The 66,356-nt window shown below is 41.4% G+C and overlaps 9 protein-coding genes across 12 annotated transcripts; 5 read left to right on the top strand and 4 right to left on the bottom strand.

Moving 5' to 3' along the window:
* The first annotated feature begins 1,076 nt into the window (after positions 1-1,076).
* LOC133408475 (ammonium transporter Rh type B-like) lies at positions 1,077-2,525 on the top strand. Its single transcript, XM_061687463.1, has one exon. It carries the CDS (start codon positions 1,083-1,085, stop codon positions 2,523-2,525), a length of 1,443 nt encoding a protein of 480 aa, XP_061543447.1. The 5' UTR covers positions 1,077-1,082.
* Positions 2,526-5,751: 3,226 nt separating this feature from the next.
* LOC133409210 (ammonium transporter Rh type B-like) lies at positions 5,752-11,849 on the bottom strand. Its single transcript, XM_061688925.1, is given in 2 exon segments — positions 5,752-8,665; positions 10,110-11,849. A coding segment is annotated over 1 exon segment (639 nt). The 5' UTR covers positions 7,279-8,665; positions 10,110-11,849; the 3' UTR covers positions 5,752-6,639.
* A 97-nt stretch (positions 11,850-11,946) lies between these two features.
* Positions 11,947-14,030, bottom strand: LOC133409208 (uncharacterized). The gene is made up of 6 exons (XM_061688922.1): positions 13,886-14,030; positions 13,284-13,391; positions 13,157-13,190; positions 12,991-13,052; positions 12,823-12,914; positions 11,947-12,387 (listed from the first exon to the last, which is right to left on the bottom strand). Exons 1-6 carry the CDS (start codon positions 14,013-14,015, stop codon positions 12,136-12,138), a joined length of 678 nt encoding a protein of 225 aa, XP_061544906.1. The 5' UTR covers positions 14,016-14,030; the 3' UTR covers positions 11,947-12,135.
* A 733-nt stretch (positions 14,031-14,763) lies between these two features.
* Positions 14,764-20,177, top strand: LOC133409205 (translocon-associated protein subunit alpha-like). Of its 2 annotated transcripts, none has more exons than XM_061688918.1 (9): positions 14,764-14,884; positions 16,488-16,606; positions 16,688-16,781; positions 16,877-17,004; positions 17,869-18,003; positions 18,350-18,426; positions 18,794-18,872; positions 19,213-19,354; positions 19,467-20,177. In XM_061688918.1, the coding sequence occupies exons 1-9, from the start codon at positions 14,815-14,817 to the stop codon at positions 19,529-19,531; spliced, it is 909 nt and encodes a 302-aa protein (XP_061544902.1). In that variant the 5' UTR covers positions 14,764-14,814; the 3' UTR covers positions 19,532-20,177. The 2 variants fall into 2 exon arrangements, with proteins under 2 accessions (XP_061544902.1, XP_061544903.1); XM_061688919.1 differs by having other exon boundaries at positions 19,261-19,354.
* Positions 20,178-20,470: 293 nt separating this feature from the next.
* On the top strand, positions 20,471-27,971 carry LOC133409214 (neuritin-like). Its single transcript, XM_061688931.1, has 3 exons — positions 20,471-20,740; positions 23,928-24,084; positions 24,900-27,971. The coding sequence occupies exons 1-3, from the start codon at positions 20,689-20,691 to the stop codon at positions 25,132-25,134; spliced, it is 444 nt and encodes a 147-aa protein (XP_061544915.1). The 5' UTR covers positions 20,471-20,688; the 3' UTR covers positions 25,135-27,971.
* A 1,556-nt stretch (positions 27,972-29,527) lies between these two features.
* On the bottom strand, positions 29,528-32,601 carry sys1 (SYS1 golgi trafficking protein). 2 transcript variants are annotated; one of them, XM_061688930.1, is made up of 4 exons: positions 32,515-32,601; positions 30,491-30,731; positions 30,341-30,408; positions 29,528-30,231 (listed from the first exon to the last, which is right to left on the bottom strand). In XM_061688930.1, the coding sequence occupies exons 2-4, from the start codon at positions 30,650-30,652 to the stop codon at positions 29,991-29,993; spliced, it is 471 nt and encodes a 156-aa protein (XP_061544914.1). In that variant the 5' UTR covers positions 30,653-30,731; positions 32,515-32,601; the 3' UTR covers positions 29,528-29,990. The 2 variants fall into 2 exon arrangements, with proteins under 2 accessions (XP_061544914.1, XP_061544913.1); XM_061688929.1 differs by having other exon boundaries at positions 32,449-32,594.
* Positions 32,602-38,439: 5,838 nt separating this feature from the next.
* Positions 38,440-49,171, top strand: LOC133409198 (peroxisomal succinyl-coenzyme A thioesterase-like). The gene is made up of 11 exons (XM_061688904.1): positions 38,440-38,548; positions 41,135-41,341; positions 42,036-42,135; positions 43,193-43,383; positions 43,460-43,632; positions 43,905-44,021; positions 45,830-45,915; positions 46,093-46,186; positions 47,176-47,256; positions 47,345-47,480; positions 49,071-49,171. Exons 1-11 carry the CDS (start codon positions 38,440-38,442, stop codon positions 49,169-49,171), a joined length of 1,395 nt encoding a protein of 464 aa, XP_061544888.1.
* Positions 49,172-50,282: 1,111 nt separating this feature from the next.
* inpp1 (inositol polyphosphate-1-phosphatase) lies at positions 50,283-56,168 on the top strand. The gene is made up of 6 exons (XM_061688908.1): positions 50,283-50,513; positions 51,640-51,851; positions 51,935-51,995; positions 53,015-53,215; positions 53,293-53,467; positions 54,859-56,168. The coding sequence occupies exons 2-6, from the start codon at positions 51,648-51,650 to the stop codon at positions 55,346-55,348; spliced, it is 1,131 nt and encodes a 376-aa protein (XP_061544892.1). The 5' UTR covers positions 50,283-50,513; positions 51,640-51,647; the 3' UTR covers positions 55,349-56,168.
* dnajc14 (DnaJ (Hsp40) homolog, subfamily C, member 14) lies at positions 54,128-66,140 on the bottom strand. Of its 2 annotated transcripts, none has more exons than XM_061688856.1 (7): positions 66,044-66,140; positions 61,895-63,288; positions 61,672-61,778; positions 59,202-59,321; positions 58,957-59,117; positions 58,766-58,868; positions 54,128-58,210 (listed from the first exon to the last, which is right to left on the bottom strand). In XM_061688856.1, the coding sequence occupies exons 2-7, from the start codon at positions 63,101-63,103 to the stop codon at positions 57,907-57,909; spliced, it is 2,004 nt and encodes a 667-aa protein (XP_061544840.1). In that variant the 5' UTR covers positions 63,104-63,288; positions 66,044-66,140; the 3' UTR covers positions 54,128-57,906. The 2 variants fall into 2 exon arrangements, with proteins under 2 accessions (XP_061544840.1, XP_061544841.1); XM_061688857.1 differs by lacking the exon at positions 66,044-66,140 and adding an exon at positions 64,408-65,406.
* Positions 66,141-66,356: the final 216 nt, after the last annotated feature.

Genomic DNA, 66,356 nt, shown 5'->3' on the forward strand with positions numbered 1-66,356 from the left:
GGAGTGCATCCTTGTGCAGCCAGATTTATTTTAATTTATTTTATTCAAGCTTTATTGAACCAGGTAAAAGACCAGTTATAACAGAATCAATCACATTCAAGTTTAATCCAGTTGTTTATTTTCACCTCCCCTCTCAAAAAGATACAAAAATAAATCAGTTGTCTAGGTCACATTAATGATGGAATTTTCTTTCAATGATTTATCTTTGTCAAAATTCTTTTACAATACAAAAACCTGACAATTGAACAGGGATCTATATACTTTTTATATCCACTGCAGCCTTGTTCCTATTTTTGTCATCTCTGCCTGGTGAGCCTATTGTGCTGTTTAACAAGTGGAAAAAATATCATATAAGACCATTTGCCAAAAAATAAAAATTAAAATATTTTATTTAATTTTTTAAATTGATTGTGTTCAGCATTATCTGAATTTGCATTGATATTTTATTCAGATATTTAACAAAAATTGTATTCAATATGATGTTTATGGGTGGCACGGTGGCCGACTGGTTAGCCTCACAGTTCTAAGGAATTTGGTTCAATCTCCGGCCCCGCCTGTGTGGAGTTTACATGTTCTCTCCGTGCCTGCGTGGGTTTTCTCCGGGCACTCCGGATTCCTCCCACATCTCAAAAACATGCATGAATTGAAGACTCTAAATTGCCCATAGGTGTGACTGTGAGTGTGAATGGTTGTTTGTTTATATGTGCCCTGCGATTGGCTGGCAACCAGTTCAGGGTGTACCCCGCCTCCTGCCCGATGACAGCTGGGATAGGCTCCAGCACGCCCGCGACCCTAGTGAGGAGAAGCGGCTCAGAAAATGGATGGTTAATTGATTTACTCAATTGAGCATTCTATTAATTTTTTTTTTATTGTGACACAGCAGGATACGACCGAAGGTTTTGCTTATGAGGGTTTAAAGTGCAGTCCCTTGGGTTGATGCAATGTTAAATAACCTGTCCCCTACATGGAGCAGTGCTCTTTAACCGTTATTAGCTGTTCTTATCTGATAAAATTGAGTATAAAAGGAGGTACTAGTCCAAGAGAGCGAGTAAGAGAACAGACCGTTATTAGTGCAAGTAACCATGAATGCGTCAACAAGTTTACGAGTGCGTCTGCCAGCGTTGGTGTTCGTGTTGGAAGTCGTCATCCTGACTCTATATGCTGTCTTTGTCACATATGACGACAATGCCAATGCCAAGCTGCAAAACAATGAGACCAACCCGATGGACAACGCCGTGTATCGCGACTACCCTTACTTCGCTGACGTCCAGGTGATGATCTTCGTAGGCTTCGGTTGCCTGCTGGCCTTCTGCCGATTCTACGGCTTCAGCGGAATGGTCTTCAACTTTCTTACGGCCACCTTTGCAATCCAGTGGGCGATCATCATCCAAGGCTTCTTCCAGTTTTACCACGATGGTAGAATTCACCTGGGTGTCATCAACTTGCTGTATGCAGAGTTTGCGTGCGCTGTGGTGCTCATCTCCTTTGGGGCTGTGCTTGGGAAGACCAGTCCGGTGCAGCTCCTGGTGATGGCTCTGCTGGAGATCCCCGTGTTTGCTGTGACAGAGTGGGCTGTATTGAAATACATCCGAATCAATGATGCTGGTGGCAGTATTCTTATTCACTTGTTTGCCTGCTACTTCGGCCTAGGCGTGACATTTGTGCTCTACCGCCCAGTCCTCAATAGTGGGCACCCCAAAGAAATCACAAGTTACCATTCAGATATCCTCTCTACGATGGGAACCTTGTTCCTCTGGGTGTTCTGGCCCTCCTTCAACTCTGCACTCACCTTAAAAGGTGACGATCAACACAGAGCAATCCTGCACACTTTTATCGGTCTGAGCTCGTCCACTCTCACTGCATTCGCACTTTCAGCAGTGTTCACGAAGAGAGGCAAGCTCACAATGGCTGACATCCAGAACGTGACTTTGGCAGGTGGTGTCACAGTTGGAGCGTCAGTGGACATGATGATTTCTCCTTCAGCTGCCTACGCTTTGGGCATTATGGGCTGCACTGCTTGTTTCTTTGGATACAAGTACCTTAGCCCCTTTTTAGCACGGCACATGAAGATCCAGGACCAGTGCGGCATTCACAATCTGCATGGACTCACGGGCCTCATTTCATCCACTGCTGGAATCTGCGCCATCCTGCTGGCAACTGAGGAAACCTACGGACCCAGCATGTACCAGATCTTTTCCCACCGCGCTCCCCCTGAGGGGGATCCAAAGCTCCTTGAGCTTCAGAAGTTGATCCCCGGGTTGAAGCCAGGCTTGGGGCGGACGGCACCAGAGCAGGCTCTGTACCAAGTGGCAGCGGTCTTTTCCACCATTGCAGTTTCTATTGTTGGTGGGATGCTGACTGGTTTGGTGTTGAGGCTGCCGTTTATGGCTTCCCCATCTGATGAGGACTGTTTTGATGATGAAGTGTTTTTTGATATGCCTTCAGATTTTATTGAGATCGAAGCTATGAAGAACTCTATAACCTGCAATGATGTTGATGTCCATAAAAATAAATTATCTCCATGATGTTTACATAAATGTGAGTCATTCCACTTGTGATCTTCTGATAGGTGATTGAATGCTATCAATCATTACGGCTGTTATGTCTATTTATTTAATAAATTTTAAAAAAAGAATGAAGGTGCAGACTCTTTTTTTTTAACAAATACACATAACACAACATATTTTCCAGGTACTAGTCATCAATTTTCAAACTGCACATAATTTTCGATTAATTAATGAGGGATTAGCTTTCATTACTGAATATGTCTACAATAAAACTAAGCAACAGCGCAATGTAGATGTAGTTCTCACAGTTTGAAGGTTGTGTAGCTAATTTTACACAAAAACGTCACTTTAATCATCTGTTACCTATTTCGTTTGATGAACAGTGGCTGCTTATCATCTGCTTCCACAATGTGATACCACTGTGTGAGATAATAAAGTATGCTTTGGCACCAGACCTACAAACTAAAACTGAATGTTAAAAAAAGTGACAATGTACACTGCTCCAAAAAGTCATTGATGAGATTAGTCGTAGAACAATCAGCAAGCTTTTAATAAAAGCCCATGCAAACACTAATCTAATCTGGGAGTGAATTTCCAAAATGTAATGTACTGTGGTATATAATGTTATCTCAGTTACCTTCGTAGCTGGAAGAGTTGTGAAGTAGATACGTTTAAAGATGGTTTAATATAGTTTGCAAGGAGGAACAGCAATCATTCAGCAGAAGTATACAGTGATTGTTCAAAGAAGTGCTTCACAGTTCGAATGACCGGGATTCTAATCTGGCCTCCGGCCTTCATGTGTGGTGTTTGCATGCTTCCCTTGTGCATATGTGGGTTTTCTACAGATACTCAGGCTTCCTCCAACATTCCAAAAACATGAATGTTAGCTTCGTCGAAGACTAAATTGTCTATAGGTGTGAATGTTTGTGAATGGTTGTTTGTCTGTATTTACTCTGCAATTGGTTGGCGACCAGCTCAGGATGTACCCCGCCTCTCGCTCCAGCTGACCCACGAGTCGCCACGACCCTAGTGATGGTAAGTGGAAGAGAAAATAAATGGATGGATTATGATTATGTGACTTTGCCATCGTTATCAGTCAGTATTAGGCAAGTCAGCAAATGTTAGACACACAGTTATGTAACAATGTACAGAAATCAACCAATGATCTACACAAAATAACCATGTGTTTATTGGCTGGACCCAATTGTTACTGTTACTTCCTTCGGTGTGGAATTAGTCACATATCTGACAATCAGCATACGGTATGCTTGTTGCCACTGAGCAAATAATTAATGAGACACTAAATGCTAAAATATAAGGTTTTGTTTATGCCAGAAAAAGGTCATACATTATATATTCAGGGTTCAACAAGTTTATTTTAATTTAGATTCTGACAATGCAACCTTTTATTAAGATGTTTAGTATCCATTATCTGATGGTGTGATATCTATTATGATCAAACTTTATTTACAATTCCACTTCATAACTGTAGTGGAGGGCTGTGAACAAAATCATCCAAATTATCCACACAATGTATGTGGTCAGGCGGCACGGTGGGTGACTGGTTAGAGCATCTACCTCACAGTTCTGAGGACCGGGGTTCAATCCCTGGCCCCGCCTGTGTGGAGTTTGCATGTTCTCCCTGTGCCAGTGTGTTTTTTCTCCAGGTACTACGGTTTCCTCCCACAACCCAAAAACATGCATGGTAGGTTAATTGAAGACTAAATTGCCTGTAGGTGTGAATGTGAGTGCAAATTGTTGTTTGTTTATGTGTGCCCTGCGACTGGCTGGCAACCAGTACAGGCTGTACCCCGCCTCCTGCCGATGATGTCTGGGATAGGCTCCAGCACTCCCGCGACTCTTGTGAGGATAAGCGGCTCAGAAAATGGATGGATGGATGTATGTAGTCAAGCAACAGTAAAGGCAAAGGTTCACCCCCCACACTTACTGAAGCAGTAATAGTTTTAAATAATCAACACAGAAATAATAATAACCTCGCATTTGAAAAAGTTATTACGGTAACCAGTAGAAAATCTTAATAAAATGGTCTCAGGGATGCTGTAAACCATGTAATGTTTGATTTTAGTAAATGGCTTCCATGAACTAAAGCACAAAGTCTAATCACCCTTTTAATATACAACCCCAATTCCAATGAAGTTGGAACATTGAGTTAAACATAAATCAAAACAGGATCCAATGATTTGCAAATCATGTTCAACCTATATTTAATTGAATACACTACAAAGACTAGATATTTCATGTTCAAACTGATAAACGTGATTGTTTTTAGCAAATAATGATGAACTTAGAATTTTATGGCTGCAACACGTTCCAAAAAAAGCCATGGAGAACGACTTCGAGGAAGTTCTGGTCCACCATCCGACGTCTCAGGAGGGGGAAGAAGAAGAATCACCTTTTATTGTCATGAACATGCATGCACACAAAATTTGTTCTCTGCATTTAACCCATCACAGTGAACACATACACATGTTAGTGGAACACACTGGAGCAGGGGGTAGCTGAAGCGCCCAGGGAGCATTTCAGGGTATCAGTGTCTTGCTCAAGGACATCACAGCCATGAGTCCGGGGGACATTGGCGGATGGTCCAGTTGGGGTCTTGAACCTAGGTCCCCCACAGTGGTAGGTGATGATCTTAACCATTGGGCCACAGCTGCCCGATGGTTAAGTGCACCATCAACACTGTGTATAGTGGGGATGGGGCGCTGCTGACCGACTCGGGACGTGAGTCGGTGGGGAGAATACTTCGAAGACAACACAAAACACAAAAATATTGTACAAACAGTATAAAAGATTAAAGAGTAACAACTGTAATAATCTGCAATATAGTGGAACTGTGCAGCAAGAACCGCGATGAGAATTACTGTATATTTATTCCGTGATGATATGTTGCACGGACTCATTGCTCCAGGGCTGGGACTCATTGTTTCCATAACATGTGCATCCTGGGACTCACATAGTCTCAAGTGTAGAATTTTCTATGTATTTAAATTTTACACTTCTCTTCTGCTTATTTTTTCTCTACACATATTCAATAATGAAAGCTGATCACACATTAGTTCATCTCAAATGATGTTTAGTACAAGAATTTATGACAAGTACCAGGAAAATATGTTGTTGTGTATGAGTATGTGTTTAAAAAAAGAGTGCACTTTCATTCTTTTTTAAATATTTTAAATCATTAAACATAACAGCCATAATGATTGATAACATTCAATCACCTATCAGAAGATCACAAGTGGAATGACTCACATTTATTTAAACAATGATAATGAAACATTGCTTGGACCTTTGACTTCATAGAACTAATTTATTTTTATGGACATCAACATCATTGCAGGTTATAGTTAGAGTTTTTGATACCTTCCTATCTTAAAATAATTTAATATCCTTGATAAGAACACTTAATCATCAAAACAGTCCTCTTCAGATGGCTAAAGTCATGAACGCGTCATATCAAAGAACACTTCATCATCACAATAGTCCTCATCAGATGGCTGAAGCCATGAACGGCAGCCTCAAGACCAAACCAGTCAGCAGCCCACCAACAGTAGAAACTGCAATGGTGGAAAAGATCGCAGCCACTTGGTACAGAGCCTGCTCTTGTGCCCTCCGTCCCAAGCCTGGCTTCCACCCAGGGATCAGCTTCTGAAGCTCCAGGAGCTTTGGATCTCCCTCAGGGGGAGCGCAGTGGGAAAAGGTCTGGTACATGCTGGGTCCGTAGGTTTCCTCAGTGGCCAGCAGGATGGGGGTCACGGGTCGTTGGAGCCTATCCCAGTTGACTTCGGGGGACAAATCTAAGGGGTGTAGAAATACTAAACACTAACAATGTGGCACCAATGCAGAAATGTGTTGCTGTGTATTATATTTATATTATATACATGTTGGTTTGGTAGTACCAGTGTTTTTTCCATTGGAGTAAGCTCATTGTAGAGGTCAAAAGACAGGAGCCAATTGCTGCTTTTGCAAAGTGTCATCTGATTCATGTAAGCTAATTAACAAGTATTGAACAAATAATGATTCATAGTTGATGTAAGAGTACAATGTATCAAGTGGTGCATAACTCCAGAATCCCTTTTTTTAATTTTATTTTTTTACAGTAATTTACTGGCAACTATGAAATGTATATAACAGTGCAGAATACCCAGAGGAACAAGGTTCCCATCGTAGAGAGGAGGTGTGAATGTAAGCTAGTGATTTCTTTGGGGTGCCCATTATTGAGGGCTGGGCGGTAGAGCACAAATGTCACGCCTAGGCCCAAGTAGCAGGCAAACAAGTGAATAAGAATACTGCCACCAGCATCATTGATTCGGATGTATTTCAATACAGCCCACTCTGTCACAGCAAACACGGGGATCTCCAGCAGAGCCGTCACCAGGAGCTGCACCGGACTGGTCTTCCCAAGCACAGCACCAAAAGAGATGAGCACCACAGCGCACGCAAACTCTGCATACAGCAAGTTGATGACACCCAAGTGAATTCTACCATCGTGGTAAAACAGGAAGAAGCCTTGGATGATGATTGCAAAGGTGGCCATAAGAAAGTTAAAGACCATTCCACTGAAGCCATAGAATCGGCAGTAGCCCAGCAGGCAACCGAAGCCTACGAAGATCATCACCTGGAAGGTAGCAAAGTAAGGCTAGTCGCGATACACGCTGTTGTCCATCGGGTTGGTCTCATTGTTTTTCAGCTTGGAATTGTCGTCATATGTGACAAAGACAGCATATAGAGTCAGGATGACGACTTCCAACATTTACACCAACGCTGGCAAGACGCACTCATAAATTTGTTGACGCATTCATGGTTACTTCCGCTAACAACAGTCTGCTCTCTTGCACTAATACCTACTTTTATACTCAGTTTTATCACATAAGAACAGCTAATAACAATGGTTAAAGAGAACTGGTCCATGCAGGGAAGGGATTATTTAACAGTGCATCAACCTGGGGGACTGCACTTAATCCCTCATAAGAAGAATCTTCTCTCCTACTGTGTCACAATAAAATATTTTTATAAACCAGTGGTTCTCAAACTTTTTACATGAAGTACCACCTAAAAAAAGACTTAGGGCTCCAAGTACAACCATAATGACCATTACCATACAGTAGTGTAGTCAGCCCAAGTGTTCATCAAAACAAGACAGACGTTTTATTCCTAAAACTATGTCTAATATTGTAAGCCACTGTAAATTATTCAATTTGAACATTAACACTATGCTTAAATGTAAAAACGTTTTTTAAAAAAAGGGTACTTTCATGACACATAAGAGTTACATAAAAATTGTACTTCAATAAATTCATAAAAACCAACAGTTCCTAAATATTTAATGCAAATATGTTGAATTTAAAAGTTAAATACTCTACAACTGAATGTAATTAGGCTGTGATTCTTTCTCATACCACTAGAGGAAGCCTACATACCACTAGTGGTCCTGAAACTATATTTTGAGAATCACTGTTACAGGGAATTGAATTTGTAATATATGACAGTTGTTTTACTTGAGTAAATCAATTAATCACTATGTATTCATTCAGTATAGCATGATTTTAAAAATAAAAATTACATTGTGGCATCACATGAAGTGCTTTCCACACAAAAACGGTTTTAAAACACACACACACACATTCATACACACACACACGACTGAAAAGCGAACGAAGAACAGAGTAAATTAAGAGTTAAGAGTAATTTTTTAAAAATGCAGTTACATCTATCACTATGATCACAGTTAAATACTTGAGTGATAAGAGCAAGAGTAATAAAAATATAGCAAATAAGAAGAAAGATAAATAGAAGACCAAAGGGTGAATGAAGAGCTAAAAAAATCAGACCATTAAACAGATTACGGGCTGCACAGTGGACTACCGGTTAGCACATCTGCCACACAGTTTTAAACTCGGGGGTTCAAATCCAGGCGCCAGCCTTACTGTGTTGAGTTTGTATGTTCTCCCCGTACTTGTGTGGGTTTTCTCCAGGCACTCGTTTCTTCCCACATTCCAACAACGTGCACATTTTCCATAGGTGTGAATGTGAGTGTGAATGGCTGTTTGTCTACATGTGCCCTGCGATTGGCCGGCAACCAGTTCACGTTGTACTCCGCCTCTTGTCCAAAGTCAGCTGGGATAGGCGCCAAATGGTCACTGTTGATAAAATTGTGACGACCATGAGCCTTATCATTTTGGTATCACTCAAAGACTTATTGTCAATAGGGTTGAATATGGTGATTTGCACATTTTTAAAGCTTTCGTAATTTTCTCAGCTCTTATTTAATGTCAATGTGGTGTCAATAGAATGGTATAATACCCTTTTCTGTTACAAACACTTTTGTACACTATTAATCAGTCTGGAGATAACTAACTTTGTGTGGTGTGTTTCATCTTCATGGAGCACACGCTGCCTTCAGTGTCATGACTCACAACTATTCCATAGTTACAAAAGGTAACGTGCAAAAATGAATATACAGATAGGGTTTTCATAAAATTGTTTAAATAAAGAAAAATGGTGCATCTGCAAAGAAATGTCTTTTCATATTCAAATTACCCATTTGACTAAGTTTTTGAATACATTAAGCAGGTCACCAAAAGTATTCTAACAGGTTTACAACATGAAAGAAGAGAGCTTTAGGTTATAGAAGTTACTTGCAGGAAAATTCCACAGTTTAGGATTTTTTTTTTTTTTTTTCAGTTTAGGATTTTCTGTTTTCTTTTTCTGTTGCTTGCTTTTTTTACTAAATATTAATATTTGTATTATTATTATATTTATTAAATATTATAAAAAATATTTGTGTCATGTTTATTGTATTCTGTAGGTAATATACCTTTAGTGGCACCAGGCATTAAAATGAACAAGAAATTGAAGAAACATGGGTGGTCTAATATTTTTTTCCATGACTTTAGATAGAGGCAATGGAAATATTTGTAATTAAACACAAAGTAGTCTGTCTTATTACATTATGTCTTGTAATAAACTGGACATTTCTAATGTGTGGAAACGATATGGAACAGGCAAGGCAGATTTATTTGTATACCACAATTCATAAACAGGCCAATTCACAGCGCATTACAAAAAGACTAGTTAAAAACACACAATTACTACAATTCAAACATAATCGATAAAACGTAATAAGTAGTTAAAATAAAGTAAAAGAGAAGAGTGCAGATAGAACACTTGTAACAGTTGTAATACGCACATCTGAACAGAACTATTTTCAGCCACATACTCTCTCTCTCTCTCTCTCTTTCTCTATTTATCTACCTATATATATATATATATATATATATATATATATATATATATAGCTCTGTCTTGCCCGAGACTCGAACCCACACGACCACAATCTCCCCGTAAAAGAGGCGCGTAGCGCTAACTGCTAGGCTAAAAATAAAAGGCCCTGCTGGCTACATGCCGGCCAGAGCCACTCTTAAAGTAGGAGTGAGGTCTGACTACATAGGTTTGCACAGTGCGAGCTGCTATCCATTATGCATCTGTTACGAGCTCATACTGACTTGGTGTGGTGGTCATGTCATGATTGCATGAGCACCACACCCAGTAGCGTAAGCTAGCAACCAATGTTAGCTAACTTACCTTCAAAATTTTAGGTATGGTGAGATGTAAAACTTGGAATAAATAAATAGCCATTTCAGTAGACGGCGAATGAACTTTGCTCCGCTTGACTTGACCGAAGGTTGACATGTCAACACTGAACGTGGAAGTGCTGCGTGTATAGAGAATGAGCTGCAACAGTTGGAAGTGACGTTGGCTGGCTTGGGGCCCCCCACCTTGGGCACCCTTCGTCCAATCTGATGCATTGAAGAGGAGCCAGTGTGCATGTTAAACTTTGAACACGAGGCAGTGGGTAAAGATTTGTGTGCCCCAGGCCAGAAACACTTCATGGAATCAGACAACAGAGATGAACGAAACAAGATAAATAGAAATAGATTAAATATTCTTTTATTATTAAAAATCTCATTTAATTTTTGTTGTTGTTGTTTTTTTGTTTTGTCTTCAAGGAAAATAATGTGGTTACCAGCTGCCACGGGTTTAGCTGCATAGAACTGAAATACAGTTTCACCACATTTAGCTCTTACTCTGGGCACCACCAGTAGACATGTCCCTGGAAGTCTTGCAGTTGTAGAGGACCAAAATGTCAAAGAGCTACTTGATGAAGTCTATTCTCTGAGTGACAGGAGGACTGTGCAGACCTGATCAGGACTGATATGATCGTACTTCCTGGTTCTAGTCAGGACCCGAGCGGCAACATTCCAGATGTAATGTAGCTTTCTTTCAGCTCAGTAACCTCCATCCATCCATCCATTTTCTGAGCCGCTTCTCCTCACTAGGGTGGCGGGAGTGCTGGAGCCTATCCCGGCTATCATCGGGCGGGGTACACCCTGAACTGGTTGCCAGCCAATTGCAGGGCACATACAAACAAACAACCATTCGCACTCACATTCACACCTACAGGTAATTTAGTCTTCAATTAACCTACCATGCATGTTTTTGGGATGTGGGAGGAAACCGGAGTGCCCGGAGAAAACCCACGCAGGCACGGGGAGAACATGCAAACTCCACACAGGCGGGGCCGGGGATGGAACCCGGGTCCTCAGAACTGTGAGACTGACGCTCTAACCAGTCGGCCACCGTGCCGCTAGCTCAGTAACCTGTTTCTGTTCAATGTGTGGATATGTCTCTCTAAATGTTTTAGCGAACCTTTGATTCTAGCAATGTTTTTGAGATGGTAAAAAGCTGATGATGTTATTGATGTAATGTGATTGTTAAAGTTTAGGTTAGGGGTGAGTCCATTCTTAGCCCTAGATTTGGCAAGTTCGAGCGCAAAAGCTGACAAACGCCATTTAGACGAAACTAGATGACCCTCCTGAGGATAGGCGGTACAGAAAATAGATGGATGGATAGACAGAAATAGAACCATCCGTCCTAGCAGACACGACATCGATCGATGTTGCATTTTCTATCCCTGCAAAACCAAACAACTCCTATGAAAAACTCATCGAGAAAAGAAAAGTTTAATTCCAGAAGCAGAGAAGTGCCGTATGTATTCTATTAAAGATAGTGTCACCTCCATGAAAGCCAATTATGAGCCCATTGCTTATCCTTAGTTACAATTATTAGCTTTAACCTGGAACCACAAATAAAAACCTCAAAATAAATGTACTCAATTCACACACAAAAAAAGTGAGATGACTGGTTTTGCATTTGAACTCCTCATTGCTAACCTGATTTTTAGGTTTGAGGGTAAGAGGATTCAAGGTGCCTGCTGACACTTTCTCTTGACTTTGTGGGCCAAGGACAATGACTTCAGTCTTGTCTGAGTTTAGTGGAAGAAAGTTGTTTTGTATCCAAACAGTGAGCGAGCTGTTGGAAGTGAGAGATGCTATGTCCTTATCAAAGCCATCAGAAAGAGTTTGAAGCAATGATTTATTTCAACATCAACCTAGGATTGTGTGGTGTCAATGACATCACATACATAGGTTATTATTTGGTGGAGAAAAAAATGATATGCCTTGGCAGTTACAGTATATGCCTTAAGACCTGCAATAAAACAATGATCAACAGTGCCATCTGGTGATTGGAGGTTGACGCTTCAAACCTGTCACGGTTCCTCTCCAATATGATTGGCATCGTCTTCTGCACTGTCTGCATTGTTGATGTTTTTGGTGCGCTTCGTTTGCACAGAAGCATACACATCCGACACAGTGGCAGCTGCATGCACGTTTCCTTTGACTTCCTCTCTCAACTCATCCGACTGAAACACAACCGAGTATTGAATCTCAGGAGAGCTGCAAGCAGGCTTGCTCTTAGGGGCCTTCAGGCTCAGGTTGGCATAACAGTCTGTAGTTTTTGACTGAAAAGAGAAAGAAACGAGATCTCACTGTAGTTGCTAGACATTACGTTATTGGTTATTGTGCAGTATTCACACCTATTTGCACTATATTACATTCTACTGTTGTTTACGGTCTAAGGGCAATATTAAATGCTCAGAGCGGGTATCTATATGCACCTTGTGCCAAACTGCTTTTTATTCTTTCTGCAACAGAGGTGTATTGTATTCTTTTCCATTATATTACACGCAGAGTGCTTAATCCTATTTGGGTTTACGGAGCAGTTTTTAATATAAAATTAAATAAACTATAATGTAGATGTGAGTCTACTTCGTTGATTTCTTTTCGAATGTGATTATCCTTAAATTCCTCTATTGTTCTGTTTTTGTACTGTACTGTGGATGATTCGTGTCAAAGCATGTGACGATTATTTTACAGCCTTTTACAACAAAAAAAACCTGTGAGTCAGAGTTTGAGCTCAGTTGATCCTTCAGAGATGAAGAGCTGACTGTCAAGTGTGGAGGATTGATTTCAGAAATTGCAGTCGTACCTGTGGACATACGGATGAAATACTGAAAGCACGTACAAATCCATAATCCAAGAGAAGATTCCCCAGATTCACTTACTAGTTTGCATACAGTTCACATTTCCATATATAGGATTATCTTCCATCTGTTGTGGACGCCGACTAAAACAGCACATAAAAGGAGGTTTCATTCGTTTGCAATCAGGCATTGGACTTTTAGAATTGCAAACATCCTCTATTCTTTGGATCAGGTAAAACGTAAATACCTTCTTCTTATCCTTGACCAACATGTTATTTTCTCTAATGAAGCATACAGAAGAGAAGATCAAATATATATTAGATGACTAAAAATAAATTACTTCAACTGATTTAAAACCCGAAGAAATTGATTACCTGAACAACCTGATTTTGAAAAACAGAAAAAAATATTGCAAGACAACGAGAGTACCAGTAATCCAGTGGGCACCCAGAATAAAGGTGACATGTAAAAAAGGTTGGAACCTGGCAAAAGAGGAAAAAAACTACATTGATTATGAATGATTGGGCAAAACCTTCAAAGATAATTACGTAAATACATATTTTACTTTTCTTTATTATTCATTGGATAGCGTATTGCTAAATGTCTCATTTGTTAAATTGAGCTTTTGCCATTTAAAAAATGAGCAACAATGTGACAACAATGACTCGTGCATTCATCATTACAAACACAAGGCACACTTTGAATATGTTAAGTATAGAGCTAATGAATCTCAACTCATTCATGCATCCACCACTGCAATTTACAATCCCTAAAAACTTTGTAAATTAACACATCTCTCATCGTATATATATATATATATATATATATATATATATATATATATATATATATATATATAAAAAGCAAAAAGACATTTAGATTTTGTAAATATAGAACTGTTGCTACAGATCTTGTATTGTGTAGTGTCAATGGTGTATACTGTATATATATAAATAATATCTATTCCAAGACTTACCATCTGGGATTTTCACAGTGGAAGAGTTTCCCATGGTGATGATTCTCTGATAACAGACAGACAACTCACTCTCTCTCTCTCGCTTTGAATAATGACATACAAGCATTTGTCGTTTTAGGTGGCTTCCCATCCAAGAGAGAGAAAAAAAGAAACCGTTACATGCGCAGGATGTGTGCTTTTTGCAGTAAAACCACAGACTGAGAATAACATCATGTCAACAACTTGTAATGCATGAGTCTAAAAATAATAATTTACAAGATCAAGAAAGAGGTACAGAAAAAAAGCTTTAAAAAACAATGTCTTTTAGCAGAACCTGCTCAGAAAGATATTGTATAATTTGATAATTAATGCTATCCAAGGTTGACAGCCAGGAAGGTTACAACAGGAAACATAAACCAGAAGACGTGCCACTGTAAATGTTGTTCTGAATGCAATTGTTGGTTAATTTAGTTGTACTGGCGTGATACAAGGCCGGCACGGTGATCAAGTGTGCCGCCGCACAGTTCTGAGGTTGGGGGTTCAAATCCGGGCTCTGGCCTTCCTGTATGGAGTTTGAATTTGAATGCTCACCTTGTTCTTGCATGCGTTTACCCTAACCCTCCCACATTCCAAAAGCATGTATGTTAGGTCCATTGAAGACTTAGGTGTAAATGTGAGTGTGAATGGTTGTTTGTCTCTACGCGCTGGCGACCAGTCCAGGGTGTACCTCGCCTCTCACCCGAAAGTCAGCTGTCAGGCTCCAGCTCACCTGCTACCCGAATGAAGATACAGAGCCAATTCAGGCAGTGAGAGGCCCCGCCCACATCGCTTCCAAGGAGAGCCAATGGGCGGGTCTAACTGCTCTTTAGCCACGCCCCCCTCACATGCTTCTTCCCACTTTTCTGCAGAAAGCTGATGTGTAACTAACTTCAGTGTTCCACGCTGCAAAAATGTTCGCTTTTGGATCAAAAGTGCTGCTGCTGCTCCTCCTGGCCTTCCCCAGCGGCTTGATATCCACGGGTAAGGTATTTTCAGACTGCACGTTGCTGTGTTTGTTTTGTATTGTTAAAAGGCGCATGGGACAGCCACACATATCGACGTGGCATCTTTCCCACGAGAAGATGTGGAGCCAGTCGGCTGTGCACATTACCAAATACTTTTCGTCGCTATTTGAAACCGTAAACTTCATGGACATTGATCGTATACAATCAAAGCGCACATTTGCTCGTTTGGAATGAATGAAGGTTACCGCCGTCTGTTAGCGTAAAACAGGAGGATTTATCGCATACGTGGTCACGACGAGTGGAATTTATTCGCCAGTAGCCAGCCAGATGTTGTTGTTTTTGTTTTTTTTTAAAGTTCGTCTGTTTAAACTTAAAGTGTGTGGATGTGGCAACACTCTCACTCCTCACGCCTGATGGGACACGTCACCATAGATGACACGCGAACTTGTATTTGGAGAGTTTATGACGTCATAGGTCAAGCCGCCCTATTCTGCCACTTTCCAAATGTCCCAAAAGAATACCCGAAATGGGAATTTGCCAAAATAATGTACTGCATTTCTAAAGTGGATTAAACGGTTTTATGCAATCTCATTGCGTTTTCTACAGATTTTCTTTTCCGCTTGGAAACCGATTTTCTCTTGTGGTGCAAATAATCTCTGCAGAAACATCCGAGAATTACGGAAGCGTATTGCATTCACTTGGATTAAAAAAAAAAAAAAAAACTCCTGTTTTTCTGAGTAATTTTTTTGAGGGCTTTTTTTTTTGCAATATTTTTTTCTGTTTTTCTGAGTATTTTTTTCTGTTTTCTTTCTGACTAATTATTTTTCTCAGTTTTTCTGTCCAAGTTTTCCCTCTTGTTTTTCTGAGTAATTTCAACCCCCACCCCTGTCCCTGTTTTTCTGACTATTTTTTTCTGCTTTTCTAACTATTTTCTTTCTAATGACTAATAACAATAACATCGATGTGACGCGGACAGGAGTATCTCCCAGTGTCTTAAACCCATATAAAAATAAAACTTGATCAAACTGAATAAGCCGGTCATGTTGCTTACTATGGAGTCCGCAAAGAGTCACTTGCAGTTCGCAGGGTCTCTCTCGCATGAGTTCAATGTGTCCCGATAACTCAGAAAAAATTTAGTCAGAAAAAAATAGTCTGAAAAACGGTAGTGGGTGGGGGGGGGGGGGTGTAATTACTCAGAAAAACAGGAAAAAAATTACTCAGAAAACCAGGACATTTTTTTTTATTATATTGACTTTTATTTTTATTTTTTAAGAATTATTGATGAATGGGGTCACTGTGGTGTAATGGTTTACTCTCCCAATTTCCATGCAGGTAGAGTGGGTTCGGTTTCCACTCCGTGACGGTGTGAGTGTGAAAGCTTGTCTATCTGTAAATGTGCCCTGTGACTGACTGGCGACTTGTCCAGTGTGTAGTCCACCTTTCGCCCGAAGTCCGCTAGGCTATGCTCCAGCTCCCCCTAACCCTGAAGAGGATAAGCGCTATAGAAAATGGATTGAACGCATAACCAACAATGGATGATGATCACAATGAATTGCTCTTGTGGGGAATCCTTCAACAAAGAATCCTTCTCCTCTTTTATAAATGTTATTGTCGTGCAGGCCGAGTGTCCGCCAGCACCGATTCCGCTGAGGACATTGACCCAGATGCATCTGTTGATGAGGAGGAAGAAGATGATGAAGAAGAGATGCCAGGAGAGGAAGATCAGATCCAAAGCTCGGTATGTAGTTTAAACAAAAGTCCAAATTGAGCAATATTATTTTCCAATGAAGCTCTAATGTCATGTTGTGTTGTATGTAAGGAAGGAGACGATGACGATGACTCTGACGATGAAGATAAGTTGTTAGCGTCTCACTCTGATGCCGACACAACCATCGTCTTCACGACAGGAGAAGGTGAGTCTGATTTTGGCTGAGACTATCTGCCTTTTTTGGTTCATCATTGCACTCAATGCTCATCTCCTTGTATGAATACTCCAATGATACTTTAGAGTTTCCTGCCAATGAAATCGTGAGGTTCCTGGTGGGTTTCACCAACAAGGGCAGTCAGGATTTCACCGTCGAGTCCTTGGAGGCCTCCTTCCGTTACCCCCAGGACTTCCAATTCTACATTCAGAATGTAAGTCAATTCTGAAACAGAACCACCATCAAACACCACAGCACTTTTCACATTGCAAAGCCGGTCTATCTGAATTGTTTATACCTTTCTGTGAATTACACTGTGCTCATTAATACTGTGTATATGCTCTCACCGGTGAGAAATACACAGTAGGTACCTTACACAATCTAATGTGAGACAATATAAGAGTTGTATCCAAAAATGTGCCTTTACAAAGGCAATAATGCTCTGTATTCAGTCGTGTTTGTAACATGGGATTGTAGTTTACTGGGATGTAAACCTGTAGCGCATCATACTAAGATGTGTTCGAATCATCCTCTAGTATGATTCACTGCAGCTTTACACTATTGTAAACTTCTATCACAATAAATAATCTGTTGCATTAATACCTCTCAATCCAAAATCATTATAATGTACAGTTGTAACTAAAGGGGTGTTTTCTCATGAGGGAATTATTAAATTTCCTTGTGTACCAATAGGGAAAATTAATTATTATTCTTTCAAACTATTTTTATTAATGAAATGGGAGAATCTCTCCTTGAATGTTCTGACCTCCTCTTTTAATGACAACAAAATAATGGTGCTGAATAGTGGATGTGCTGGAGCTCAACTTCCTGTACTATTTTGTTCTTTTTTTAGACAGAAAAATAGTTGAGACTGAATCGGCCACTCCATTTTTTCCACAAATACTTCAATACACAATCAACAATTAATATTGCATAATAGAATTCTTCACGATCAATGACGCTCTTATTGCCTAGACCTAGTTCTCATGCAACAAATAATTGAGCTACTGATGAGTTTTGCTTCTTGACAAAGGAACAAGACACCTCTCAATAACTTTAATTTCATATGTTTGTGTAGTTCACAGCTTTGCCTTTGAGCACAGTGGTTCATCCGGGCACGCAGGCCTCCTTCGAGTACTCCTTCATCCCAGCTCAGCCCATGGCCGGTCGTCCTTTTGGTCTCGTTATCCTCCTCAACTATCATGACACTGAGGTTAGAGAGTACAGTATCTATTTGTCACTTGAGTCCATTGATTCCTATTCCAATCAAAGTTATTTATGTTACTTGTGTGAAGATGTTTTTTTTTTTTTTTTTAAAGATGCTTCGGATACTGTATACTTTACACAACTTTGTAAAGTTTGTTCAAGTTAAGTTCCAAAGATACTAGTACAGGTATCAAAATAAATTATCCTCTAAGCCTTGACAGGTGTATTTATCTATTAATTCTTTGTCGTTTTTGTTCATTTGTATTAATTATTTATGCACTGATGACCACATCATCGCAAAATTCTATGAAATTGCTAATTGCTTCTATTGGTTGTTTGCAAATGTCGTTCAGGGCAATGTGTTTCAGACTGCTATTTACAACCAGACTGTCAACATCATTGAAAAAGAAGAAGGACTGGATGGTGAAACGTAAGACATTCTTTCTTGACCTATTCTGTAGATATGTTTTTGTTTAATTTCCAAAGAAATTATGCTCCCTCGCCTTATTTTTGCATCTCGGCCTCATGTAAACAACTCATAAGTATTTCCCACCTAATGCCCACAGAGCCATTTCCCATAGGCATAGTGACAGACAGAACAAATAAATGCTGTTCTATTTGATGGCAGGACGTACATACAGTAATTAATGTATCCACTTTTTGTCACATTTTTGTTTGTTGGTGTGCCGTGAGAGTTTTCAATTGTGCCTTGGCTCCATAAAGGTTGGAAATCACTGCACTAGACCAATGGACACACATCAATTATTATAATGTAATAATGTAATGTTATCTTGCAGAGTGTTTATGTACATCTTCCTTACCGGGCTGGTGGTGCTGATGCTCTTTGCGATGTACCAGGTCCTGGAGTCTAGGACGGTAGGTGTTTTAAATTGGCTATGAAATGGAGCTTTGATAGTTGAAAACAATCCCTTCAGAAATGCTGGTCAACTTCTGATTTGTTCAGATTTGGAACCTATATTTCCCATAGGCAAGTTTTTACAAGTGTAAAAACAAGTTAGCCACTGTTAAAACCCTTGAATATTTACCTGAACACTAATGGCAAATGAGATTTAGTGTGGTGTTAATCCTTTAAGGCGCCCTGGTTAAAACTACAAAGTTTTGTGCAACTTTGGAAGCATATTCTCCTTGGGAATTTTAGACAAATTCAGAGGTTCCGCAGTGTATTCTATTCCTTTATTTGTCTCCTTGCTAACAGAAATGCATCGGAATTCAAAATGAGGAAGGTTCTCAATATTGTTTTCAGAAAAAGAGAATGTCAGTAAAGTTAGAGAAAGGGACTGGCGGGATGAGCGATGTGGACATCAGTTGGATTCCTCAGGAGACTCTCAATGCCATAAGTAGGTTCTTTTTAAAGAAATCTCCAACCATAACATGTAATTGAAGAATGTAATCTAGCTTGCCAGTTTGCAGTGACATTGATTTCACAAATTTGTGTTTTCCATCTTACAGATAAGGCTTCCCCTAAAACATCACCACGGAAACGGACCAAGCGGGCAGCTGGAGCGGATCAATAAAGCTTCTGCTTTCCGTCCGGTCAACATGAAGTCCATGAGGATTTCAAAGCCCATTTCCTCCCACATGTCTCATGCGTGACGAATAGCAGTATTTGGACTTCAATTTCTGCTCTGCTGCTCTTCAGTTGCCACTTTGGCACTTGCCGTACAGAGCTGTTGGTCATTTTGGTTTTTGTTGTAACAGTATGATTGTTTGTGTGTGAATGTCAGAGACTGGACAGGATATGGGTATACATTAATGCATCTTCTCATGAGAATGCTGTGAAGTTATCATTATGAAACAAATTAATCCTCACTACACTATGTGCCTTATCTGTGTGTCCCATTTCACAGGACTCCACAAAGACCCAAAGTTAGGATTACAATTAGAATCTTTATTGTCATTGCACAGTGTAAAACAAAATTGAAGAATTGAGAAATTACATACAATAGTGATTATACCCAAAAAAAAAAAAAACATTTATAAAAATATATACATTTTCCCCTTAAAGTAACATTTCATATATAGTGGGATGATGGCAGCTGCAATTTGAACAAACTGTTTTTCTGAAGGTTGGTAGAGGCTTCCTCTTGGACCCTCGGCGGGGTCTGCAGCAGACTCTTTATTGGGGGGTTCAAACACCTTTTTGAGAATAAAAAATGTGACCCAAAAAATCCAGACTTTTTCTGTTTTGTTTTATGGCATATTACGGGCATTGTCTTTGCAGGTTTTAGCAGTCTTTTGATCTATTATTTACACATCCTGCATGGAGATAAGCAGATGAAAAGGATTGGTACAGAATCAACATCATAGTGCCTAATTTTGGATGCATCAAGGTTGCAGGAGGGAGCCTCCTCCTGAATCGGGAGGGAAGGATGGAGGAGGGAGGGAACTGTCGGGCTCTGAGCTGGGGGCAATGAGCTCGGCGCCCGCGGGAGGGGGGGAGACAACGTCATCTCGACCGGAGCAGGGACGGACTTTCTGCACACACCCACCGAGTATTTCTTTATCCCACCCCATTTTATTTATTTATTTTTTTACTTATGCACGACTCGTATAAAATATAGGCAGCTAATTCGCCCAGCGCCTTTTTTTTAGTCCAGTTTCATCAGCAATCTTCCCCCCCCCACAATCCGATTTACGATCGCCTCTCCGCTCTTGAGTGAAATGGGATGACATGGAATTGTTCACGTCGACCAAGATCGGGGAAATCCTCGGCTTTGCCTTAGGTAAGACATCTCCAGTTACCTCTACAATGTGTTTTTTTTTTTTTTTTTTTTTTAAATAAATAAATCTCCCTGCATGCAGCCGTAAGTGTGACATCCGCGCTGTACCCGCCTGATGGGGATGTTATGAGACCTGGTAGATGGGAATACACGCAGAGAGCGAGACGGGCTCCTAATGTGTGTTCATAGGAACGTTAGCGGTCAATGCTAAAGTTTGCTAAATGGAAGTTAGCGATTGCTTCTTGATAGGTGGCCCTTTTGCTAAAAAAAATAAAAAATGTCGTGTGGCGGGTGAGTGAAGTTCAAACAGAAGAAGCCCAACTGGCCGATTTAATTAAAGAAACGCTAGTCCTAAATTAGTAGAATGATTTTTGTATGGGATCTACACAAGTGTCATGTGGAGATGTGGATCACATTAGGAAAGGATTCAAAGGTCAGCCAACCTATATAGTCCGATATAGCCGATTGTCCGTTACATTGAAGCAATTTTTTAAAATTTTAGGCCAGATGCACCCATATTACTGTACACTACAAATTTATTGTTTTGTAGGTTCTTACGTGGCCTAAAATGCCCAGCACAGTACAAAGTTATTGTAAAGAAAATCCATCCATCCATTTTCTGAGCCGCTTCTCCTCACTAGGGTGGCGGGAGTGCTGGAGCCTATCCCGGCTATCATCGGGCGGGGTACACCCTGAACTGGTTGCTAGCCAATCGCAGGGCACATACAAACAAACAACCATTCGCACTCACATTCACACCTACGGGCAATTTAGAGTCGTCAATTAACCTACTTTGCATGTTTTTGGGATGTGGGAGGAATACCGGAGTGCTCGGAGAAAACCCACGCAGGCATGGGGGAGAACATGCAAACTCCACACAGGCGGGGCCAGGGATTGAACCCCGGTCCTCAGAACTGTGAGGCAGACGCTCTAACCAGTCGTCCACCGTGCCGCCTGGAAAGAAAATGAATAAGTAAAATAGATTTTTTTTCAAACTTGAAAATGTTTGAAAATTTCAGATTTTATCCAGATGTACCACACTGGTGTGTTTGGTCATGGTGACATTGTTGACATACAGTACCCATCATAGGCGAGTGGCTTACATGAGTCGTGAGGATTTTGTGTGCTTCCTAGTTCCAAATCCATTGCCGAAGGCGAAAAGCTTGACATAAAAATGTTAATGTACCAAAAATAGCATGTTCCAGACTCCAGATACTTGTGTTTTGTATTCCTCAGAGTTACAGGTAACACTGCTGCCGTGCCTCTCTCTCTCTCTCTCTCTCTCTCTCTCTCTCTCTCTTTCTCTCTCCCTCTCTCTCTCTGTGCTCTACACACAATAGACAAAAGATATAACCATCATAACATGGCCGCCATATCAATGCCTCACATTCAACATGGCCGCCACGTAGGCACATCTTTTGAAATTTGATCTAGTCATATTGTTCATCTGTGAGCCGGACATATGTCAGTCCCATTCTCTGCCTGCATCGCACCACAGCGCCAGTAAACAACAGTGGCCAATTCTGGAACTAATAGACTTTGTCAACGGTAGTTTAAGTGACATATGGAAACTATTTTTGGACACATTGTTCAGTCCCGACGGTCCATTTTATCCAATATCCGTTATATCGGGTGTGTTTTATCGAGGTTTCACTGTATAGCACAAAATACACATCGCATAGTCACTCATCTGGAAAGCTAGGTCATGGTGCCTTGCTCAAAGTAATCAGCCATTAGTGCCTACTACTCTATTCAAGGGAATCAAACCCACATCCTCTCAGTCACCATCCACTATTACAACCACTGAGTCACAGCTGCCTAGCCCCCATGAAACACAACACAGGCATCAAATACAGCGTGCAGTTAGCTACCTAGGTAGGCCTGCACCCCAAAAATAAATCTGACCTAGATGCCACAGTTGACAGAGCAGCTCGGTGTCGTTATTTAAATTCCCAAAGGGTGAGGTGACGCCATGGTCGAAGAAAGCCTCGCAACTACCTGGTGGGATAAGTTCCAGCCACTGGAGGATGTATATTTGAAGCAGGTATATTTTCATGGCCCAAACATGCAGGGATATGTACGTATAGGAAAGTTGCTAGACGAAGTAGCATCCATTTTTCAGCAGGGCGTGGTCTCAGCGCATTCAGCGGACACGCCTACAGCCTTTGAAAGTGGGGACAATGGATTGATTTTCCACAATTTTGAAGCCTCATTTAATATCATTGAGAGACCATCTCTCCCGGCTGGCCTGGGAACGGCTCAGGAACCTCCCGGAAGAGCCGGACAAAGTGGCGAGGGAGTGGGAAGTCTGGGTTTCCCTGCTTAAGCTGCTTCCCCCGCAACCCGAGCCCGGAAAAAGCGGAAGAAAATGGATGGATGGAAGGATGGATGGATTTGATAGACAAGGTATTTTTTTTTCAATTATTCAAATTTGGCAGGGTTGTTAACAACACTCGTCTCTGTATTGTGTCATATTTAGAAGACTTTAAATACAGCTAATAGACCCTTCATCCATCCATTTTCTAAAGCGTTTGTCCTCATTACGGTCACGAGTGAGCTGGAGCAAATACAGACAAAGAAGCTTTCAAACTCACATTCACACCTATGGACAATTTGGATTAGTCTTCAATTAGAGTAGATTCCTCAATTAGCCTAACATGCATATTTCTGGAGGAGAATCCGGCGAACACCCATGCAAACAGGGGGAGGGGGGGGGGGGGCATGCAAACGCCAACACAGAACCTCTCAACTGCAAGGTAGACGTACTAACCACTAATACACGTGCTGCCCGTTAATAATCTGAATACCAAAAAGGTCAAATAAAATGTAGTGATTCTAAGAGGTGCCACTTATTGTGGCCGTATTGTACCGAGTAGCCAGCACAGAGATTTGTGAATTGCTCGCTCAAGTCACAGTAAGTTCCATTTGTGGTTCAATGGTCATCATCCCACTTTTCCTCTTTGTCTTCACTGCAACCTTCTGTGGTGACAAAAATGACAACTTAAAAAGACAAAGCAAAATGAGTGTTGTGTGACTTTTGTGCGTCATTTTTTGGTTTGATTTTTGATCAAACTCAGAATTATACGACTGTCAAGACATTCTGCTGTATTGGGACATTTTTGGCTGCTTTGTAACCTCACTTGATCAGGTTTTCTGTGGTAACAAGATATCACCTGCATGTGTATTTCAGTATTCCTGTCCATCTCCGTGCTGGTAGACGGCACGGCAGACGTGAATTGTGAGCATGTTTACAAAGACTTCTCGAAATGTGTCCTGGAGCTGGGGGAGAGCATGGACAACTATCAGGAGAACGTGACCAGTGAGAGAGGAGTGGAGGCCGTGTGCAGGTGACAACATGAACTATTTAGAAGTGGAAATATCTTTGTGGAAGGCCAAAATGATGTTCGGAATGACCTGTGAATACAGTTTTCAATATAATGAGGTGTAGAACTGCACAGCATCACACTGAAATCTATTATTTTTGTTACCATTTTATTAGCTACTGTACATTAGAATTGCAAATTATGCAATGCAGTCCACTGTGGACTACAATCACTATTTTAAATACTGTATATGTTTTTTAAATGTCAAACTTTACAAACTGAAAATTATTATCCTGGACAGAGAATTCTTGATACAGCTCCTGTGTTGGATCCCATTAGAGAGCGCAGTTGGGTGGAGATTGTCTCCATTTCATTTCTATTAGTATGAGCCATGACTGAGCAAAGTGCCGGGAAAGCTCTGCATCTCGTGACAAAGGAAAAGAGCACAGTCCATCATCCGAGAGGAAGAAGACAGATATGAATGGTGTTGAGACACTGAGCCACTCATCTAAATAATTTATGGCTTTGCAGCAGTGGTAATGAAATTCCGGGGACTGTTTTGTCATTGTTATTTCACTGCAACACCTCGGCATAGCCACTGATTTCCACGAGCCTTCTGTTGAATAATTTCCACTTACAATATCTGCGATATTGTTTCTCTCTCGGATGAGGTTGCCATGGTAGTTAAAACTCAATTCGGCTTACTGTGAGCAACTGTATCCATCGCAGTTATAGATTATTGGCAAGTAAATGAATCCGTGCAAGCCAGCAGGGATGAATTCTGGGAAATATGGCAGACGACTGGCAGCACTGATCTGATGATGCCTTGTTTGTCACAGCCACTGGGAAGCTTTCCACACGTGCGCCCTGACGGCGCTGTCCGACTGCCAGCAGGAGGTCAGCTCCATCTGGGAGACTCTGAGGCAGGACTCCAGAAAGATGCACTTCCAGGGAAGCTTGTTTGACCTGTGTAGCCCCAGCTCATCTCCGAGCACGAGTTCACCAGTTGTGGCGCTGACCCTGCCCCTCACGGCCATGTTGCTCACCACCGGGCCCAGGTGGTCCTTCATGTAAAGGCTGCCGCCGAATCGGGGGTGGAAGGAGATGGGAAGAGTGAGGTCGGTCTTGGGTGCCCCCAGGCTCAGTCTTCCCAAGCACAACCTAAAGCCAAGGAATACAAGTATTATTTTGACGCTAGTAGCTGTAGTTAGTCAAACAATCTTGGAAAGCAAAAAGATTTGCCCATCATATTGTCAAAAGGTTTAGTGGTCCCAACAATGAGGTGATTTTAAAGCAATGCTTTGATGTATTTGTTTTTTAAGACTCCATGTATTATGTGTTGTGGTTCAACATTTGGCAATTGCTTCCTCCAGTTCTGTATGCTCAGTATTTACGCAACTGCCACTAACTATTTAGCTTAGCTTTGCACATATGGTTCATATCAGTGGCTGGCCATGCATTTGATACCGAGGCCTTCAGTGGGGACTTAGACCTAATCCACCTCTTAATACCACCACTATCACGGCACAATTATAGTAACCATCAATACCAAACATAAATTCAATATAACGGCACACAACTTTGTCATGTACATACATCTGGAGGAGTTAAGAATCAACATACTGAAGATGTAATAAGTTAATAACATGACAAAAACATTCACCAAAGTTGAATCAAATACGTCATACTCACCAGAGATTCTGATTATTAAATGTGTGCAGATTACTGCAGACTCGCTTGGTCTGACCAACCAATTAGAGGACAGAAAATGCTAACGTTATTGTGGGCCATGTTGCTTGCCCTTTGAAAATAATTAGAAATCTGATTGGTAACAAAAACAGTCCTACTGCTGTAATAGAGGTTATAATAACAATAATAATAATAATGTTACATCAGCCAGTAGTACTGATTCTGGAGGCCCTGGGCACATTAGACTGACATGGCAGCACACAGAGGCTGAAATCTGATTGGACAAAAAAAAAAATTGTTTAATTGCATTGTAGCCAATAGAAATGCTAGGAAATGAAGAGCACAGACTATTGGGAATCAATTCATACAATTTCATGGAACAAATATTAGCATTTCAGTTGTAAATATAGTTAAGGAATTCTGAGTGTTTAGGCAGGCAGAGAAGGCCTTGCTGGCTCTGACAGATTACCCCCTATACGTCCCATGACATGATATTTTATCATCAAAAAAGAGATTGAAAAGAAATTCCAGATCCAGGCACTGAAACAGGATAAAATAAATGGCCACCGGCCTTCGTCATAATGGTATTTTATCACTTTGACGATACCAAAACGATAAGTACTGTATAATGCTAAGATATTATTATTAAGTGAGTGAGGTAGAGAAGCTGAGGGGATATGCGACCTACTTCTTCGTGCTAAGCTAACCATTTTGTTGTAAGATATTTAGCACTAAGCTGTCACCACTTTAGGTATTTGCCTGGTATTCAAATGAGTGCCCATTCTCACAATGTATTTTTTGAATGCAATTTAAAATTTGGTGAAATTCGTGTGACTTCGGAAATTTAAGGAGGATTTACTTTAATTTAGTATTAGCATGTTAAATATGACCTGTCCTCCTGAATGCTAATGTAAAGTTTAGGTTATCAAATTAATATTGACCTATTGTCCCCCAGGGACAAGTGTTAAAAGTGAAACAATTATTCTGAAAGAATTGTTTCTGCAAAGGGAGAATCTAATGACGTTAAAATACATAGCAAGTGGTGCCCCTCATTTTAAAGTGGTTTAGTCAGGACAATCAAGCTTTTTACAAAATGCTTTTTCACAACACTTCAATCCAATTTGGGTGAAGTTCCATTGTTCCTTCTGAGATGCCAAGAAGTGTTTGATTTAGTGTGACTTTATTATTATTAAGTTACTTGCTGTCCAGCATTTTACATAACCAAATCAAATATGTGATAGGCAATAGCAGCTGCTTTTGTAATGCAACAGTATTTTCCAAATACAATTTTTATATAAGGACTGAAGATTTTCAATACATTTCAATCAATTAGTTATAAGATTTAAAATAGGGCCAAAACAATATATTACATTACTCAATTTAAATATTTGCCTTGCTTACTAATTCAGTTTTTTTCATCCATCCATCCATTCTACTTATATTTTTCACATAAATGTAAGTATTATGTAAGTATAAGTATCAGTGCTTCAGTTTGGTTCGCATCAACCCAAACTATTTGACACATCTGGTCAATAAACTGCCACAGGTGTTATTTTAATTAGTAAATTTGCATTTGAAGAGCCACAGACACCAACAAAAGTCTCATAAAATTCACCAGTAATGAGAAGCAGTATTTATTTTTAATGTCAACATGCTCACTATACCAATTGTTGATCTTTGTCTCTTTTCCCAGTTACCTCTCTTGTCATATAAATGCATGACTGCTTTGTGACGGTGCTTCAGATCATTGGAGAGTGTGTTGATTTCACCTCGGACAAAGTATACTGATCAATGAAGCTATAAGACATACTCCAAACCGCATTGGCACACATTCATCACCCACCATGTACCCTCCCTTGTCCTCTATTGGCATGATCCTTCTGGTTGTTTCGATTTATTCTCTAATGTTGCGCAGGTGCTAGCATGATGTCATCCATTGTGTCTATGCAGTAGTAAGAAATCCAATTTTCCTCAAGCATGAGCAATATGTAAGGTCACTTCTTCAGAGAGGACTCTTATCCCGCTGTGTGTATTTCAAGAGCGCATGAACATTTTTAACATAAAAATGATTAGATTCAAATTTAGGGCAAACATATGAATGTAAAACCAAGCTCAATATGTTTTTGTTTGCTAGTAGAAAAGCACACTATTTACGAGACCGTATAGGATCCAAGCAATATATAGCAAAGTAATGTGTTTGTAATAAAGCACCAGCACTGTAAAACATACAGGTTGAGTCTGTGATGTCTTCAGGAGAAATAATGCAAAGCAAAGTGATGGAACAGTGGAGGATTGAATCAATGAGCAAGAAATGGGTCACATAGAGTGGAGACTTCTTTTCGATATAACTCATTTACTACAGCGTTTCTGTTTTCAGTCTTCCCTCCAGCAAAGTGTTGGTAATGAGGACCATAACAAGCAGGTTTACACCCGTCCGTGTGCTCCCATCTGCTTCTTTCCACCTGGACACTTTCAGTGTGGAGGCAGTGGTGGGAGAAAATGAAGGATCATGGCCTGAGGTGGAACCTCTTCAGAGGACCGAAAGCACAATTGCACTTCATCAGTCATTTGAAAACCATAGACAGGCTTTGGCATCTGAAGCACAGACACCAATTATCTTTCACCGTTCCCTGACTAAGAATCACTTTCCTTTCAGCTACTGTGAACTGATGGTGTTTTATTAAAAACACACTTTTTTGGGGGGTTTTACATCACAAGAATAGGTCCATCTCTTAGATACTTTGTTCTCAAATAACATGTAAACAAGAGTTGCTATATCAAGATGCAGAGCAGTATTAGATAGTTTAAAAATCCTGTTGAGCATAACTTTACGTTAGGGTAGCAATGTAAAAGTAAACTTATGAGGGGGGGAAAGGAAGATACAAGTATAATGTTACGAGAATGAAGTTGTAATGCTGCAGTTGCATTAAAAAAAATCTGCGGAAAGAAAAGTTGTTAAGGAGAGAAAAAAAAAAATACACAAAAATAAACAACAGTCAGGGACTACCAGTAGCCAATGTCTCTCTCTATAGACCTGGCATGCATTCACGATACTGACATTCTGTTAAATATCATTAAATACGTGTTTAAAAGACTTGCAGTTAGATTGAACAAACCCAACAAAAGAGGTAATATCCAAAACATTCTTTCAACCTTTGTGGAAAAAAAATAAAATAAAATCTTCAACAGCCCCACATCTTAATGTAGCTAGATCCTTTCGCTCTAAATGTGAATTAATTTGTGTAATATCATTACACCTTTATTCTCATAACTCATGACTTATTTCTTGCAGCTTTACAGCTTTAATGCTGGAAGAAAAATGGAAAGCTGTACCGTCAAACCACTTGGGATAGAGAAACTTGAATGATTCATTAAGACAACGTTTAAAAGCTCCAAATAAGAATGCTAAAAATTTTCTTGAATTATTTGCATCTCACATAAACAGATTTTTCTGATATTGCAGCTCCTCAAAGAGTAACAGCATTTCCTGGAACAGAGACATTCTGCTGTCAGGATACAGCTGGTGGCTGACAAAGCCCTCCTAAGGAGACCGCCATGTTGGCATAACATATTATGACAAGGGGAGGATGAAACAAATGCTTGCTGTGTAAAATGCTAAACACATTTGGAAAAAAAAAAGTTTTTCAAGCTCAATCTGACCTCAGCCAGAGGGGGTAAGAAGTCTGAAAGTGGAAACCTTTCCTCATACATTCAAATTCAATGATGGGTGGGTGGGGGAACAAAACCGCATTTGTTCGTACATTGAATTAGCGGTAGCTGTAATAGCTTAACTAGCATGTTTTTTTATTTTGAGAAAAATTAAAATAGTAATACGTTTACTCCAATGTTTCTTTTCAGCTCAAACCAGTTTGCAGAAAGACATTTGACTGAAAGTAGGCAAAGATTTAAAATATATTTACATAAAAAAAGATAAACAACCAAGAAATTAAGCAGTTCACATTCACATGACGCTCAAAGATGAGATGCAGCCAATTGTCTCTGAGAAGCATTTACAGTTAGCGTGTGTATTAATGGCTGCACAGATAAAAGTGTCCATAGTTTAATGGAGAGTCAATAATAAATATGGCAGTGCATCTGATGTTAAGCAGATACACAATAATCAGTCCAATGCATGTGCCATGTTTGCATTCTCTGAGCAGAGGAAGATTATCCTCCTGTGAGAAGAGTTTTTCTCAGGTGTCTCAAACTGTCCATTTTCAGCAGGGTGGCAAGCAAACAATTCAAAGGTTAGACTTGGGTCCAGAATTGACTGGGATGGCCCTGAGCTCAGTCCGCATGCAAAGGTACTCCCCTATTACCGCCATCAACGCCATGCAGGCCAAGTTGACGAGCCACCAGGACAGCGAGGAGGGAAAGTGAGAATTATAGATCCAACAGCTGATCAAATGGAAGAAGTGCACCGTGACGGTGAAGTCCAGGCACTGCTTCCCTCGGCGAATGAAGAACCACAAGCCCAGAGCGCTGCAGCAATAACACATTCATTATTATTTAATACTGAGCATACAAAAATACAGTAAGTTCCACATATAGCCTATTATGTTTTTATGATGATATGATTATAAAGCCTCACCAGGTAAGAGAGTTCAAAACGAACGCCATCATTGAGAACCTGCCTTGCATTGATGCAAAACCAAGCATCTGATAAAGATATAAAAATAGTGTCACCAGGCATACAAACACAGCAAAAAAATTAAAACGGGTTAAAATAAAGCGCACTGACTTCATAGCTGAAGATCTGGTCCAGTGAACCATGTGTTTGCACCAGACTGTCCACTCCTGCCAACCACAAGCCGAGAAAGCTATAGTAGATGCACTGCATCAACACAATTTGAAACACAATGAGAACAGGGTCCCAGATGTAGCTTCGGAAGTGGCTACCCATTGTGGACTGAAAGTGCAAGTCCAAAGGATGCTTTTAGCTGTTAGCAGACGTGCCATCCACGGTGTTTCAATTGCAATATCTGGGGGGGGAAGAAACATGTATCAAATAGTATAAATATGTATCATATTTTCATTCTTTTCTTATAAAACTTAATAGACATGAAATGCTATACATCTTTGTGGCACTCAAATACAGAGATTAGTTCGATTTGAGAGGAAAATGAGGGATTCACTTAGCAGCCCAGAGAGACCTTGTTTACCTTAATGGTCATGTGTCAGACCTTTGCGTAAAAGGAGACCAGCAAAATCCCAACCCTTAACTTTTAAGGATGAAAAAATATATATAAGACATTACACCGATTTTATCGGGCTGATCGGTATCGGCCGATATTTAGCATTTTATGCTGCTCGGCTTTAATGTCATAATTCGCCAAAACAATCAATGACGTCATTGATCGGCTCCGCAAAAGACATTTACTCCGCGTCGCTGCATGCACAGTATATTTGAATCCAAAAGCTAGTTTATTTTTAGCCTTGTCGGGTGTCTTTTGACATAATATTGGAATATCTGACGGCCAATAAAGTTATTTAAAAAAAAAAAAAATAACACGTCGGCAGCGTGGAACAGACAACACGTCTGAGACAGACAGTACGTAATGCCCGGATCAAACTACAACACAAATTTGCTCTTTCACGATTGCACTGTCAGACTACTGTAATAAAATCTTGTATTCCGATCACATCGCGTTTTCTTTTACGATCATTAGGCTTTATCTTGTCAACTCAAATGCGATTAGATACACTCGTTACCGTGGCGACGACAACAAGAGTGGAGCGAGCTGACTATTATAAGGACAAAATGGGGAATCATGCTCTAAAGTTTCGGAGTGGGTGAAGTAATTTAATTAAAAATAAAGTAATTTAATTACAGTAAGTTAGCACCCATTATTTCTGTCATGTAATGTTGGTTTGACCTGCCTGATTAGAATACACGATCTGACTAGAGCAGTGATTTCCAACCTTTATGGAGCCAAGGAACATATTTTACAATTGAAAAATCTCACGGCACACCAACAAACAAAAATGTCACAAAAAGTGGATACATTAATTACTGTATGTACTTCCTACCATCTAATAGAAGACCATTAATTCCTTCTGTCTATCACTTTGCCTCACTGGCATAAATAGAGGAACGAAGATACATTATTTATTGTAAATATATTTTTGGAGCAATTAAGTACACAAGTATATAAAGTACTAAAGCAGTATATAAAGCATTGACAAATTACTATCGCTCTGCCTCTGGCCTTGCAAAATAAGCACATTTTCTAATCTCAGAAAAAGACGACATTAGGACAATTCGTATTAGTTCTCATACATTATATTACACGTGTGCCTAATATAGAGGCGACGAGCGAATACATCGATGTTATGGACGTTGGTATCGTGTTCATTGTCTTACAAACAGTTTAAAGTGTTTGTTTTAAACGACAATAACTAGTTAGGACGGGCAAACACTCTGGGCTAAATTGAGAGTGCGGACAAGGCTGAAGCTAGCTAGACGGTAATTAAACGAGTTCAACAATCGGCCAATGCTATAGGAGGTAGCAACATACAATGCAATACAATGTAATACACATACATTACAATAGAATATAATACAATACGAATGTGTGGCTTTCAGTACGAGCCAATGAGCATATACGTTTTACCACGGTGGTTTAGGCGTACAAAAACACGAACTATCACGACTAGTGGGGCTACTCACTAAGAGAACAACCGGAACACGGAACCGACCTAAACATTGAAGCTCGAAAAGACGACCCACTAAAATAATCCAAGGACTGTCTTTATACTCCTTACTAGTTTGGTAAACTCCAGGCCTGCGTTCCAACCAGACAAGTCCAAAAACCACAAGTCAAGTCACAATGCTGAACCGTAAACGTTCACGAACCGGAAAGAAAACTTTGCAGCTGAATAACGTCTTTCACAATAAAACACACTATGAGCCAACGCGTTTCCTGTTTATTCCCTATGTGACGATTTACGGATAATCTAATCTAATCAAATCCAATTTATTTATAAAGCACATTTAAAAAAACAACACAGTTGACCAAAGTGCTGTACATCAGAGGATATAAAATATAACACTGTTTACAAAAACAGAATACAATCACAAAATAATTTTTTTATATATATATATATATAAATATATATATATATATATATATGGAGACTCGACTGGAGACTGTCATAGTCTGTGTTTTGCTTTGGGTTGTGTTTAATTTGGTTCCATGTTTGCCTGTGTTCCATGTTTGTCGTGTGCTCATTTGGTTGATGTGTGTTGGTTGATGTGTCCACCTGTTCTCGTCTACCTTGTGTCGACCAATTAGCTCTCTCCAGCCACTCGTGTCTTTTCCAGGTGTTCCTCGTTGTCTTGTCAATCTGTTTGTATTTAGTTCTCTGGCTTCTTTCAGCTCTTGTCGGTTCATTGTCGTTGTCATTTGTCTTTGCAGTATGTCATTGTCAGGTGTCATTGTCTCTGTCTGTGCCATGTCATAGTCGCCAGTTGTCGCTCAGTTATTTCATCAGTCATATCTTGTTTCTTGTTTTGGGTTTACTCAAGGGTTTCTTTGTTACTTTGTGTTTGGACTTTTTGGAATTTAGCATTTAGACTTTTTCATGATCCTTGTTTTCCTTTGTTTTTTTGGAATTAAATATAATTTGTATATACTCTTTCACTACTGTGTTGCCTCCCTGCTTCCCTGCACTTGGGTCCTCTATGTTTTTGTCTTGCCTTCCTCACCTTCGACCAAACCCCAAACGTGACAGAGACCAGCGCAGAAGTGCCAGTACCCAGTCCGGCGTCCACCTCATCATGCCTTGTGCCAGCCCCCCAGGGGACACTGAATGAGATGTGAATGTGCGAAATATGTGCAGTGTGAATAATAAAAATGTGTTAAGTGTGTGAAGTAAGAGGCTAGACTCCTGCAGGCTGGCCCGGCCCGACCGGCGAGAAGACCACCGAGAACCCCATCCCCCGGCGACCACAGAGAACCCCCTCCCCCGGCCACCACCGACCACCACCCAGCGATGAGAAAAGGGTACAGAAGGCAGGCCCGTCCAAGGCAGGAGGCGCCAACACCCTACCATAGGCCCCAGGTCAGCCGGGGAGCCCAAACAGCCCAAGCGAAAGAGGGGTGACTCCCAGCACGGCTCCCAGCCCCCCACCCAGAGACCAGGACGAGGCCCACAGAGTGGGGCCAGTGGGCACCTACCCGGTGGATGGAGAGTACCCCCGGAAAAGGACCAAAGGCCCACACCGCCAATCCAGAAGGATAGGGGTTCAAGAACATGAAAGTGATGCTTTGGCATCAGCAAAAGTCTAAAATGAGAAGATATGATTTGGTCACATTACATTACATTAGATTTCTGTATCCCATTCTTTCCCAGCCAGACAAGAATCACGCTTCAAGGTTCACCATTTTAATAACAGAGGACCAGTTTTTCTTAGTTATCCATTTGGTTATTATGTCTAGCAGAGATAATTTCAAGTGTTATATACTGTATGACAAAATTTTGCCATTGATTAATGTTGATAGCTTGTTTATCTTAATAATTGTAATTATATTATATTTATTATTTTCAATTACTACTTGTATTACTTGTGTAATTGACAAATTACCAAATTAAATAAAAAAAATGTAACGATTCAATGCAATTGTAGAGTTAGAAAATATCTTGCATGATGCAACAAGCATCATGTTTTTAATGATTTTTGGTTTTGGTTTTTTTTGACAATTATTACTTTTTGGTGAATATTTGTGACAATTATTGAATTTTATGAATATTTTTTACAATTAATTTCTCACAGTTTAACCAAAATGCAAGATATCTGCAAGATTTGACCTGTAGTTAGTAGTGGACTCCCATTGCCAACTACTACAGCAATCAGAATGAGAAAAAGTGTTTTCATTGATTTTTGTGAATAGTTTTGACAGTTAATTGCACATTGTTTCTCTTAAAATGAAAGATATCTGCAAAGTTTGACCTGTAGTAAGTAGTGGCCTCCCATTGCCAACTACTACAGCAATCAGAATGAGAAAAATTGGTTTTATTGATTGTTATTCATTTCACCACGTTATTCATTTCACCACATGTAACTTGTAGTTGGCGAATGTCAGGCGAATATCAAACGTACGGCTGACTTTCCCTCGCTGCGCTGCCAAAGTTGTCATATCTCTTTTAATTCATAAATATGGCCGCAGCTCGTAGCTGGGTGGTGCGGCGCCTGATGAGTATGCATGGCCTGTGGCAGATATTATGACGCCATCAAGAAGCGTTTATCGTGATAGGTCGGTAGAGTCCAACGCTCTCCCTTGGGCCAAATCTATACCTTCTAACTAGTATACCATGTACGTGCCGCTTAGTGGACTGTTGAGCATTTAGACCCGTGCTGTTGTGCACCTTTATTGGGATACACAAATTACCAATTCCATAGTATCTGCTTGATATCTTTTTGGTGAATCACAATTGAAATCCACTCTTAGTACAAAATATGGATATATCTTGTATGTGATCCATGCTCCTTTCACAAAGGCACAGAACTATGGATGTTTCTATGGGTGTATATACTGTTTCCCAAGAGTATCAGAGGTGATTACACAAATAAGAAAATGGTACTGACGACAAAAGTACAGAAGTTAATAACTTCCTAAAGCACTTCTCATCAACGGGTAAGGTTATAATTCCAAGGTAGACTCAAGTTACCTGTATATTTACTATGCTAAAATGTGAATTAAGTGCAATTGGCTTGCGACCAGTCCAGGATATACCCTGCCTCTCGCCCAAAGTCAGCTGGGATAAGATACAGCTCACCCATAAGCCTAGTGAATATATAAGCAGTGCAGAAAATGGATGGATGGATGAAATTTTTATTTAAATATTACCCGGACATAGACTTTTAGGATGGCTACAATGCAACCCCTATAACAGATGATGTCGATTGCCATTATTTCCTATGGACAAAATTAACATAAAATCTAAGAAAATTAAGTGCTCAATATCCTCCCACCAGATCATGATAGTGTATAGGGTCCAATGTACATATAAACTAACAATAGAGAACGTAAGAGACTTTAGCCAACCAGGAACTCCCTAAATACAAGCAGCACATTGACTGTCCTACCAGGGAAAATAACATTTTAGACTACTGCAATACCACGCTAAATAACACATACCGTGCCATACCTCGCGCAGCCCTGGGCTCGTCTGATCACTGCTTAATTCACTTAATACCAACATACAGGCAATAACTTAAATGTGCGAAGCCTACGGTGAAAACAGTGAAAAAGTGGACCAACAAAGCAAAGATAGAACTTCAAAGCTGTCGAGATTGCACAGACTGGAGTGTCTTTGAAAATTCAATTGGCAGCCTGGATGAATATACGGATACTGTCACATCCAATATCAGTTTCTGTCAAGCGGTGTGTGTACCAACAAAGTCGTTTTGTACTTTCAATAACAACAAACCGTGGTTCGCTGCCAAACTTAAGCAACTTCGATCAGGCTGAAGAGGATGCATATCGAAATGGGAATAGTGCCCTGTATAAACGCGTTAGAAACCAGCTGACTAAAGAAATTAACATTGCAAAGAGAAACTATACAGTAAAGTTAGAAAAACAGTTCACCACTAACGACTAAATCAGCCTGGCATGCATTACAATCGCTAACCAATTACAGGCGGCCAACCCCCCAAGCTGAGAACAATAAAAGACTAGCCGACGACTTGAACACCTTCTACTGCAGATTTGAAAAGCACACTTTTATACCTCACACCCAGCAAGCCGCACCACCAACAACCATCTCACCTCTGACTTCTGCGTTGACCATCCACGAACAGGATGTGAGACACATCTTCATACAACAAACTATTAACAAAGCGGCAGTCCCAAACCTTGTGTCCGCATCCTGCCTCAAAGTCTGCGCGGACCAGCTCGCTCCAGTCTTCAGACAGATCTTCAATAGATCTCTGGAACTGTGTGAAGTACCATCCTGTTTCAAACGCTCCTCCATCATCCCAGTCCCCAAGAAACCTGCAATATCGGGTCTGACTGACTACAGGCCCGTCGCCCTGACATCTGTGGTCATGAAGTCCTTTGGAACGCCTCGTGCTGGACCACTTCAAGAGCATCACAGGTCCCCTGCTGGACCCCCTGCAGTTTGCCTACTGAGCAAACGGGTCTGTGGATGATGCAGTCAACATGGGACTGCACTTCATGCTAGAACACCTCAACAGCGCAGGGACCTAAGCGAGGATCCTTTTCGTGGACTTCAGCTCTGCGTTTAACACCATCATCCCCGAAGTCCTCTCCTCCAAGCTTCTCCAGCTCAGCATCTCGCCTGCCATCTGCCAGTGGATTTACAGTTTCCTGAAGGGCAGGACACAGCAGGTGAGGCTGGGGGAGATCACCTCATCCACACGCAGCATCAGCACTGGGACGCCCCAAGGTTGTGTCCTTTCTCCGCTGTTCTTCTCTCTCTACACGAACGACTGCACCTCAATGCACCTGGCTGTCAAACTCCTGAAGTTTGCAGATGACACCACTGTCATTGGCCCTCTGATGGCCCTCTTAAAATGCCCTTCCTCAGGTAAGCGTTATCGAACATCAACAACAACAACAAAATAATTTATTTGACAAAAATGTCCGGTTCTGAAAAACCAAACTGTTAAGATCTGGCCATTTCAAATGTGATTCATTACAAAATGTGTATAAATATCCATACAATTCTATTATATTCGATAAATTAGGTTAATGCAGTGATTTGATTGACACTGTCAGATAATATTACTTTAAGTGGCGGCTGTGGCTCAGTTGGTAGAGCGGGTCAGCCAGTGACCGAAGTGTTGCCGATTTGAGTCCTGGCTCTGACTCTGCTATTGAAGTGTCCTTGGGCACAACACTGAACCCCAATTTGCTCCCAGCGGACCTAGCAGTGTCTTGAAATGCAACAGCACCCTATGAATGTGTGTGTGAATGAGTGAAAGTGAGGCTTCGTAAAGTGCTTTTGGAACTGTATGGCGTTATACAAGTGCATTCCATTTGCCATTTTAACAACATGCTTATTACAATAGTTGTAATTTATATTATACAAAGAAGTTGTAGTTTCTATTGTTTCCCTCCTCTCACTGTGCGAAAAAGGTACCCACGATGTTAGAGTAACCTTTCACTTATGGTGGGGCCCCAACTACTATTGACCAAAAAACAAATTGCTTATGCTCAATTATAGTCTGATACGTTTTTATTTTGTTTTCTTCCAGTTGCAGTGCCATCCATACAAACAGTTGCCATACTTTCATTGACAATCCTTTGGTATATATAGAGACAAGGGGCAACTACAGTATATAATGTCATCAGCATACAATGCTTTAGAACAAAGAAGGTCCATTTATGGACTGATGGGTGGATGGTACTGGATATGATGATGAATTTTCAATGAGAACAGATAAGATTTGTGTGAAAGACCAAGTGTCAAATTGGTAATATATTAAAACATTGTAAGCTTACCTCCTATCAAACATTATCTTTTTTTTTTCTTTGACTACACAGAGAGTAAAGGTCCAAGGTTCATTTAAAGCCCTGGAGCACATGAATCCTTTAGTCATTTCCAGAACATGATAGTTAACTCATTTGGGCTCAGTAAGCCTGTGGAAAAGCAGTTCAAATACATCACAGAATATTTTCTCGTTTCTTCACTGATGTCTATTTCCAGGATAGACTTAGCATAATGATTGGGAATCGTGCGCGAGTGGCAGTATACCGTCATCTCATAGGGAAGCAGCTGCCTTCCTATGTTGGCCTACACAGGAAACTTTGCTGGTTGCATAGTACTATAGGTAAGAAAAATATGTAGCGTATATAGTACTGCACAAATGTTTGTGTTGTGTGTCATACACATAATCTTTGCACAGATGTAATTATTAAGGTCCGATATCAATAATATACACAATGTCCCGAAGTGATAAAAAGAAAGTATTGCCGCTTGTTGTGGGCACCCAGAACATTTTGATAACTCCTGCTACCAATACCGGGACTTTACGAAAAAGAGCAGGCCTCGTGAATGGTGAGCGAGGAAGATGGCGTATCTGGTAAGTACTTGTTTTCAGTTCTCGGTTGTACTTTACTTTGAACCAACTGAGCAATGGCATTAGCCACACATTCTGCCTCTTGCTCTCTCTCTCTCTCTCTCTCTCTCTCTCTCTCTCTCTCTCTCTCTGTCGCTCTCTCTCGCACAAAAAAAATAATAATAAGGGCGGCACGCCTATGTGGAGTTTGCGTGTTCTCCCCGTGCCTGGGTGGGTGCCAGTTGAGGGTGTACCCCGCCTCCTGCCCGATGATAGCTGGGATAGGCTCCGGCACGCCCGCGACCCTAGTGAGGAGAAGCGGCTCAGAAAATGGATGGATGGCTGGATAATAATAAGTGTGGCAAGGGATGTTTGATATTCATGTTTGTTAGAGATACAAGCCTTGGGTTTCAGCTAAGTCGAAGTTCAGGTTGTTCTTGATTCCTTTGTTTGGATTGGTTCTACTTGTAATAGCAGGTGTTATATACCGCTGAGTGGTCTGTTTAGCATTGTTATTTGGACCCGTGCTGTTGTGGACCTTTATTGGGATACACAAATGATCAATGCCAAAGTATCTGCTTGATATCTTTTTGGTCAATCACAATTTAAATCAACTCTTACTCCAAATTGCGGATATATCCTGTGTGATCCATGTTCCTTTCACAAAACACAGAACTGTGGACGTTTTTAGGCGTGTGTATACTGTTTCCCAAGGGTATCAGAGATTTTTTTTTTTTTTTTGTTATCCTGTTTGGCGGCTAGGTCAAGCAGAAAGGAGGATCTGTATGCCCTTTATGCCAGAACAGTCTTACTGTGCCACAGTGGAGTTTTTAAGAGTTTTTTATTCTGATGGATTTATATTGAAAATTTCAGTTAGACAGAACAAAGTTTTAAAGGGGAGTGACAGAAATCACTAAAGGGGGAGACAGTGAACAGATAACTAAATAATATAGGAAGAGAAGGCAACAAAAGACAGGACACTAGCTAAAAGGAAGATAAGGGGATAACCCTAGGGGTGTAGTGCTACACCCAGTAAAAGAAGGACAGGACAATATAGGATTGGACTGAACAGGACAAGGACAGGAGGGGAAGCATGGAGGACAGAGGTAGTGGACAACTGACGGGTGATGGGAGTGACGATTTAAATTCCAAACATCCATAGAAACAGAGTGCAAGTGTGGGGATACCCAGGAAGTTTGCATAGTTATGAGTTACTTATTGCAATGAGTGAGTGGCCGCACACCAAGCAAATAAGTCCCAGAGGTGAGTATCTGCAGACACCGTCTCGCATACACAATAATCGTCAGATGTGAGCTGTAATAGCTGCGCTTGCACCACGAGGGCTGAGGACCCCACCCCGCCCACCCGAGAGCGGCGGTGGTTTCCTGTGCACCGGCCCCACCGAGGCACCCAAAAACTGGCCACCCGAAGGAGGCCGCAGGGGCCCAACGCCATTTCTGTATGATTAATGTTGATTCTGTAGGTTTTGCGATGAGTTTTTTCATGAGGACTGTGCCACAGTGTTACAAGCATAAAATATATGAAATAATGCGACACAGGATAGATTAAATAGTCTCATGCTGGATAGTTTTATTTGATCTGCAAGAACCAAGATTGAAACAAGTTCATTCTTCTGCTTGAGGCCGTTTCAAAGTTGGAAGCCGTTTTGATTAGAAAGGGGAACACCAATATATGCTACAGGTATCAGAGATGATTGCAATGACAACAGTAGAAATACAGAAGCAACTCACGTCCTAAAGCACTTATTATCAAAGGTTAAGGTTATTACTTCAAGGTTATTACTTCAAGGTTAGACTAAAGTTACTTGTATATTTATAATGCCAATGCTAAAATGTTAATTAACTGCAATTGGCTGGCGACCAGTCCAGGATGGACTCTCGCCCAAAGTCAGCTGAGATTGGCTCCAGCTCACGCATAACGCTAGTGAAGATATAAGCAGTCCAGAAAATGAATAGATGGATGAAATTTTGATTAAAATATTACCTGGACATAGACTTTTATAATGGCTGTAATGCAACCCTTACAATGGAAGAGTTCTATGTCCAATATTTCTAATGGGGAAAATTCATTTAAGATCCAAGCAAATCAAGTGCTCAATATCCTCCTACCAGATTATGACAGTGTTATATGGTCCACTGTAAATATAAACTAATAACAGAGAATGCAAGGGACTTCAGTCAAGCACGTGTTTCTATTTGACTGGCACATACAGCAGTTTAGCCAATAAAAACTGCCCTGGAACCCTTTTGGATCACAGCCATGAGTTGCCTAAAGGCTGTTGAAGAGTAGTACTAGAGAGTGAACATTACATTTGTCTCTTCACATTTGCCCCTACAGCGGTTCGATGGAGGACCGGCTCCACTCCAGCTCCTATACTAACAGCCACTCCAGCCCGTGCCCTGGTGGACGAGCAAATCAGCATCAAAGCAGGTTTTCTGCCACAGCACTGTCCAGTTACATTGTGCGCACAAATGCGCAGTGAGGATGGTGACCTGTGGGAGGCGTTTGGCCACTATAACACAAGTGCAGATGGCACTGTCAACCGTGAGTCATGCTGAACACATACTGTTAAGTGACAGTATATTGCATTTGTGTGCAATTTCTTTTATAACTGAAACGTTCACCACTGACATAGCTCTATATACTATATATATATATATAGATAGAAATGCAATAGAAATATATATATATAGAAATGCACACTGTATTACAAAACGGCGGCATGGTAGACGACTAGATCGAGCATCTGCCTCACAGTTCTGAGGACCGGGGTTCAATCCCCGGCCCTGCCTGTGTGGAGTTTGCATGTTCTCCCCGTGCCTGCATGGATTTTTTCTCCGGGCACTCCGGTTTCCTCCCACATCACAAAAACATGCGTGGTAGGTTAATTGAAGACTCTAAATTGCCCGTAGGTGTGAATGTGAGTGCAGATGGTTGTTTGTTTGCATGTGCCCTGCGATTGGCTGGCAAGCAGTTCAGGTTGTACCCCGCCTCCTGGCCGATGATAGCTGGCATAGGCTCCAGGACTCCCGCGACGGATAAGCAGCTCAGAAAATGGATGGATGTATTACAAAACAACAAAAGACACGAGCAGTTAGTTAAAATGAATACGATGTTGTGAATTCAGTTGTGACTGATAGAAGTTATTGGCTAAAATGACAATTTTATGACACATGTAGCTGCTTGTGATCTTCCGTCTAGCTGCTAATTCCTTTATTCTCTCTTGTGCCTTCAACAGTGGCTCAGGATCATTCCGTGGGTGGTTCATATTTGGGATGTGAGCCAATGGGTCTCTTCTGGGGCCTGCAACCTGCTCCTGGGGAAAGGGTTGGCTTAAGGCAGGTGGACAAATAGGCATCTCATTTGTAGTGGTCTTGTATTGAGTTCTTAGCTGCTAGTTGTGTGATAACCTCATGTCATTTGGCCTGTTGTTTCTCTTTTTTTTTTTTTTTTTAAAGGTGACATTTGTTAAACAGTCAAAATACAAACACAGTGAAATCTTGAGATACGAGTTTCATTTGTTCTGCTTGTAACTTTAATCATCTCATTACTGTCCAGGCCCCCACCCCACCCCAAAAAAAATTTTGGTAATGAATTTTGTAATGAGGAAAGTAACCCTGTGCAAAACTATACTTTACAAAAACATAGTAACAACATAATAAAATTGAATGTAAAAAAAATTATAGTTTGTGCATCATGATTACTCCATTGCGGCTCCCTCTGGTGTGTGCAATCTGGCCACCGGGGGGTAGTATAATACATGCATACAAATGAGGAAGAGTTTCACAGTAACTCACAGTAAATTGGTCATTTTTAAGCTACAGTAAATAAGCTACAGTAAATTGGTCATTTTTCGCAGAGGATAAATAATAGATGCCTGTGAGTAGTGTTGTGTTAAAAAAAATCATTGCTTGTAGCATTATATCATTGCCACGTTGATGCAATTCCATCAATATCGTTTTGCATTGTTTGTTAGACAAATTACGCAAATGATTTCCACAAAACCTTGTAGGGTGGCGCATGGGCCAGGAAAATAGCCTCTCGTTTAAGTGAAGATCTGGTCCTGGTAAAATAATTTGAGTACATTTTGAGAAAGAGAATTGTGCACACTCCCATTGTTTTCCATTAGCTAAGTAGTCTGCTTACTAACAAAGAGACGGAAAACAAAAACAGGAAATCAAATCGGGTACAATAAGTTTTGCAAAGTGCTGTATGAACTAGTCAAAGCCCATCTTAACTTTTTTTAGATTTCTTTTTGTAATGAATTAATAGACATATTCATTCACTTACCATGTATCTTTAGCCTATAGTCCACAGGACCAAAGACATACTGCTACCTCATGTCATTTGTTATTGTTGCCATCAATCTGTAAAACACAATTGTTTTTTGCAAAGGTTGCGGATGAAGAATGTTGAGATTCCACTCACAGTGGACATTTCCTTGATGGAGGGCCACGTGTCTCCCAGAGAGAGAGAAAGCGCTGAGCTGGCTGTTGTAACCACCGAGCGCTGGTTCGTGACACCAGGTGTTCAAAGAATAGATATTCGCCAAAATGGAGTTGTGGGAACGTTATTCCTACCACCGGGTGAGCACAAATGTGATCTGAAAACATGTATTCTTTTCTGTGTCTTTTCTATGATATTGCTGCACTTTCTCGACAGGCCCAGGCAGGTTTCCAGCCATGGTGGACTTGTGGGGTATGGGTGGAGGACTAGTGGAGTACCGCTCAGCCATGATTGCATCCAGGGGCTTTGCGAGCTTCTCCATCGCCTACATGGAACACAAGGATCTCACGGTCCAACTAGATATTAGCGGTGCGGATGCATATATGAAGGCAAGATCTCCCTTAGGTGGCATGAGGGGTTAAAAGTTTGAATAATGGAAGGCTCCTTTTTGAGCAGGGATTTTTTTCCCGTGGCACACCTGGTGATTTTTCATGGCACACTGGTTGGGAATCACTGCTTAAGAAGACATTAAACAGCTAGGGCCTCATTTACTCCACCCCCATACAAAGCACCACCATTGATATTTCAAATTGAACTTCATTTATCAAATGACCAAACCTGTCTCACAGTTCTTTTTTCTTTTTTTCCCCCTTTTTTCCAGAAAGCATTTAAGATCCTTCGGGATCATCCTCAGGTCTGTGGTGACCGAATTGGTATCATTGGTCTCTCCTACGGAGTCTACATGGCCCTCCGAATGGCCACTCTCCTTGATTTGAATGTACGTTGCACAGATATGTACAGTATACTGTACTTTAAAGTCTGGCCATTGCTTCTTGAATTTGCAAAGTCAAACCTTTACATGAATGCAAATTTCACATGGTTTGTCATGCGCTGTGTGCAGTGTTGGAGAGCAACAAATTACATGTAATGAGATTCAATTAATGGCAGGGGACATTGAGTCCGAGTGGACCATGTTCCGTGCCTCCATTGCTGAGGCGGCCAACCGGAACTGTGGCCGTAAGGAAGTCGGTGCCTGTCGTGGCGGCAATCCCTGAACCCGTTGGTGGACACCAGCTGTGAGGGATGCCGTCAAGCTGAAGAAGGAGTTCTACCGGGCCTTTTTCGCATGTGGGACTCCTGAGGCAGCTGATGGGTACCAGCTGACCAAGCGGAATGCAGCTTTGGTGGTTTCTGAGGTAAAAACTCAGACGTGGGAAGAGTTCGGTGAGGCCATGGAGAACGATTTCCGAATGGCTTCAAGGAAATTCTGGTCCACCATCCGGCGTCTCAGGAGGGGGAAGCAGTGCACCATCAAAACTGTGTATAGTGGAGATGGGGCGCTGCTGACCTCAACTCGGGACGTTGTGAGTCGGTGGGGAGAATACTTCGAAGACGTCCTCGATTTCACCAACACGCCTTCCCATGAGGAAGCAGAGTCTGAGGTCTCTGAGTCGGGCTCTCCTATCTCTGGGGTTGAGGTCACCGAGGTGGTTATAAAGCTCCTCGGTGACAGGGCCCTGGGGGTGGATGAGATTCGCCTGGAGTTCCTAAAGGCTCTGAATGTTGTGGGGCTGTCCTGGTTGACAGGCCTCTGCAACATCGCGTGGAAATCGGCGACAGTGCCTCTGGATTGGTAAACTGGGGTGGTCCCCCTTTTTAAAAATGAGGGTGTGTTCCAACTACAGGGGTCCGGTTTAGTGGCCTCAGTATTGCATCTCTGCTTTTTGCAGATGATGTGGTTCTTGTTGGCTTCATCAAGCTGTGACCTCCAACTCTCACTGGAGCGGTTCGCAGCCGAGTGGGAAGCGGCTGGGATGAGAATCAGCACCTCCAAATCTGAGACCATGGTCCTCAGTCGGAAAAGGGTGCGGTGCCGTCTCCAGGTTGGGGATGAGATCCTGCCCCAAGTGGAGGAATTCCAATATCTTGTGGTCAAGGGAAGAATGAAACGGGAAATCGACAGGCGGATGGGTGCAGCATCTGCTGTGATGCGGACTTTGTATCGGTCCGTCGTGGTGAAGAAGGAGCTAAGCCGAAAGGCGAAGCTCACGATTTACCGGTCGATCTCCATTCCTACCCTCACCTATGGTCACGAGCTGTGGGTCGTGACCGAAAGAACAAGATCCCGGATACAAGCGGCCGAAATTAGTTTCCTCTGCAGGGTATCCGGGCTCTCCCTTAGAGATAGTGTGAGAAGCTCGGTCATCCGGGAGGGGGTCAGCGTAGAGCCGCTGCTCCTCCGCATTGAGAAGAGCCAGATGAGGTGGCTCGGGCATCTGATTAGGATGCCTCCCAGACGCCTCCCTGGTGGGGTGTTCCGGGCACGTCCCACCGGGAGGAGACCCCGGGGACGACCCAGGATATGCTGGAGAGGCTACATCTCTCGGCTTGCCTGGGAACGCCTCGGAGAGATGGAGGAAGTGGCTCGGGAGAGGGAAGTCTGGGCTTCTGCCCCCACGACGCGACCTTAGATAAGCGGAGGAAAATGAATGAATGAATGAATGAATAATGCAGTGTTAGCAGTGAGAAACCAAGTGGTGACAATGGTGTTGGCCTAATATTCCAAAACTTCACTCTACTCTCCAGCCATCCTGTTTGGTTTGTATAAATGGCCCAGCAGGAAGCAACATGGAGCTCACACAAACCCTTTGCAAGCCTAAAACATCTGAAAGGTATTTGAAAGTCATAGTTTAAATTTGAGGTTGTAGAAACACATTGTTTGATGCAGGGTTGTTGGGTGCTTCTCAAGCTCCCTTATAGAATATCATCTATGTTTTCATATTCTGAGATTGCTAAATAGGAATGAACCTTTACAAATGATATGATGTTTTCTGTTACATCATTTTCAGTGACCAAAGATTTTGGCCACGGGATAAGGCGGGCTATCTCAGTTTTAGAGAAATGTCTTCGCCCAGCAACTACTCCCCTGGCACCCAAGTGAAGGTGATGTGACGTAGGGCTGCACGATATTAGAATAAAATGGCATTACGATTTTTTTTTTAAACCTGCGATATATATTACGATGTGAAATAATACAGGATCGGTGTTGGAAAAGTTCATTTTCTATGCGAACTAATTCAAAGTTCAATTCATTGTTCCAAAAATGAACAAATTCAATTCATAATTCAAAATTTTGAACTAAGTTCAGTGGTATAAAAATGAATTAGTTCATAGTTCTTTTTTTTCTTTTTTTTTCAATACGTTGCTGACGGGCTATTATACTCAAAATACTGGTGTTTCTTTTCCCCATTGTTGCCACCCATTCAGTCCACATTGGTAATCAGCTGCAGCTTTCACCCTACAATCTCAAAAACATGTGAACAAATTTGTTACTTGAATAGTCTTTTGAAATGAGGAATTAAAACAAAAACATTATTCCCCCCCCCCACCCCCCCCCCTTAATGTTCAAACAAAAACATACAACACAGTATGACAGGAACGATGGACATTGATAATATATATATATATATATATAGGATATATATATATATATATATATATATATATATATATATATCTCCAGCTCCAGCACGCCCGCAACCCATGTGAGTATCAATGGAAAAGAAAATGGATGGATGGATGGATTTTTCCACGAGGAAAATCCGCAAAATTCCATCGATCCGCTGACTTTTCACAGTCCTGACAATCTTTTAATCTTTTGAGCATGTCCCAACAGGTCCTTCTGCTGATATTAATAATAATAATAATAATAATAATCAACATCATCATCATAATAATAATAATAATAATAATAATTCACTCTATATTACAGTATACCAACAACGCAGCAGACCCTACGATGTGACTATTGCACACACGTACATCGACATGACGATGCTCAAACAAAATACTGTGCAGCCCTAAGGTGAAGAGTATCTTGGTAAGTACAGTTTGAAAGAATAGAAAAAAACTTGAAATGTGTCTCCTTGCAGATAGAGAACCTGACCTGTCCATTGATGTACATTTTGGGTGAAGATGACCTGAATTTTCCAAGTACCAAGAATTCGCACCTGGTATGTTCAGTTCATATTAGTTTACCTCTTCCCAGTAGATTTGGATGCACATTTATAATTAATATAGCTGAAGTTTTGTGTTTTTCAGATCGAAGATGTCCTTAAAGCAGCTAGGAAATCCCACCTGTATACATGTTTGTCATATCCAGGCGCTGGCCACCTGATTGAAACACCTTACACACCACACACAAGACTGTCTATGTGGAAACTCAAACCAAGAAAAAGTGAGGTCTACAAATTACCATTAAATTTACCACAATGGACTCTTAGCACGTAATCACTCGCATTGCCGAAATACAGCTCAGTCCTTTCAGGTATTGAAAAATTTTGTTATTTTATACGCAGTCTTGACAGAACTTGCCCAAACTAATCATCACAATAGTACATAGTCTTTGTAGGTTCAAAGCACCAAGCAGCAAATTAGAGAACAGCTACAATGTATGCCTCTTCTTACATCCAGTTATGAAGGTATAAGTCAACTTTCTTCCTTTTTTTAAATTCTGTCCTGTTCGGCTGTTAGTTCAAGCAGAATTGAAAATCTGTATCCCTTTTATGCCAGAACTGTTTTATTGTGTCCCAGTGGAGTTTTTAAGCTTCCGCCGTGGTATTATAATTGAGGTTTATTGAGAATCAGACTTGATCAGTCGAACAGAACAAGGTTTCTAGAAGGGAGAGAGAAAGAAAGACAAAAGACAAAGCACTAATTGTAAACAGGATGAGAGAAGTCAGTCATTACATTATCTACAACAATGAAACATTAAATATGAGTGTTGCATGGGGCTGTAGTGCTACACCCTGTGGGGGAAGGACAGGACAAGATAGAACAGGACAAGGTCAGGAGAAGAAGCATGCAGGACAAGGGTCGTGAACCCGGCTGTACAACTGAAGTGTGGTGGCATTAATTATGTAAATTATAAAAGTCGACAGGACGAGAGTATAAGTAAGGTTTTGCCTTTTGAAGTTGGTTCCTAACCGTATCTATCGGATTAATTGCATATTCTTCTGTGAGGTGTTTAATTTTTTGCCTCAATTCCATTCTCCAATTTATGTTCTTGTTTTTTCTTATACGAAGAATATGATATGATTCGACCTCTCAAAACAGCTTTCCCGGTTTCCCACAACAATTTTCTTCCTAACGTTGTGATTACGTAAGATATAGGTTACCGTTATCCTGATAAACAATCCTGGTTAGTCAATGACTGTGCGTTTGGTATTGAATTAATGTTAGTATGAACCCTATTTCCAGTTATTAAGCAGAAAATAGCTAACATTGTGTTCTATATGTATTTAAGTTCTTGTATTATTGCATTATTTGTGTCAAATAAAGACAGACAGACATGGGAAGTATATCTTTTTAAATGATTCGTATTTCTCCTTTTGAAGTTTTCATGCACTACGCTGTTTAGGAAAGCAGGTTCTGAGATAGAGAAATACACATTATCATGAGTGAGTTCAACATCACTGGGAAATCTGTGGTTGCTTAAAAACGGTTGAATTTGGATGGTAATGTGCACATTGGAACACAATTTTCATGGTTTTGTTTCTATCGCTTTTGGACTTTAAAAAAAAACATTCCTTCATAAGGCTCATACTCGGCTGATTACTCGAGACTAAGAATACATGGATGGCTGTCATAGTTTCCAGAACTGGAAGAGGGTAAACCGTATTTTACACGATGGATATGACGCAAAGAGTCCATTCTTGTCAAGTGTGTCCATGAACAATCAGGCACTCGATTGTAATACCACAGGTGTCCTTGTGTGTAAAGTCAAAATACAGTAAATGACCCCTCCCCTGTTGTGTTTCCCCTGCAGTTCTTGCTCTATGGGGGGGTCACGTCGCACCCCATGCTGCTGCACAGGAAGATTCTTGGAAGAAAATCCTGAAGTTCTTGGACAAACATCTGAGGGCGTGAACTTGATTTGCATCCAATTTTATCGAAATTAAATGCAAAGTCATCCTTGCCACAAAAGCTCACAGATTCACCACAAGGAGGAGATGTGCAGTCATGATGGCAATGAACGAATCTCTAATGCGATACAGTACTTAGTGGGAAAAATTACCCAGTCAAGAAACAACTGCATTGGCTCATGTTGTGACTGTTATATATATTTTCCTGGTATTTATGAGGTAGCTTTGCAAGTATTTCTCACATGTTTATTTATCACAGCTTTAGCTTCAAATGATGATTTATCGGTGATATAGATTCTGATTAAACCTATTTTTGACTCTCATTTAAATAAATCACTTATCACACACAGCTCTCATCGTAATGTGCTGTATTGCTGTTCAACAGCGCTGAAAACTATGACTACATTAATAAACATACCCATAAAAAATAAACATTCTTGCTGTACATTCTTGTGGATTTTCTGTTCAGCCACAAGTGTAAATGAAAGATGACACGTCTCTAATTGTGTATTTCACCACATTAATAATTTTGTGTTGTCAGTCATTTGAATATTTCTTAACCTAAACCATGATCCCATACTTTGGAGCTGTTGCGCAAAAAAAATTGTATTTTCATTGTACTGTAACTCATACATGAGTTGATCAATGATTTGAATGTCCAAAATTTGTATTTTTTTTTTTCTATTTTCTGCTTAATAACTGGAAATAGGGTTCATACTAACATTAATTCAATACCAAACGCACAGTCATTGAACATGATTTGCAAATCATTGTATTCTGTTTTCATTTATGTTTAACACGTCCCAACTTCATTGGAATTGGGGTTGTATATGTGCCCTGCGATTGGCTGGCGACCAGTTCAGGGTGAACCCCGCCTCTCGTCCGAAGAGTCAGCTGGGATAGGCTCCAGCACGCACCCTCGTGAGGATAAACTGTACGGAAAATGGATGGATGGATGGATGGAGACGCAGCTGCAACTGTTGTGCTGTTTTGTGACGTTTCCAATTGAAGGAAGCTAGAAGTCTGATTGTTGTGAACGCATCGCGCGCCCCCGCTTCCTGTTGCCCTCCTCCCGCTTGTGCGCGCGCTCCTCTTCACTCACTTCCTGTGGTTGCCTGGACGTGAATGCACCAGCGCTCGCCTTCCTGGCTCTGACGTCAAGAAACTGGAGCAGAGAACTAAAAAAAAATAATAATCCATGAATCACTCATGCAAACGTGAACGTCTGCGACCACTCACATCAAATTATCCGTGAATTTTGGTGTTCGCTGTAGGACTGGCCGGGGAAAAGGTTATTTGACCGAAGAGACGAGATATTCAAAAGCAGCGTTCCAAAAGTGTTTTTGGTAAGCTTTCGAATTCCTTTGCTGCCGGTGAGAACCGAAAACATGCTAACATACACCATAGCCGCCTTGATAGAGAGCCGTACTCTTGGTCAATATCGCTCATGGTCAGTCATAAAACTGAGTTAAAGACGGAAGAGCTCAGCTGAGCTTCAATCTATTGGTTTTACCTGAGTGACACTCGGAGTCTCAGCTGTTTCGGCCGTTTTATTTTACCTACAACTAGTCGGTGATAAGTAAGGTTTTATGTGAACCTGTTCGCATCCAAAATATGTACCATCTACGTCTTGCAACTATTATAAATGTCTTTTTTCACAACATGTGAAAAGTGTTCGAGTACAACCTACAGACAGGTGACATGTTTACTAACAATCATTTCACCTCTGCAATTATAAATAAATACTATGTTATGTAATGTTATTATGTCGAATGTGTATAGTTGTACGAATGTGCATTGCACGTCTCTTTAAAAAAAAAACAAAAAAAAACATTTACTTTCATCGAAGACTTGACGGCGAGAAAAATCTCCTGACTCAACACCAAACAAAAATGTCACAAAAAGCATGTACTCTATATTGAAATAATGATCTTATCTCAATTTACTCACTATTGCCAGTGTGCAATCTGGGCCTGTTCAGTTGAACACAAAGCTATTATTCTGTTGTATGAATGACAACAGGTTAAGTATACCTTCCAACGCATAGTGACAGGCAGAACAATTAAATGCTCTTCCATTAGATGGCAGAAGGAACAATCAACCTGTGTATCCACTTGTTGCCATTCATACAACAGAATAATAGCTTTGTGTTCAACTAAACACGGCAAGTTTCACATTGAGTAAGTACGTGTGACTAAATTGAGACGAGATCATCAGTATTTCAGCATATATGCTTTTTGTGACATTTTCGTGTGGTGGTTTGCCAGGAGATTTTTGTATTGTAAAAAGATGTCTCGGCTCAGGTTGAAAAACATTGCCTTAGAGAGAGGTAGCAAATTTAGAGCTGCAATGATCCACATCCTTCCGCCACACACAAATGACCTATATTCATTTGATGCCATAATTAGCACATCAAAGACAAAAGCCGCGTGTCACACTTTCCATCTCTGTTTTGACTAAAATCTCAACAAGGTCCAGACATGGCCGAGCTGCTGAGGCTGATGCTGCGGGTGTCGGAGAAAGCTGCCAATGTGGCTCGTGTGTGCAGGCAGGAAGCGCCCCTCTTCCAGCTCCTAATCCAAGAAAAGACTGGAGATGACAAGAACAAAAAGTTTGTGCAGGACTTCAAAACGCTGGCGGATGTTGTCATCCAGGAGGTGATCCGGCATGATGTTGGCGCTCAGGTATGAGAGGTTACATTAACTCGTGAATGAACAAAGGGTGATTCCCCCCCCCATTCGTGTGCTTCTTCTTGTTATGTGTTCAGTTCCCTGAGATGGTCGGCTTTATTCACGGAGAGGAGTCTAACAAGTTTGAAAATGGACTCGGTAATTATCTTCAAAACAGCACATTGTGCATAAAATACTGAAACATTGAACAGCTGCATTCATAAATTTAAAAAATGTCAAATTAAGTCTGTGTAGATTCTCAGTCATCCAGGTCACAGTTAGTTAGTTCACAAAGGTTGAATCAAGGCAATTGGACTGTGCTTGTTTGTTGAAGACATTTCACCTTTAATCTAAAAGGCTTCTTCAGTTCTAAATTTTCAGTGTGGAGTCCCTCTATTTATGCTCCTGTGTTCCCCGAGGGTGGTCAACAAAAGGGTATTGTAGTTGTTGTTGTTAGTGAAATGACTGTACTGCAGACCAATCAGTGGTTCATTTGGCTTGTGGCAAAACAGCTTGTTAAGACCACTCTTTCTGTTGAATGAGGCAATCTTTGGGGGAGAGATGTCAGGACACTGTTATAGGCAGAGAATAGGTGATGCCCAAAGCTCCTCTGTTTAGAGACGGCTTTTCTTTTAACATAGCTTGTTTTACACCTCTTTCAAACCAGCAGTCATGCCTATCCAGAATTTGGACATTGTTGTCCTTGAAGGAATGTCCCTTCTTCTAGATATGCAAATGAACAGCTGATGATGGAGTTGAAGAAGCCTCCTGTCGATGCTGCGCCATGTACCTGTGCAGCAACTGCTTAATCTCTCCTCACTGCACTGCACTGCGTTAACAACAATGCTGCGTTTGCTTCTCAGGATTTCGTCTTTGGGGTGGGATGTTATGTTTGAAGAAAATCCTTCTGAGTTTCTCGGAAGGTCAAATTAAGTCCACCTTTTAAGGTTATACTGCATTTTAGGTTCAGCAAAAGCAGAATATCCGAAGTTTTGTGAGTAGTGTACATCAATACAGATGAAAACATAGCTCCCTTGATCAAGGTAATGGGCTACAATTATGTACGTAGTCTTCAGGTGACGCAAATCCTCAATAAACAGAATATAATATTTAACACATGAAAGCACAAACCTGTGTACGTGTCCTGTGATGGAAGCCTCCCATCCTCTTCCTCGCAGGGGAGAGTGTGACCGTGACAGTGCGCGGCACAGAGGAGGAGACCGCAGCGCTTCTGGCCACCGTGCTGGACGGTGACCTGACGGCGGCGGCGCTCCTGGCACGAGCCATCCACCAAGACCCAGCCACTGTCGACGCCAGCACGGACGGACTAACGGTGCCGCTCAGCCCTTCCGAGCTCGGCATCTGGATCGACCCGATCGGTGAGCTGGTCTTCAACGTAGCGACAAAGCTGAATGTCAACAGGGCTTTAACTGTGTTTGTCATCTGGTTAATTCAGATGCCACCAGCCAGTACATAGAAGGTCGTGAGGAGGTGCTGGAGGAGGGGCACCTATCACCTTCGGGTCTGCACTGTGCTCTGGTCCTCATCGGGGTTTACCTCCGCAGCACAGGTGAGCCCGTCATGGGTGTCATCAACCAGCCGTTCAACCACAAAGACCCTGCAGGTGGAAGGTGAGCTGCACGACGGCTGTTCTTCTCACTTGGAAACAGACAGAATTACTTTATCCTAATTTCTTTGTCTTAACAAAACATTTTGTACAATTCTGTGCTTTCAACTTTGGGGAAGAACCTTTTCTGATCCAAGGTTTTTACTACCAGGTGTCTATGTAGTGTATAGTGGAACCTAAAATTGAACACAATTTGTTCTGTGACACTTGTTGTAATATAAGAAAAAAATACCAACCAACAATTTCATTTGGAAATAATGTAATAGGCGGCATGGTGGAAGACTGGTTAGCACATCTGCCTCACAGTTCTGAGGACAGGGGTTCAAATCCCGGCCCCGCCTGAGTGTGGAGTTTGCATGTTCTCCCCGTGCCTGGGTGGGTTTTCTCCGGGCACTCCAGTTTCGTCCCACATCCCAAAAACATACGTGGTAGGTTGATTGAAGACTCTAAATTGCCCATAGGTGTGAATGTGAGTGCAAATGGTTGTTTGTTTGTATGTGCCCTGCGATTGGCTGGCGACCGGTTCAGGGTGCACCCCGCCTCCCGCCCGAAGATAGCTGGGATAGGCTCCGGCAGCCCGCGAGCCTAGTGAGGATAAGCGGTAAAGAAAATAGATTGAAGGATGGATGGAATCATGTAATATTTGATTTAATCTGTTACAGGCTTGATCATAAATGTACGATGAAGATAAGATATTTCAGTCATTGTATGGTTCATAATATATTGAGAAGCGGGACCCTTTCCTATGAGAGCTCACACTTAGTCTTTGCCATCATTGCTACCCTTTTGCGGTGACAACTCAAATAACACAAACAAACCATGGAGAATATCCTGTAGATGCTCACTGAGCTGTCTTTCGATTTGCTGACATGTGACATGACATCGTGCATGATGATGTTTTTTGGTGACTTCTGAGGCACATTTTTCCGCAGAAATGTTCTCCGCATAATATGAAATTTAACTTTGGAGGTTCCACTGCGTCTGCTCTATAGCGGCAGACCTTACTGCTTTGATCAGTTCAATATACAGTGGATCTCTTTACACTTTAACAAATGTGTGGAAATTAATACAAAATGAGAAGTAGATATTTAAATGTTTGGGGACCTCATTTGAGAAGGAAAATCATTTTTCTTCATCAACAGGGTTCCTGAAGTACACACATGCAATGTGATTGAAAACTGAGTATACATGGAACAAATCTGATCAGCATCATCAGTTGCTTTTGTAATAGTTTTAAATTGTAAAGATGCTTTGTGGGCACCCTGTATAGTTCCATGTTTCTTTAAAAAAAAAAGCTATAGACAGTCATTTGTGTCTTCATTTGCTTCAGTCTGCATTTGTCTCTGATTATTGTCCGATTACGCAAGTTATTCTGACCCGATCATTTGCTTCCAGCTGGAGCGGGAAGTTCTTCTGGGGCGTGTCCTGCGGCGATGTCAACGTGTGCTCAGTGTCACATCCCAGATCTGGAACCGAAGGACGTCGGGCACTGTCGGTGGTGTTGAGCTCCAGCGAGAAGCAGGTGGTGAAGGAGACTCTGGCCACGCTGTGCGGACCAGAAAAGCTGATGTACGCCTCGGGAGCTGGCTACAAAATCCTGTGCGTCATTCAGGGCCTGGCCGGCGCCTACGTCCTCTCAGAAGGAAGCACCTTTAAGTGGGACTCCTGCGCGCCTCACGCACTGCTTCGAGCCCTTGGAGGGGGCGTGGTAGACCTGACGAAGAGTTTGAAGTGCAGTTCTGAGGCGAAGGTAGAACTGACCTATCACCAGCCTTACACTGAGGGTAAAGGTGCTGACCGCTGGGCTAACTACGGAGGTCTGGTGGCATATGGAGACTGTTCCCAGCTCAGCAGCATCATGGGGGCTCTGAGAGGAAAGCTGTAGTTTCATTGTTGACTATATCATCCTGTACTTTATTGTAGAGAAAGGTCTGTTGGTATTATTTTATTTGTAAAAATATTTTAACCAAATATATATGAAAACTTGCATATATGACATATGGGCCAAATGATCGTAAGCTCTTGGGATTCAAGTGACGTGTGAATATTCAGCAAACGAGTGTTTGTTGGTAAGATTGTACAGACAAGTTTTCTATTTTTTCTTAACATACCTTCCAGAGAATCTTGTAAAAAGCTGACACAAATGACTAAGAACATGTGGACAGTGTGAGGAGTGGAAAGGTATTGTGGCCTCCTCAAGAAGAGTGGAAAGTATAATTTCATTGTTGAGCTGACCTGAGGCTATAAATATGTCAAGTGGATGGAGTGGTGTGCAGCCATGTGCACCTCTCAAACATCTCCTTGTAAGGAGAGCATCCAATCACATAAGCCAACCAACTGACTTCCTTTAACTGATCACAAAGGAAAAACAATGAGGCCAAACAATGAAACATTTGCAATAGAATATTGGACCTACAATACTGTATATCATTATTGTTCGTCACTTTGTTGCTGATATATGCATTGTGAACAGGGAAACAAAGATATATACACAAACCAGGGCAAACCTGTTGCATTTAGGAAATTATCTTTACTTTGAAAACCAGAGAAAGCAGCGGAAACTTACCCAAGAGTGATTTTTTTTTCTTTTAAACGGTCTGCCAGCCAGGTAACAAAAGACCCTGATGATTGTCAGATAAATATTTTACAATATTCCTGCATATTCTGTTAAAAACATTAAAACAAAATAAAATATTGGTAGCTCTCCCATTGTCCTTTTGAATGTTTAAGCAGCACCCATAATGTCCATCTACATTTTCATGCTGAGTTGAACGTTTGATGAGTCTGCTAACACAAATTTTCTCCTGTTTCATGGAAATTAGACAACCTAAACAAGGACGGCAGACCAAAAATTGCACATCATTGGAAAAAATAACCCAAAGCCAAAACGTAAAATTGTGCTACTTTATAAGCAAAATATAAATCTGTCCTTTCAGTTGTTCTAGTGCCACTGCAGAGTATCAATCTCATTTCAAGCATTTACAAGCCTTTGTGGGTCTGGCATGGCTCATCTGATTGGACACCACAAATGCATAAAAGAGCAATTTCACACACGGGGGGGGGGGGGGGGGGGGGTATGGCAGCATCCTGCTTCAACACGCTAAAACTATATTTTAAAAAAAACAAAAAAAACAGGTAACCACTTCCACTCACAGAGGCATCGCAATGCAGCTGCACGCAAACAGCTTGGGCTCATCCAACACTGTAAAAGGTCACAGGCCCTTAACAAAAAAAGGAATAAAATTCACTCTCTACCGAAAAGAACAAAAAGACGGCTTTTATCACACACCCCGCTTGCTCTGGCAAACTTCACACAATATGTGTAAACGCACCCCGCTTGCTCTGGCAATCTTCACACAGTACGTGTAAACGCTTTAGTTTTCCTAGTTATTTTAACTGAGTATGACCTTTTAAACGTTTTAATTACCATTCAAATTCAGTTAGTTTAGACACACTAAGATTTAGGTTGCAGAGACAGTATGCTAAAATTAGTGTTTGTTTTACTTTTAACTGGTGGTGTAAAAACTATGCTTTGATGAACAACAGAGGGCAGTATAGACCAATCACTAGGCCCGTCTCGGCTTTGAGACCATTTGAAACCTCTACCACGAAGCACTGCTATGTTGGGCTTAAAACGGCATGTCATCTTCCGGTTGGCATGTAATCAGATAGTGACAAGATGAGAAACATGTTAAAAGAGGTTATTTTTCAGTCAGATGGCGTCCCAGTAGCTTGGTACATTGACAGTGGAAACTCATGCCATCTGACCTTTCCACCACCAGAGTTCTCAATTTATTGTTGTGCATATAAATGTTTCATCTGATTTTTTTTTTTTGTAAGTTCCAGATTCTATAGCATTGATGGTGGCTCCCTCTTTGACGATTAACATATGCTAATACTAATTTGGGACTGAGCTCATTGGGATCTCAAATTTAGGAAGTATAAGAGACTTTTTTTTTTTTAAGTAACTGCTAGCATGGATGTTTACTGAAATATAGTTATGTAACACTGACGTAGTGCTGCTGACAAGGTCAATATTGTCATATTGATTAGCTGATTATGGTGAGCCATGCCTGGTGCCACGATGGCTTGTGAAGATTTAGATTCCAAAGGAAGTGAGTGACTCGAAGTAGCAAAGAGCAGGTAAATAAATGGTGCGGGACTTGGTAGGAGAGGCTGCAGAAGAATAGCAAGGCTACAGTCAGTGTGAAGTTGAAGCCAAACTAAGGTGAAATGAGGGGTAACGAACGCACCATCGCTGACACCTCTTGAACCTTCAAACATGTTAAAGGAGCCCAAAGCTCATGTTCAGGTCTTGTGGGACCTCAGCTTCTCAAGCAACATAATAAATCCCCTCTCGCTGAGATGTCAGCAAGACCCCAAACCAGCCTGTGCTGAATGAGTCCCTGGGTTGTTTTAGTAGCCGTCCTGTCTCAGCAGACTTCACCTCTGGAAGGGCTTGCGTACCTTCTTCTTCCTCCGAGGCGGAGGTTTGCCGCCCTCGGCCCACGGCTCGCTGGGCTCAGGGCGCTGGGCCCCCGGCATGAAGAAGCCTGTCTGGCCTGGAGGAGGAGAGAACGGGGGAGCTCCAGCACCGGGCGGGGGGTGGTGAGATGGACCTGAGGGGAAGAAGCCCCCGTTGGCTGGCATGTCACTGGGGGCTGCTCCCTTGAAGATGCGGTTGAAGAAGTCCTGCAAGTCGGCTGGATTGGCTGGACCGGAACCGGAACCGTGCTCCGAGTGTGGCCTGCAAGTAAGAAGGGAAAAGGGAAGCTGTGTGAATAAAAGAGCCTCAAATGTTAAACAATTATACAAGAGGGCACCTGCTGCTGACTAAACTATGGAACGCATGGACCAATAAAGCTCTCAGTGATCGAAGAGATGATAGACAGCGATTTTAGAAGAGATGATTAAATGAGGTTTGAAGAGAGAGCACATGTGGTGGAGAAGCAGGAAAAAAAACCGTAGAAGATGGGACAGAATAGCTAGAAAAGAGAGAAAAACAAAGAAGAGATTTAAATGTAGAGATTAGATCATGAGAAAATAGTGGAATGTGCAAGAGATGATTGAAGAACCAGAGAAGGAAGACATCACAGAAGAAATGTAAGCGATATTAAAGGTGAGCATGAGGTGAGACGGTTGAGGTGACGGAGAAGAGATGAGGAAAGAAGGGAGATGTGATGATACAAGAGATTAGAGCGGAGATGGACTAAACGGTAGAGGAGATAATAGAACAGATGATGTAAGAGAGAGTAGATGATGGACATGCGGCAAATGGTTTGTCCTGGGGGATTGGTGTCACCTGTTTCTGGCGGCATTGCTGTTGTTCTTGGACCCAAAGGAGATGTGATAGGGCACACGGTGTGTGTCTGGAGAAATGAGGATCCTCTGGCAACCCGCCCACTCTGAAACATGACAGAACGATGTCACAGACACAAAATCCTTCCACGCTATGCACAATGTCTTTTTTGTTTTGAACTGAAGCAGCATCACCTGTGATATCATACACTTTGCCGTCCATACAGGCAAAGTATGTGATACGTAGGCCCAACATGCTGGACTCAGCCCACAGGTCCCCCTCTTCAGCGCTATGGTGACGACTGCACTCAGCACAGAAACGGGCCTCTGCGAGTTCTCGATCCATCTCAAAGCGCCTGCGGTAACAAGGACACATCAGTGGTTGTCATTCTCTTCTACACGCACGAAGACACACTATTCCGCTGTGTGCGAATACATACTTGTGCTTGCCTTCACATTTGGTACACATCATGGTGTTCATGGCTTCCTTCAGATCGTCCTGCAGTTTGGTGAGGAACTCGTTCATGGACTTGGACAGCTCGGTTGCCGCCATGCGCTTCCTGTGACGGGAAACCAGAGCGTTGGATAACGTGGACTTGAATGTACAGGTTTGATAAAAGACAGATTCCATAGCCAGCCATGATGTATGAGAGACAGTGGCACTGAAGAGACAAAAGGAAGCAGAGCTGGAGGTGGCAGAAATGAAGATGTTGTGGTTCCCTCTTGGAGTGACCAGGTTGGATAAAATTAGAAATGAGCTCATCAGAGGGCCAGCCAAGGTTAGATGTTTTGGAAACAAAGTTAGAGAGAGCAGATTTTGATGGTTTGGACACATCCAGAGGAGAGATAGTGAGTATATTGGTAGAAGGGTGATTAGGATAGAGCTGCCAGGGAAGAGAGCTAGAGGAAGACCAAAGAGAAGGCTGATGGATGTAGCGAGGGAAGACATGAGGGCAGTTGGTGTTAGAGAGGAGGATGCAGGAGATAGGCTTACATGGAAAAGTATGACACGCTGTGGCGACCCCTAACGGCACAAGCCGAAAGGAAAAGAAGAAGAAGGAAGGGGGCAAACACTTTCAAACCACTGTACCTTGTGAGTTATTGTTAAGCGTACTTGGGTCAATTGAAAGGTGCGATACAAAATCCAAGCTATCCTTATTTCTCTCATTATTATTATGGCAGAGACAAGAAGGTGCCACACTACCGCAAAAGGTCCGCCAACATCAATTGATTAAGTCTGTACATTTTTTCTGTCTTTTTGTGACCCTCCAGAAGGAGGACCAGCCTCAATGAGAGAGGAAAAAAAATAAGTATACTGTATAGAGGGGGTCCATAATTTATTATGTAGCTCCGTTACTACAGTGACGACATAACCCTAATTTGTTTGAAGCCACTCACTTTTCAAGGGAGCAAAAGTATTGGAACAGACATTATTAAATTAATTAAAGTGAATAACATTTAATATTTGGTGGCATAACCCGTACTTTCAATAACTGCATCCAGCCTCCGACCCATTGACTTCAACAGACTGTTGCATTCTTCATTTGAAATGCTTTTCCATTTCTTTACTGCAGCCCCTTTCAAAATTTTTTGGGGGTGTTTCTCCCTTCAGTCTCCTCTTCAGAAGGTAAAATGCATGCTCTATTGGGTTAAGGGCCGGTGATTGACTTGGCCATTCTAAGACCTTCCACTTTTTACCCCTGATTAAGTCTTTTGTTGTGATGGCAGTGTGTTTTGGGTCATTGTCTTGTTGACTGATGAAGCTTCTCCCAATTAGTTTGGATGCATTTTTCTGCAAATTTCCAGACAAAATGGTTTTGTAGACTTCAGAATTCATTCTGCTGCTACCATCATAAGTTACATCTTCAATAAAAACTCGTGAGCCTGTTCCAGAAGCAGCCATGCAAGCCCAAGCCATGACATTACTGGCACCATGCTTCACAGATGAGCTTGTGTGTTTTTGATCATAAGCAGATCCTTTCCTTCTCCATACTTTGGCATTTCCATCAGTTTGGTAGAGGTAAATCTTGGTCTCATCAGTCCATAATCTTTTGTGGCTCATCTCTGTACTTCTTTGCAAAATCCAAGCGTTCTGATTCATTTTGCTGATGAGTGGTTTGCATCTTGTGGTATGGCCTGTATATTTCTTCTCTCGAAGTCTTCCTCGAACAGTGGATTGTGATACCTTCACCCCTCCCTTGTGGAGGTTGGCAGGGATGTCACTTACTGTTGTCTTTGGGTGTTTCTTTACAGCTTTCACAATGTTTCTGTCGTCAACTGTTGTTGTTACCCTTGGCCGACCTGTTCAATGTCTGTTACTCAGTACGCCACTAGTTTCTTTGTTTTTCGGGACATTCCAAATTCTTGTATTGGTTATGCCCAATATTTGTGCAATAGCTCTGATCGAGTTTCCCTCTTCTCTCAGCTTCAAAATGGTTTGCTTTTCTCCCATAGACAGCTCTCTGGTCTTCATGTTTGCTTAACAGCAAATGCAGTTTTCACAGGTGAAACCCAAAGCCAAAAACAAGCACTATCTAATGTTTAAGCAATCAATCTAAAAGGCAGACACCTGAGCAACTAGAAACACCCATCAGTCACATGTTCCAATACCTTCGCTCACTTGAAAAGTGGGTGGGTTCAAACAAAAGGAACTGACCTTGCCGTTCCAATACTTCTGGAGGGGATTCTATATTGGTATTGTCATGAACCGGAAAAACAGTACACTGGAAGTCATGGGGGTATTCTGGTGTTTTTTGTTTTTGTTTTTTTCAAATAATGATTAACTTCTTTAAATACTTCTGTGACAAGAACGTTACAAAAAGGAGTTGTATCTACCAGCATTGTTGAATGAATTGTGTTTGTTTTAAGAGATTCCAGTGGACAGTATTTTTTGACACTACTATAACTCACAATTCATACTCTCTCCGTGTTTCTGGGTTACTGACAATATCCCAGGCAGCCCGCAGTACTTTGAATGCCTCACCAGCTCGTGGGTGTTTATTCTTGTCTGGATGGACCTAAAAGAGACGGCATGGAAAAAAAGTTTCTATGAGTAAAGAGACAATTTATTAGTCATCCCGTCATCTAAGGCAATCAATAGAAGCATTTGAATTGTGTTTTTCAGCTCACACACCTGGACAGCCAGCTGTCTATAGGCCTTCTTTAGCTCAGCCTCAGTCGCGTGGACCTCCACGCCGAGCACCGTGAAGGGATCAAGCTCATCTTCTGGGACTTCTGCCAGGGCCAGCAGTCTTTCCAGCTCCTGGCCTGGCGGGCCTCTCCCAGCTCGTCCCGGTGACTCGAAGCCGGGCGTGTGCATGTGTCCATCCCTCCTGAAACGCTTTCTGACTCTTTCCACAAAAAACACCAACCTCTTCCAAAAACGTGTATCCTGGAACGTTGTCCAATACCGTTTTCCCCTCTCTCCACCAAGCCAGATCAAGACACTTTTCACCCGCTGGGACCCGAGCACGAGCAGAGCACAAAGAAGTCTGAGAGTCGACAAGGCAGTTTGTTTAGTCCACTTGAGTGACCCAACAACTTTATCCACCACATCCGTGCCTGCGCATTTCATCCATTTTAAAATCCGACTGGCATCTGCCTTCATTCCCGGAATGTCAGTAATCTTTCCCATGAGCTGCTGCCCCAAGCGGAAAAGTTTCAACCCTCCGGTCTCCACACCAATGCCACAATTGTGAGTTAATGTGACAATAATCTCAATCATCATGTGGACACAGGAGATGCACCAGACACTGACAGACTCAGACAGCATTTCTTTAAAAGCAAAGACGAGTTGTTTGCCCGTGCGCCTGCGGCCGCGGTTCAACTGATGATGGTGATGGTTGCGTCTGCGGGCCTGCTTGTGCCTGCCGCTGCTCGACACAAAACCACCTTTTTGAAAGGAGGGTGGCGTGAAAGCACTTTGATTGCTCTGCTCAGAAAATGATGCGCTGTTCCTCAGTTTGCACTTCCTTCCTGATCCGAAGCTCCTCCAGGTCGACTCCCCGTTCAGGTGCTGCGCCTTCCCAGATTCATCGTCCTCTTCATTTATGACTCGGGAGCTTACGTGACCATCAGCGCTTTCGTGTTCCATTCCGTCAGAAACCTCCTCGGTATCATCTCTGCCCTCCATAGAGCCACAGCACTCCACATCACCAATTCCAGAGTCGTGAGGTGTGGCCGAGTTTGGGATGGCCTGAGCATTCACTGTGTACTCACGGTTGTCTTCCGCTGCTCTCGTCACCCGACTCGACTTAATTTCTGAAGGGGAATCACCATCGGAGAGCTCCTCATCAGAATCTGTAAGGGCGTCCATCTCCCTCTCAGCTGCCACTCTCTCCATCTTCCAATCTCTTATTTCTAAGCGGTGCAAATAGATTCTTGTGGAAGATGATCTCCTAAAGCCATAACCCGTTGCAATATTCTCCCCAGACTCTCACTCCAATGTGAGACTGGGGGCTTCTAAGGTCCACCATATCAGCAGCTGATTCAGGCTTTTAAATATTTGCCATTGTGCAGCAGAAATATCTGAAAATAAACACCACATTATAAACATGGCACAAATTAAGGACATTTTCTTTGTTGTAATAATGCTTGTTGACAATAAATTTTATACTTTTGGGAATCTTCATTTGCCTTTTAAATAGTGCCAAATTTGTAAGGTCCATGAAGTTTTGGGATGAGCAGCAGAGCTGATTATGCTGGTAAATTTTTTTGCCAGATCTTCTCTGCCAATGCCAACCAAACATTTTATGTTGCTGACCCAGCAGAAGCTCAAAACAAGAGTCAACATTATCGTAACCCATGTAATCAGCTCTGCTGCTCATCCCACAAATGGATGTTTCTTTCAAATACGGCACCATTTAACATGGAAATAAACAGGCTTTCCAATAGTATAAGGTCTATTTCCAAGAATAATTGTTAAAACAAAGAAATAATCTACCAAACATAATGTTCCTTATTTTTTATGCAATTTTTAGTACAAGCAGGAACAGATATACATATATAACGAGTAGGGTTGGGCATCGCGAATCGATTGGAACCGGCACTAATGTTCCGGTTCTCCCGGAACCGTTCAAATTTAAAAATTTCGGTTCCCAGTTTCGATGCCTAGTCCTCCAGCCACGGAGAAGTGGTGGCGAAAAGCAACGAAGAAGCGGCGTAAACGAACAAAGAAGAACGGGCACGATGACGTGCTTGTGCCCAATGATAGCGGCGGCGAACAAAAGTGTGTCTTAACTTTGTTAAAATGAATGACCAGTCGCCTCAGTGCAACACTTGGAATAAGATTATATTGTGAAAAGGAGTTTTTCCCGATGTGTAACATCTGACGCGCTCCGAGCCTCAGCCTACACCGTGCGGAGCTTCAGTGAAGTCAACTCTTCAGTCACTTGAGTGATTGAAACAATAAAATACGTCTATGCCAACATTGAGACAGCTAACAAGGTAAACGGTTGCTTGCACTTTTGCACTGATGGTTTTTTAGCGTTTATTTTAGTCTTCAAACCAACGTAAGCGCCGATGACAAAAAAAAAAAAAAAAAGAAAAAAGCTTCACATTGGGCTAAAACCTCACCATAGCAAATTTACATCACAATGAATTGGGACAAAATTTAAAAAAAAATGTCACAGTATCACAAACACTAACCTTGTGCCTCATCGGTGAAAATCGGGAAAGGAATCAGTGTTTTATAGCGTTTGGTTCCATCCATTAAAAAAAATAAAAATAAATCACCGGTGCCGTGTGAAGTTACTTTTCGTGCCAAAATGCTGAGTTCCGGTGAGTATCCTTCCAAATAAAAGGCTACAAGTTTAAAACAAGAAGTCACATTAAAACTTGCACATATAAACCATTTGACGTGACGAAACAGAATACAGGGGCAACTATATAGTGAAGTCAACTCTCAGTTAACTGGGTGAGTGAAACAATAAAATAAAATAGTTAAAACAGTTAAAATAACTATTTTAACAATGCCGTATTTAACTTTTAATTGAAACATTAATTCATGAATATTAAGTCAATTGGGTTAGTTCCACACATATTGCCTTTTAGTTCAGAGGTTTGATATTGATACTGGTTATAAAGAACCTCGGGTCAATTGTTCATTTTAGTCTATGCTGCGGGCTGCTAAGGAAATGGATGTTCATAATTTGGACACCCATTATTTAAACCATGCAAACTTTTTTTTTACCCTGGCCCCTAAAAGAATCGTAATCGAGAATCGTTTGGAACCAGAATCTAACTAAGGAACCGGAATCGGAACCTGAATCGCTCAAATTCCATCGATGCCCAACCCTAATAACGAGGTTCAATAAAAGAACTGTATCTAATACTCTACTTTTACAAACAATAATAAGACACTGTCATTGACATTTGCAATGATAAAGAACTACACTCCATCATAATAAGAGATGTTTATAGGCCTTTCCCCCCCGTCTTATAACTAAATTAACACATCTCGATAAGTGTTGTGTTGCAGTCCATGTGTTGACTTATGAACGTCAGACCTTTGAATCATTAAAAATTTTCAGATCATTGTCATAATCACATCACGAATAAACAGAACGCCAATCTACCATTCAATTCAACTTCAAAGTAGCTTCTATAGAAAAATTGCAGTGTACTGATATCTGTAGATCATTAAACTGCATTTCTGTATATATCCCGCTAATAAAAATTAAGTCACATGAAGAAATTCGAGTATGCATTTTAATAAAATTGACAAAGTTCAACTTTTTACATGAACAAAATAAAGGCATGTCACTGGATGTTTAAGTCCTTCCTGATAAATAAACGTAGGAAACAGTTTGACTAAAAGCCGATATAATGTGGATTCGTGGTGCGATTGTGTTGGGAAGCTTAACCAGTAGAAAAACAAAAAGCCACTTTCCTTTTCATGTTTAATGTCAGCCAAGTACATGAGAGGCGGCTAATGTTAGCAGACGCCCTGATTTTTAGCCTTGGGAAACACCCGACCAAAAAAGGCAGGCGTACAGCCGGGTTAAAGGAGTTAAATTTAGTTCCCTTGCCTATCAGCTTTTTCGCTAAATTCTGAGGAAATGCGTCGATGGAACAAAAACACAATTACAATTTGTCCTTTAACGAGCAAATGTGTCATCGATGAGCTAACTATTCGCTAGCGACGAGTGGTAACAGTTAGCTGATAAACCACTGTTTCGCCCTCCTGTATGAATCCAGCAAGAAGTTTAAACATAATTTGGACAGCGGGGAGAAGGACATCTATTTTTCATGTGCATTCAAGTATCCTAGGTAGTAAATGTACCTCTCGGATAAGTGTGTAACCTTGTTTGTGAACAGGCTGCCAGCTGCCCGTGTTGTTTTTATGGTCGTCTTCTTCTTCTTCTCCTATTCATTTTCCGACTTCCTTCTTGCTTCTCATTCGGCTTTTTTTGTCAGACTTTTCCTGAGTCCACAAAACACACGTGAGCACTACTGCCACCTATTGACCAGGAGCCGGAAACATCCCATTGCCAATGTGAAGGATTTTTCACCAAAAAGTAAAGACACAAGACAGAACAGTGCATTTTGAATACTAATTTTGGGGAGGTTTTATATTTTAATTAATATTTACATAC

Source organism: Phycodurus eques, chromosome 10 (genome assembly GCF_024500275.1).
Source record: "Phycodurus eques isolate BA_2022a chromosome 10, UOR_Pequ_1.1, whole genome shotgun sequence".
NCBI lineage: Eukaryota > Metazoa > Chordata > Actinopteri > Syngnathiformes > Syngnathidae > Phycodurus > Phycodurus eques.

What these genes read in the sequence shown, in the direction of transcription:
- LOC133408475 (XM_061687463.1), top strand. Translation starts at nt 1,083, where the DNA reads ATGAATGCGTCAACAAGTTTACGAGTGCGTCTGCCAGCGTTGGTGTTC.
- LOC133409208 (XM_061688922.1), bottom strand. Translation starts at nt 14,015, where the DNA reads ATGGGAAGCCACCTAAAACGACAAATGCTTGTATGTCATTATTCAAAG. An exon ending in CACTGTGAAAATCCCAGATG is followed by an intron (nt 13,392 to 13,885) that starts GTAAGTCTTGGA and finishes CTCTTTTGCCAG; the next exon opens with GTTCCAACCTTTTTTACATG. An exon ending in GCTCAAACTCTGACTCACAG is followed by an intron (nt 12,388 to 12,822) that starts GTTTTTTTTGTT and finishes TTCTCTTTTCAG; the next exon opens with TCAAAAACTACAGACTGTTA.
- LOC133409205 (XM_061688918.1), top strand. Translation starts at nt 14,815, where the DNA reads ATGTTCGCTTTTGGATCAAAAGTGCTGCTGCTGCTCCTCCTGGCCTTC. An exon ending in AAGATCAGATCCAAAGCTCG is followed by an intron (nt 16,607 to 16,687) that starts GTATGTAGTTTA and finishes GTTGTATGTAAG; the next exon opens with GAAGGAGACGATGACGATGA. An exon ending in AGGTCCTGGAGTCTAGGACG is followed by an intron (nt 18,873 to 19,212) that starts GTAGGTGTTTTA and finishes CCTTGCTAACAG; the next exon opens with AAATGCATCGGAATTCAAAA.
- LOC133409214 (XM_061688931.1), top strand. Translation starts at nt 20,689, where the DNA reads ATGGAATTGTTCACGTCGACCAAGATCGGGGAAATCCTCGGCTTTGCC. An exon ending in AATCCTCGGCTTTGCCTTAG is followed by an intron (nt 20,741 to 23,927) that starts GTAAGACATCTC and finishes TGTGTATTTCAG; the next exon opens with TATTCCTGTCCATCTCCGTG. An exon ending in GGAGTGGAGGCCGTGTGCAG is followed by an intron (nt 24,085 to 24,899) that starts GTGACAACATGA and finishes TGTTTGTCACAG; the next exon opens with CCACTGGGAAGCTTTCCACA.
- sys1 (XM_061688930.1), bottom strand. Translation starts at nt 30,652, where the DNA reads ATGGGTAGCCACTTCCGAAGCTACATCTGGGACCCTGTTCTCATTGTG. An exon ending in ACCAGATCTTCAGCTATGAA is followed by an intron (nt 30,409 to 30,490) that starts GTCAGTGCGCTT and finishes TATCTTTATCAG; the next exon opens with ATGCTTGGTTTTGCATCAAT. An exon ending in GTTTTGAACTCTCTTACCTG is followed by an intron (nt 30,232 to 30,340) that starts GTGAGGCTTTAT and finishes TTATTGCTGCAG; the next exon opens with CGCTCTGGGCTTGTGGTTCT.
- LOC133409198 (XM_061688904.1), top strand. Translation starts at nt 38,440, where the DNA reads ATGATTGGGAATCGTGCGCGAGTGGCAGTATACCGTCATCTCATAGGG. An exon ending in CCACTCTCCTTGATTTGAAT is followed by an intron (nt 44,022 to 45,829) that starts GTACGTTGCACA and finishes TCTACTCTCCAG; the next exon opens with CCATCCTGTTTGGTTTGTAT. An exon ending in AAGCCTAAAACATCTGAAAG is followed by an intron (nt 45,916 to 46,092) that starts GTATTTGAAAGT and finishes CATCATTTTCAG; the next exon opens with TGACCAAAGATTTTGGCCAC.
- inpp1 (XM_061688908.1), top strand. Translation starts at nt 51,648, where the DNA reads ATGGCCGAGCTGCTGAGGCTGATGCTGCGGGTGTCGGAGAAAGCTGCC. An exon ending in CAAGTTTGAAAATGGACTCG is followed by an intron (nt 51,996 to 53,014) that starts GTAATTATCTTC and finishes TCTTCCTCGCAG; the next exon opens with GGGAGAGTGTGACCGTGACA. An exon ending in AAAGACCCTGCAGGTGGAAG is followed by an intron (nt 53,468 to 54,858) that starts GTGAGCTGCACG and finishes ATTTGCTTCCAG; the next exon opens with CTGGAGCGGGAAGTTCTTCT.
- dnajc14 (XM_061688856.1), bottom strand. Translation starts at nt 63,103, where the DNA reads ATGGAGAGAGTGGCAGCTGAGAGGGAGATGGACGCCCTTACAGATTCT. An exon ending in ATAGACAGCTGGCTGTCCAG is followed by an intron (nt 61,779 to 61,894) that starts GTGTGTGAGCTG and finishes CGTCTCTTTTAG; the next exon opens with GTCCATCCAGACAAGAATAA. An exon ending in AAATGTGAAGGCAAGCACAA is followed by an intron (nt 59,118 to 59,201) that starts GTATGTATTCGC and finishes TTGTTACCGCAG; the next exon opens with GCGCTTTGAGATGGATCGAG.